Source organism: Rhipicephalus microplus, chromosome 6 (assembly GCF_043290135.1).
Source record: "Rhipicephalus microplus isolate Deutch F79 chromosome 6, USDA_Rmic, whole genome shotgun sequence".
In the NCBI taxonomy this organism is placed as follows: Eukaryota; Metazoa; Arthropoda; class Arachnida; order Ixodida; family Ixodidae; genus Rhipicephalus; species Rhipicephalus microplus.
This window is the reverse complement of record NC_134705.1, coordinates 144,600,302-144,669,147: the sequence shown is the minus strand read 5'-3', so window position 1 is coordinate 144,669,147 and position 68,846 is coordinate 144,600,302. Positions and strand designations below refer to the sequence as shown.

At 44.8% G+C, this 68,846-nt stretch overlaps 7 protein-coding genes across 16 annotated transcripts in view; 4 read left to right on the top strand and 3 right to left on the bottom strand.

Annotated features, from left to right (window-relative positions):
• Positions 1–18,156: 18,156 nt before the first annotated feature.
• On the bottom strand, positions 18,157–23,443 carry LOC142765588 (uncharacterized). Of its 2 annotated transcripts, XM_075866797.1 has the most exons (3): positions 20,937–23,077; positions 20,710–20,827; positions 18,157–20,607 (listed from the first exon to the last, which is right to left on the bottom strand). In XM_075866797.1, exons 1-3 carry the CDS (start codon positions 22,047–22,049, stop codon positions 19,358–19,360), a joined length of 2,481 nt encoding a protein of 826 aa, XP_075722912.1. In that variant the 5' UTR covers positions 22,050–23,077; the 3' UTR covers positions 18,157–19,357. The 2 variants fall into 2 exon arrangements, with proteins under 2 accessions (XP_075722912.1, XP_075722913.1); XM_075866798.1 differs by having other exon boundaries at positions 20,268–20,607; positions 20,710–23,443.
• Positions 23,444–24,595: 1,152 nt separating this feature from the next.
• LOC119170815 (uncharacterized) lies at positions 24,596–28,402 on the bottom strand. The gene is made up of 3 exons (XM_037422079.2): positions 27,350–28,402; positions 26,663–26,780; positions 24,596–26,267 (listed from the first exon to the last, which is right to left on the bottom strand). Exons 1-3 carry the CDS (start codon positions 28,400–28,402, stop codon positions 25,015–25,017), a joined length of 2,424 nt encoding a protein of 807 aa, XP_037277976.1. The 3' UTR covers positions 24,596–25,014.
• Positions 28,403–28,763: 361 nt separating this feature from the next.
• On the top strand, positions 28,764–32,900 carry LOC142765589 (uncharacterized). 8 transcript variants are annotated; one of them, XM_075866802.1, is made up of 12 exons: positions 28,844–29,045; positions 29,107–29,210; positions 29,336–29,449; positions 29,556–29,742; positions 29,858–29,947; positions 30,538–30,573; positions 30,634–30,669; positions 30,739–30,771; positions 30,835–30,873; positions 30,956–30,987; positions 32,366–32,585; positions 32,658–32,900. In XM_075866802.1, exons 1-12 carry the CDS (start codon positions 28,844–28,846, stop codon positions 32,783–32,785), a joined length of 1,221 nt encoding a protein of 406 aa, XP_075722917.1. In that variant the 3' UTR covers positions 32,786–32,900. The 8 variants fall into 8 exon arrangements, with proteins under 8 accessions (XP_075722918.1, XP_075722920.1, XP_075722917.1 ...); XM_075866803.1 differs by lacking the exon at positions 30,538–30,573 and having other exon boundaries at positions 28,764–29,045; XM_075866804.1 differs by lacking the exon at positions 30,835–30,873.
• Positions 32,901–33,215: 315 nt separating this feature from the next.
• On the top strand, positions 33,216–36,128 carry LOC142765591 (uncharacterized). Its single transcript, XM_075866807.1, has 8 exons — positions 33,216–33,388; positions 33,465–33,581; positions 33,653–33,818; positions 35,010–35,153; positions 35,311–35,454; positions 35,543–35,592; positions 35,652–35,874; positions 35,959–36,128. Exons 3-8 carry the CDS (start codon positions 33,776–33,778, stop codon positions 36,078–36,080), a joined length of 726 nt encoding a protein of 241 aa, XP_075722922.1. The 5' UTR covers positions 33,216–33,388; positions 33,465–33,581; positions 33,653–33,775; the 3' UTR covers positions 36,081–36,128.
• A 2,423-nt stretch (positions 36,129–38,551) lies between these two features.
• On the top strand, positions 38,552–40,778 carry LOC142765586 (uncharacterized). Its single transcript, XM_075866795.1, has 4 exons — positions 38,552–38,917; positions 39,332–39,394; positions 39,568–39,630; positions 40,098–40,778. The coding sequence occupies exons 1-4, from the start codon at positions 38,836–38,838 to the stop codon at positions 40,763–40,765; spliced, it is 876 nt and encodes a 291-aa protein (XP_075722910.1). The 5' UTR covers positions 38,552–38,835; the 3' UTR covers positions 40,766–40,778.
• Positions 40,763–48,074, bottom strand: LOC119171842 (putative nuclease HARBI1). 2 transcript variants are annotated; one of them, XM_037422711.2, is made up of 4 exons: positions 46,428–48,070; positions 46,213–46,352; positions 45,592–45,760; positions 40,763–43,138 (listed from the first exon to the last, which is right to left on the bottom strand). In XM_037422711.2, exons 1-4 carry the CDS (start codon positions 46,635–46,637, stop codon positions 42,461–42,463), a joined length of 1,197 nt encoding a protein of 398 aa, XP_037278608.1. In that variant the 5' UTR covers positions 46,638–48,070; the 3' UTR covers positions 40,763–42,460. The 2 variants fall into 2 exon arrangements, with proteins under 2 accessions (XP_037278608.1, XP_037278601.1); XM_037422704.2 differs by having other exon boundaries at positions 46,213–48,074.
• Positions 48,075–68,705: 20,631 nt separating this feature from the next.
• The window catches only part of LOC142765584 (zinc finger MYM-type protein 1-like), a 5,106-nt gene continuing 4,965 nt past the window's right edge, over positions 68,706–68,846 (top strand). Inside the window, exon 1 of the mRNA XM_075866794.1 lies at positions 68,706–68,846. This exon is cut by the window's right edge and continues 4,965 nt beyond it. The gene's annotated coding sequence lies outside the window, so the exon portion shown is untranslated.

Here is a 68,846-nt window from a genome sequence, read left to right as displayed (position 1 = left end):
CAAGTTTCAACTTGTTACATGCAAGATCGCACCGGCTCGCCCACGAACGAATTATGTTTGCGGCTGCTAGACAGCGATTAGGTGGGGCGCCGCTGCTTAAAATAAAGCGAGGAAATAAGGCTTACAATCTCTGGGTTATGTGTCGCATATTGCTTTCGTTTGCCTGCACTTAGATGGGGACGCAAAAGCGCTCGCGCAAAGATTGAGGTCCGGTAACGAGCATCCCGAAGCCATCCACCACGGTGCTTCTCACAACCAGAATGTTGCTTCGAGACGTTAAATCAGTGGATTGCTCGATCCATGCGTTAGAAACTAGAACAATGAGAGGAACGCGCACACACGAGTGCACCACAACGGTCGTGCGTCGTCTGCTATGGGGGTAAGTGGTGGCGGCATCTGGCGGTACCTCCGGTCCCTACACGCCAATTTTTAGCTCCATACGCCTCCGGAGGGATGGCGCCGGTGAGCAGGTCGTAAGTTTATAGAGGAGGTCGTGGTTGCCGGAGAGCATTGCGGATAAGGTGGAAATACGACTAAGAAGTGTGTGCACAAGCGCAGATGCGAAATGCAGGAAGACAAAGGGTCGTTCAAAGGAATGTTTCTTGAAAAAGGAGTGTCACGTGCAGGTTGATTTTATCAACGAATGTTCTGATAGTAGGAATCTGCCTGAAGAAAGTGTCAAGGACATAATTATAAAAGCCTTGAAAGAGGACATCCGACGAAGGCTCGGCTGAAGGGTCTATAGGAGACCTAAGAGAATCACTTCGTGCCTTTAAAAACAAATGTGTGTGGCTTGAAGAAGATAACCAAAGGCTGTCCTCTGTTTTGGAAAAAAATAAAGGGCTGCATAATTGTGGTAAATTTGTTGGAGAGGGGTCCAAAAGTTCCGGGAAACGAAAGCTCCACAGTGCCGGCAATGCAGTTGTTTATGCACTACAAGGCATTTTAGAGAGCTACGGCTTAGATTTGTGCCAACTTATAGTGAATGACATCCAGGGATTGTTACACCAGATAACTGTGCTCAAAAGCAGCAAAATGTCTGTAGTGCGAAACGCAAAAATGGGGTATCACCGTAGAGGTGACGTGAATTATGACACGCTCTCATCGCCAAACAAGAAATGTGTTCGAAAAATTGCTGTACTTCTGGATAATCATTTTGTGAGCAATGTGTTTTGGGAGCATCTTTCCTCTTGTATGCCAAACCTGCCCACACTGCATGTGATCAACTCGTATAGAGACAAATTGGATGCCATGTCTGTTGTGTTTAAGATACCCGGAAAGTCACCCGGTGCCCAAGTTTCATTCGTAGCAGAACTACAGTCAGCCGTTGCAGAGTTGGCCGCCGGTAGGGGACTGGAAGTTAAGGACCTCGGTTCACAACCTATCAGCGTAAAAATTGAAGGTGATGGTTGCGTTATCAGCACACAGACAAGCTGGACAACACTTTCATTCCTTGTCATCGACAGCCAAAAAAAACTTCAAAGTCGCAAATTACATCGGCTTCTAGCAGTCGTCGAAATTTCAGAGAACTATTTTCCGATTAGAGAGTCATTCAGAGACTTAATTTCTTAAATTAACGCCACTACGAAAGCAGGCAGTATCTCTGTGGAGGAGCATGATGTACCTGTTTCCATATGCTTGGGATAAGACTTGAAGTTTCTCCTAGTGGTACAAGGCTTGCAGTCGGCATCGTCCCGTTATCCTTGCCCTTTTTGCCGCGGCAGCCCCGAACGATGTAGAGCTGGGGCGAACGTTGAGGACTTCAATAAACCTCCTCTTTCACGCACTCTAACAAATATGAGAGATGACTGCGTCGTTGAAGAACACTGAATGAAGACCATTCCCCTGTTTGCCATCGAACCCCGTTTCGTAGTGCCCGATGTACTACACATGCGTATCAGAGTGGTAAATCGCCTGATAGACGGCTTGCTTGCCGAGGCCGAGGACAGGGATAACCGCAACAGTGTGACAAATGTAAGCGCAAAAGGCGTTCATGTCGGTGCCATTGTGGATGTAATAAACAGCTGCAGTGTCAAATTTGAGGTGTGGATGGAAGAGAAAAGAGGTAAGAACTTTTCTTCTTTACCTGGAAATGCCTGCGAGAGATTGCTCAAGATGCTGCCAGCGAAACTAAAAGGAAGAATTGATTCTTCATTTCAAGAAAAACCATTTTTTATGGCAGACTCTCTGCGAGATTTTTGACCACTTCGAAGAAAACTCGACCGGCGAAAGCAATAAGAAAAAAGTTTCTCAGTTTTGTGAGACGTTTCCAGAGCTCGGTAATCTTGGAAAAAAGGGTTACGGTGCAGACAGGGTGACACCTTATATTCATATTCTAGTTCATCATGCCTCAAAAAAGCACGAAGAGTTTCAGTGTCTCTCCTGGTATTCTAGCGAAGGCATCGGAAAAAAGAATGACATACTGAAGCATCTCCACCACGTGAAATCGAATAAATGGAATGCCGCTGCCGATGCCTTGAAGCTCGCAAAACGGCTTGTAGTTGCTGTGCATGAGAAAGCCAGCCGTGTTTACAGAAAACTCGATATGGAGTATTGGAACGAAGGTCTCATACAAGAAAGTCGCATGAAGAGGCCTCGCTGCGCCCAGGAAATGTAGCGGAAGGTTACATCACCAACTGACAACGAAGACATGGATGCCGCTGAACTGCGGACAGAACTACTGGCAAACGGTATTTCTACCAAAATCAAATCAGTATCAAAACTGCGTCAGATGCTTCACAAGAATAGGAAAGCAGCGCGAAACTTGCGAACGAACCAACGACTAGGAATGCCGCTGTCTCCTGGGATAATCACTTGACCAGTGACTACACGTGATGATATGATATATGGTGTTTTTGGCGCAAGGGCCATCAAAAAAAAAAAAGAATGGTCTCGTGGTCAACCAAAACGTGCGCCTGTGGGGAAAAAAACGGGCTTCACTGCAATAAAGCAGTGGCAGTGACGCGTGGGCATCATGTCGCACGTTTCTCGCTACGTGAGCGCGTTATGATTTACCCATTCTTTCTAGGATTGTGAAGAAATTTATAGAAGGACACTTTGGCAGAATTCGCGATGTATACAAACCATCAAATGCTGGTTTCTCCAGCAATTTGTGCACTTTCACTGCTGGCAGAGTTCTCGCTTGCAACGCCTACTTCTAAAACAAGCGCGAAAGCCTCAATGGTCATGCTTTTCAGCCAAAACATATCGCCGATTTCGACACACTGACCATTCTTATATTCTTTAGTTTACCAGAAAGAATTGGTGAATAGTTGGATCAATGACGTGCTGACGCAGGGAAGAGCAGGTGGCTTGTTGCCCGCTTGTCATTCCTGTATTGCAGTGAAGGACGTATTGTTTTCTGCGGGTTCGCATTTCTGTTGACAACGGCTGCATTTTTTCCCCCCCTTTTTTTTTTATCCTTGGTGGCAGCAGCTAAGCCCACCATTCCTCTGCGTTTGCAGCCAAATTAAGACCAGGCATTGCAGGGAAACGTAGCCTTTGGAGCGGCAAGCTAGCCGGCGCAGTAAAGGATCAGCCTTGATTGCTTTGAATAATTGCAAGTTTTCTTGCATCCCACTGATTTCATGTTCTCATCATCCAAAACCCTCCTAATTCGAAGATTTCTTGCATTCCCAGTGACTTCGAATTAACGAGGTTTTACTGTATCTTGGGTTGGCTATGCATTTGCAGGAAACCCAACATCAAGCTACTGTTCAACAGAAAAAGAAGGCTGTTGACAAACACTTCAAAACAAGGAATCAGGATCTCTGGTTCGGTGATGTTGGCCAAGAAAAGACGGAGGCAGAACGTATCAAAGAAGATGTCAGTTTGCACAGGGCTGAAAATGCCAAGCTATAGGAGCGCATTAGGATACTTGAAAAGGCTTTTTGCAACAAAATTTTCGAAACAGGTTTGGACATTTCCTTATTAATTATTGTCATGCACTGTTGCTACTGTTGTATACATCACTAGGTTACAGTTTTCTTATATTGATCATGCAATTTTGCAGTAAAGCAGAATGCAACCTAAGCTTATATCTCCAACTTGGCAATGATGCACACATTCTAATCACTTACAAGTATGCTTTTCTATACTATCGCAGCATGGTGTAAGGTGGTGTACATTAAAGAACACATGGTCAAAATTTCTGAAGCCCTCAACTACGGTGTCCTTGATAATCACATCATGACTTAGAAACGTAACACCCAGCATATTATTCTACTTTCACATAATATCTCTTCTGCATTCAATATTTGTCATGTTATTTGGCCTCGCTAGGTTGCCTACCTAGTCTTTTCAGTCAGATCTAGGATGCAACTGTGAGGGTGCAATACGCTTCTTCTTTCTGCATGCTCTGCTTTTTTATTACAGAAAAAAAGCTCGTGCTTTGCGAGTGCTGCAGCCACACGCCGACATCATTAAAAGAAGCTGCAACTTTGGCACTACTGCGCACCGCTACCGTGCAACCACCATGTACCGCTGTCGTCTGGCCACCAGAAACTGCGGCAGTGCGGCCGCCACATACTCCCACCGTGAAGCCGCCACGCACTGCCACTATGACCAGGGGCAGCACTGAATTTTTTGATCAGCAACGAGTGGTATCTGCAAGTGTGAGGGAGGACAATGAACAGCTACCAGGGCGAATTATCAATTATGTGCCAACTAACAGAGAGGTATTATAAAACTCTGTGAGTAAGCTTTGTCATCAGGGTGTCTGCAGTAATGAGGGAATGTATATTGACATATTGTTGTGTACACATTATCTTCAGTTTGTTTTATAGGTGCAACTGGGCAGACGAATTGCCATATCCGAGGGCGTTTATAGCAGTCTCATGAGCACGAAAAGTTAAACTCGGTTTGTGCGTGAGGGGGCTGTGGCCATTTTTTCAACGGCAGGCCTAGTCGGGTGCTCCATCACTGGTGCAGCCTCCAACCGTACTAAAGAAGAGGTGAAACCTCCCTTAAACAAGGAAAAGTGCACTGTGCTTTTTGGTGGGTAAAATTTCCCAGTTTGCCCAAAATTTATAAAAGTGATTGGTTCCTTGCTTGCGCATATCAGTAAATTCAGTCGAGGTTTTACTCCCAACTTGTGTAGTAACTACTAAGGCTTCAAGCCTCGTATTTTTGACTATTGGAGTTGGGCGCTTCTATGCAAGAATAAAAAAAATATTTAAAATTGAAAGAAAGACAGCGATAACACTCGTATTTATTTCTTTGTCATATTTACTGCTCTGTTTCAACATGATTGTCACCAAACAAGTGTCCATATTATGCGTCGTTTTTGATCGTGCAGATTTTTTCAGTCATTATTTGGAGAACTCGGTGCCGATTGGAGAGGTGAACGGAAAGATGAAGATCCTGAAAAACTCTCGCGAACAAAATTAACGACCTCATGAAATGTAAAAATTAGCTCATCAAGCATAAGATAAAACACTTTATCTGATTTTTGTATTCCCTTTTATTATTCGCCTTGCTCGCTCTAACGCAGTGGCGAACCCACCAGCCGGCTGAGCCCTAATGCACTTATGAGCTTCTACTAAATAATAGATTGAGGCACCTATAGACTGGTACAGGTGTCAATGAACTGATAGCCTATTAGTTTTTCAATCAGAATTTTTGCGAGGACAACACACTGTGTGTTGATCAGTTATAGCGAACCACCAAGCCCTTCAGATGAGCATATTCTGTGCCTAAGCATTTTTATTCTGGGGTACACATTTTCTAGGTAAATCTTTTAATGCGTGAATTTAGACCAGGTGGCTTGGCTCACAGTTTTGACACCCAGAACTCTGAACAATAAACGGGCATGGTGTTTATGGTGATTACGAAGGCTTGCAAAACAATGTGGTTTTAGAAATCCAAGCAAGTGCTCCCACATCTTCACACCCAATATTAGTTCATTCTAATAACTCTCCTGTAATGCAATGAAATCTTGTTGTCAATTGATTCGTGCCATGTTAACATGCCTGCATTATTTCACTAGAGCAACCACAACTGCCAGACTACCCAGTCTCCCAGCCCTCCGTGTCAGGTAATTACTATGCCTTGCTCACTTAAGGCTCTCTCATCTTATTCAAAATGCATCGAGTAGTTGCACAAAGCGGCCTGCCTGCTATCTGTTTCGAGGGCTCCCAGAAGTGCTAGACTACCAGTCCCAGCCATCCCCGTCATGGATTTTCACGCATGGCAAGTTGCATGCTTTGCTCGCTGAACTATGGATAAGATTCCCTCATTATTCTGTTGCAGCATCGAGTTGTTACATAATGCAGCCTGCCTTCTCTCTGTTTAAAGGGCTCCCAGATGTGCCAGACTACCAGTCTCAGCAGTCCAGGTCGAGAATTTGTACGCATCGTAAGTTCCACGCCTTGCCTACTTAACTATAGAAATGATTTTATCATTAATCTATAGCTGCTCGAGCAGGTGCGCAATGTGATCTGCTTCCTCTCTTCATGCAGTTCTTCCAGAACTACCAGACACTCCCAAACACATCCACCAGGCCCAAAGGCTCGTGTTATCATGGACTCTGAGTTTCATGTCATAGTTGTTTGTCTTCATGCAGTATTTCATGTGAGAATCTTGCTCTAGCTTGAGTAAATGCAAATTATGATCTATTGGTTCTCTCCTTGTGGTGCTCCCCAGAACCTACAGGACAGCAGTTTTTGGGCACCACGACCATAGAGAGTAAGTTTCCCCTTTCTCTGCTGAGACAGAACAGTGATAATAATAAGTATGCTAATTTTATGCATTTGCATTACATTGCTTTCGCCATCTATTTTTCAGCTACAATAAGAACGGCCAAGATCAGAGTCCGGAAAATGCGGGCCCCACGTACGAAGCAGAAGCTACAGCACTATCGCAGCATAATAGTGAGGCCTGGTCGGGTCATCTTCAGAATAAAAAGGCCTGTGAAGCGTACTGTCTCACATACACAGCTCATTGCTGAATCTGGAAAACATCTCGGGAAGGACTTCGTAGTGCTACTAAATGTACAAGTACACTTGCAACCCCTCAGAAAACATGGAAAGCGTTGGCCCATGCCATTTAGGAAGTTTGCCCTGAATCTCTACTTTTCAAGTCCGAAGGCATATAAATATATTTACAAATTTTTGAGCCTTCCAACGGTGAGAATGCGGGAAACGCAGCTATCTACAATTACCATTAAACCTGATTGTTGCCTGCTATCCTTGATCTAATCAAAGAACTAAAAACTAGCAAATAATCGAACAAGCTTGTTGCTTGGTATTTGATGAAATTTCATTGAAAAGGAACTTGCAATACGACCCTAAGAAAGATGTTATTCATGGGTGCGTTAATAATGAAAGATAGAGGACGGGCAGTGTAGCAAATACTGCTGTGCTCGTGTGAGAAATGGTCAAAAGATATGTCCAACCGCTAGCCTTTTTAACTGGGAATAGCACAGTTCGTTCAGGACCACTTCTCTTGCTCAAGCAGCTAATCAGCAACCTGAAGTCATGCAACCTCTCTGTAAAAGCAGTAATATCTGACCAGAGGGGAGCAATTGTGTGGTAGCAACAACTCTTGGTGTAAGTCACGATAGCCCATTTTTTTTTATTATGGATGACACAAAAGTGAACTTTATTTTTGATGTACCTCACTTGCTAAAATGCACAAGGAATAACCTGCGTAAACATGACCTTAAAACTGGTAAAGATGTATCTTGGAAGCTCACAAAAACATTATAGGTGTCTAGTCACCTCTTGAAGCTGAATTATGTTCCAAAGCTGACTGATAAACATATATACGAGAGCCCATTTGGGAATATGAAAGTGAAGCTCGCTGCGCAGGTTTTGAGCAACCGCGTTTATTTAGCCATGAAAGCTTTCGTAGCCTTCACAGTTCTTCCACCACAGGCCTCGAAAACTTCCGAATTCGTCGAAAGAACGGACAAGATATTCGACTCCTTAAGTAGCTCTCGTGTCGAAATTGAAGAAAGGAAGATGAGGCATGCTATCAGTAAAGAAACTAATCATTCAAATTTCCTCGAATCCTGCCTTTCCTATATAAAGTCATGCAAATATAATGCACCTCGCCAATCACGAACGGCTAGCAAATAACGATTAAAGGCTGTAATATTGCTCTGGTCAGACCTGCACGAATCATTCAATTTTGAATTCGTGTTAACGTGGCGTTTGAACCAGGATGTCTTGAAAAATATGTTTAGCAATGTTCGTCAGCAGCATGGGTGTGATGAAGCCCCTAACACATACCAGCTCGCTGCTGGCTTTAAGCATATTATTGTGGGCAAACTTTTCAAACTTTCAGACAACAGTAATTGTGAGAACGACAAAGCAGCTCTTCTAAGTGAGCCGAGGAATCTGTCGCTATCTCGATCAGATTGAGCGCTACCCAGATTTGTGTAACAAGACCTCATGAAGAGTCCAACAGAGAGCCTTGAAGACATTGCAGCCCCTTTTTCTGGAGATGAATCAGTTAATGTGCTTGAGACAAAGATACAGTAAACCCTCGTTAGCTCGAACTCGCATATCTCGAAATCTCGGTTAAGTCGAAACTTTTTTTCGTCGTGCATTAACCTCCCATAGGTGCTATGTATTTGCCCCCTCTTATCTCGTAACGTTTTCCGGAGAGAACAGTGGATATCTCGAAATCTTGACAGGGAGGGCAGAAGGCAAAGTCTACTCCCAACAGGAAACGAGGGCTCCGTGCGAACGCTTAGCTCTTACTATACGTGCCGAACGCAGCCGTGAAGGGCGAATTTGAAATTCCCGCGGACGCAGCCGTTTCCTATCAGCCTTGTCAGGCAACTGTGGGAGTGATCACGTGTGCGCACCTGCGCGCGACTTATGCGCAGTGGGCGGCGTGTGCAGCATGCACCCGTCAGTACGCAACCTAGCCCTTGCATGTGCGAGCTGGTATTCTTTGTTTTCCTCGCGATCTGTGCGCGACGCATCTTGAGCTCAGTTTTGCTGAGTAGTGAGTGGTCTGTGCAATGGACGCTTCCGTATCGACCAAGATGTCCCGCTGGCGATTGCTAACTGCTTCGCACATGCAGGGTTTTCTTGCACTCCGGAATCGATCGAAGAAGACATTGGCGCAGAATTCAGCGGCTGTGATGAGCTGTGCAATGAAGTGCGGAAGGCAACTGGCTGCGTGAGCGATACTGAAGACGGCGAGATCGCCTTTGAGGAGTATGCGCTCTACGAGGCCGACGTCCCCGTTACCGGAATGCTGTCGGACGCCGATATCGTTGAGATGGCCGTTGATGATGATGATGATGTTTGATGTTTTATGGCGCAAGGGCCGTTTCACGGCCAAAGGGCGCCAGTTCATCTTGCTAAAAAAAAAAGGACAATGATTGTGATAAGCGGCTGTATAAGGGCAATAAAATTCCTCGCGGTAAGGCGGGTAAAAACATACAAGTGATAAAATCATGACCATGCCGTGAAAGGTGTGTGTGGTGTGAATAGATGACAAAAGTTGGTGATAATAAAAGACGATGGTGGATATGATTGGCATCAGCACAAGTGCCTCACTCGTTAATACCCTTGCGTCCAAGGGCCGTGAGGCAAGTGCTTTCTTGTGTAACCACCGCAGCAAAAACCTCTCTGGAGAGGTCATGCTACGGGATGCCTGGGTATATGATATGGAAACTATGAATTTCTTTAAAAAACGCTAACAATGATTTGTGACTAAAAAGCGGTTCCCTACCGACGAACATTGCAGGGTGTAAAGGTATATGTTGTCGGTAGGGTAATGGAAAGTGTTGTTCTCTTACAGTGTCCAATTGTTTGCACTCAATTAAAATGTGAAGGACTGTCAATGGTTCCCCACATCTGTCACACAATGGTGGATCGCCACCAGACAAAAAATGTGTGTGTGTCATGTATGTGTGTCCTATCCTGAGTCTCGTTAGTATTACCTCTGTATGACGCGATTTCGATACGGGCAGCCAATGACCAAGGTGTGGCTTAATAACGTGTAGTTTGTTTTGTGTATGTGTATCCCACTTGCTCTGCCAGTATACTCTGAGGTTTCGTTTGAAAGACGGCTTGAGATCAAGGGCCGGGATCGATATCGGTGTAGGGGCAGTGCTTTTGTGGACGGATGCAGCGAGCTGATCCGCCCTCACGTTGCCTTGAATCTCACGGTGCCCTGGCACCCAGCACACTACAACATGTTGTTTGAGTGAGTAGAGTGTGCATAAAGTGGAGTAAAGTGAGACAAGGACTGGGTTTTTGTGTTTTTTAAGAGTGTGCAGAGCCGTTACTACACTGAGGGAGTCTGTATAAATTACTGCTTTTTGTATTTGTAATTGCTTGATGTGTTTAGCCGCCGCAAGTATCGCATAGGCTTCAGCTGTGAAGATACTTGTGTCTGAATGTAGAGGGCCAGCATCCGAAAAGGATGGACCGACAGCAGCGTAGGACACAGAGGAGTTAGTCTTGGAGGCATCTGTGAAGAACTCAGGACGTGTGTATTTGTGTTGAAGTTCCAGGAAATATGTTCGGATATGGGCAATAGGCGCATGTTTAGTAACTTCTAAGAAAGACACATCGCAATCTATAGTTTGCCACTGCCACGGTGGAAGGTATGCAACAGGGGCCATTAAACTGTGTTCGAGTGACACTCCAGTGTCTTCAGCTAGACCCTTCAGGCGAACCGAGAAGGGCTGCCTCATTGAAGGCCTGTTTTGAAACAAAATGGAGCTCGACAAATCATTAATTGTAGAGTATGAGGGGTGCTTCTTGTCTGCTTTCACCTTAAGGAAGTAAACAAAGGACATGTAGGTTCTTTGCAGATGAAGCGACCACTCATTTGACTCAACGTAAAGGCTTTCTACGGGGCTGGTGCGAAAAGCACCCGTAGAAAGGCGGATGCCCAAATGGTGCACGGGATCCAGCATCTTCAAGGCACTTTGAGTAGCAGACTGATAAACAACGGCCCCATAATCTAAGCGGGTGCGAATGAGGCTTCTATAGAGGTTCATGAGGCATTGCCTATCACTGCCCCAAGTAGTACGTGACAACACTTTTAAAACATTCATGGCTTTTAAACATTTTGTTTTTAGATACTTGATGTACGGCACGAAGGTCAACTTGTTGTCCAAGATTAGGCCTAAGAATTTATGCTCGGCTTTGACGGACAGACGTTGACTGTTCAGTTTAATGTCGAGTTCTGAGTGCATGCCTCTCTTTCGGGAGAACAAGACACACGTGCTTTTTTGTGGGTTCAGTCGGAATCCGTTTTCCTCTGCCCATTTGGAGAGCTTGTTTAAACCTAACTGAACCTGCCGCTCACACAATGCCAGATTGCAAGACCTAAAGCCAAGCTGGACGTCATCGACATATGTGCAATAAAACATATTGCGAGGGATGGTCAAGCGTAAGGAATTCATTTTTATGAGAAAAAGTGTGCAGCTAAGTACACCACCTTGTGGCACGCCTGTTTCCTGAACAAATGTTTGGGATAGAACCGTGCCCACTCGGACACGGAAAGTCCGGTTTGACAGGTAACTTTTGATTATGTGAAACATTCTTCCGCGCACGCCAAGGTGGGAAAGGTCTTTTAGAATTCCGAAACGCCATGTTGTATCATAAGCCTTTTCGATATCGAGGAACACAGAGAGAAAATATTGTTTATGGACGAAGGCGTCTCTGATCTGTGCCTAGATACGAACAAGGTGGTCTGTTGTGGATCTACCTTCTCGAAACCCGCACTGAAATGGGTCGAGCAAATTATTTGTTTCAAGGTAATGTACAAGTCGGCAGTTTATCATTTTTTCGAAGACTTTGCACAAGCAGCTTGTAAGTGCTATAGGCCTATAACTCGAGGGTAAAGAAGGGTCTTTGCCCTCTTTCAAAATGGGAATAATAATAGCCTCTTTCCAGGAGGTAGGGATAGCGCCAGAAAACCAGATAGCATTGTACAAACAAAGTAAGGTTTTTCGTGTTTCGATTGGTAGGTTTTTTAACATTTCATACACCACACGATCAGAACCTGGGGCAGAAGTACTGCAGGAGTTAAGAGACATTTGCAGCTCAGCTAGACTGAAAGCTTGGTTATATGCCTCGGATCTAGTGCATTTGTGTTCAAGTTTCTGCTTTTCTATTCTTGTTCTGTATTTTTGGAAAGTGTCAGTATAGTGGGATGAGCTGGACACCTGTTCGAAGTGTGCACCGAGGAAGTTTGCCTGATCTTCCAAGGTATCACCCTGAGTGTCCACGAGTGGAAGTGTGTGTACTTGTTTTCCTGCTATCCTACCGACCATGTTCCAGACTTTAGCCTCCTGTGTGTATGAATTGATCCCTGACAAAAACTTCTGCCAGCTTTCTCTTCTGGCCTGCCGAGGCGTTCTCCTGCCTTGAGACTTTATTTTCTTGAAGGTGTCAAGATTTTCGGCTGTCGGTGAGTTCCGAAGCAGCCTCCAAGCTCTGTTTTGCTGTTTGCGCGCGTTTCGGCATTCAGAGTTCCACCATGGCAAACACCGTTTTCCTGGGTGCCCATTTGTTTGTGGGATGCATTTTGTTGCAGCATCAATCAAAAAAGCTGTGAAGTAGTCGACAGCAACATCAATGCTTAAAGTACTTATGTCACTCCAATCTATACGAGCGATGGTATGAAACTGTTCCCAGTCGGCTCTGTTTATGAGCCATTTGGGAACACGGGGTGTACACTCAGTTGCTGTAGTTGTGCTCAAAACTACGGGAAAGTGGTCGCTTCCGTACAGATTACTGACGACTTTCCACTGAAGTAGAGGCACAAGAGATGGAGAGACTATGCTTACGTCTATAGAGGAGTAGGTGTTATGTGCGATATTATAATAGGTTGGTTCTTTTCTATTTAGGAGACATGCGTTCGACGAGAGAAGGAATTGTTCAATCAGTCGACCTCGCGCGTCGCAACGAGAGTCTCCCCATAGCCTGCTATGCGCATTGAAGTCTCCAAGGAGAACATAAGGCTCCGGAAGTTCATCAATTAAAGAGTGTAAATCACGTTTTTTTAGCTGATAGCTAGGAGGGATGTAAATAGTGCAGATTGTGATTAGTTTATCAAAAAGAACCGCTCGAACAGCCACTGCCTCAAGGGATGTTTGGAGTTGTAAGTGTGTGCATGCAATTCCTTGATTCACTATGATGGCAACACCTCCGGATGATGTCATGGCATCATCACGGTCCTTTCGAAAAATAACGTATTTGCGAAGAAAATTTGTGTGTTTTGAATTAAGGTGTGTTTCGTGTACACACAGCACTTTTGGTGAGTGTTCGTGTAGGAGTTCTTGGATGTCGTCAAGGTTTCCGAGAAGGCCCCTGACGTTCCATTGTATAATTTGAGTGTTCATGGTGAATGTAAAATAATGCTGTGTGTACGAAAAGCGAGTGGCTGTTTAGACGGGGAGTTTGAGTTCACTTAACAGGGCCGTCACCAGGCCCTGTTATTTGCTTTTTTGTTTTCTTGGCGCGCTCCAAGGAGCCACGCCGCTCTTTCGGCACCACAGGTGCCGACGTATCCATTGCCTCCTCGGAGGCACTGGATGCCCGCACGTGCGGGCTGTTAGTTTGGATTTTGGGCCTCGCCTGGTGAGGGGAGGCCTTGAGACCCGAAGACTCTGGAGTCTCCGGTCTCTGTTTGAGAGTAGGCGGTGTAGCCTGGGCTACAGCTGCCTTGGGGCCAGGTGCCACAGCCGACGGCTCGCTCTGCGCAGGCCGAAGGGGTGGCGAGGGCTGGTGCGGCGTTGCCCCCTGACGCGCCGCATCAGCATATGTTGCGCCATAAAATGGCGACACTCTTCGTCTTGCTTCTTTGAATGTGATGTTTTCTTTGACTTTAAGAGTGATGATTTCTTTTTCTTTCTTCCAGTTAGGACACGAACGCGAATACGCGGCGTGTTCCCCGTCACAATTCACGCAGTGGGGCGTGGTAACACAGTTATCAGATGGGTGGCCGCGGCCACCACATCTTGCACAAGTTTCCTGACCCCGGCAGTTCTGCGAACCATGACCAAATCGTTGACATTTGAAACACCGTCTTGGATTGGGAATGTAGGGACGGACAGATAGTTTGATGTAGCCTGTGTCTACAGATGAAGGCAGTGTGCTAGATGCGAAGGTGAGTATTAAATGTTTGGTAGGTATTTCTTTCTTTTCTCGTCTGATGACGATTTGTTTCACATCTGTGACATTTTGCTCTTTCCACCCTTCAAGCAGTTCCTGTTCAGACATTTCAAGAAGGTCTGCTTCTGAAACAACTCCGCGTGAGGTGTTCATTGATCTATGAGGTGAAACAGATACTGGGATGTTACCAAATGCTACGAGACTGCCAATTTTTTCATAGTGGTGTTTTTCCGGCAGCTCAAGGAGAAGCTCTCCGCTAGCCATTTTTGTAACCTTGTATCCTGGGCCAAAGACCTCAGTCAGAGATTTAGCAACAAGAAATGGAGATATGACTCTGGCTTGTTTTGTTGGGTTTTCGCTGTGCACAACATGGAATTTGGGGAAACATTGTCTGGGTTGGCTGAAAATTGAGATGTCATCGGTACGTCCCCTCTTAGGCGGAGGACGATCTAGTAGACGGGGAAATGCAGGTGTTCCCATAGTGGTGTAGTTTTTTTTTTTTTCGGCAGCAATGGCGACCACCCACCATGGAGTCCAACCAGGGGACGCTGAAGCACTTAATAGCATAAGGCTGCAGACGCCAGCCGTACATTGCCACTATAACCATATATAACTACACAAGGTTGAGTAATTACACAAGGTTAACCCTTGCCGCCAGGAAAAATCGGAAGTAAATGGAAGAGAGAAGAAGACAGGATAGATTTAAAGACGAGAAAAGACTAAGATGTAGGAAGAGAGACATAGGAAAAGGCGACTGCCGATTTCCCCTGGGTGGGTCAGCCCAGGGGTGCCATCTACGTGAAGCCGGGGCCAAAGGGGTGTGTTGCCTCTGCCGGGGGGCCTTAAAGGTCCAATCACCCAGCGTCGGCTCAACCCCCAGGATCCCCTTTTCCCCGGACACGGCAAAGCCACGCACGGCTAGGCGTGGGAGGGAGTAGAAACTCCCCCGTTAGCTCGGGTCCGTGGTGTCGCTACACACCAAACGCCTACCTGCGCAGGCGCCCCTGCGGGGGTTGAGATGGCCGTGAACGACGCAGATGACCATGCAGATGAGGAAGAGCCTCGAGAAGTGCCTACGACGACAGAAACACGTAACATGCTGTGCTTGCTCCGCAACAAGGTCGAATGCAGCGGTGGCGACCAACGGCTCATGCGATGTGTTGAGCAACTGGAGAACACCTTTCTCGGACCAAACGCTAAAGCGAAACAGGCGAGCATCACGCAATTTTTTGGTCCTCGGTAATAAATTTTTTTCCCCTCCGAATTCTTGTGCCTTTACTACGGTAGCTGTTTTGTGCAGTAGAGCTTTTCCTAGCAGCACTGGCTTTTCTTTTACAGTGACCTGGGCGAACATTTTCGGCGTTTTGCTTAACTCGAAATACCGCCTATCTCGAAATTTTCTCCGGATTTGATGGCTTCGAGTTAACGAGGGATTACTGTAGTTTGTTATGTGTCGGGCTATTTGGTACACACTTTCCTAAAGAAAAAGGCGTGTGAGAAGTGTACAGTACTGCTGAAGGATAGGAGCCAAGAACTGTCCTTACAGAGTCAGGTATACACGATATTTCGTACTGTGGAGATAGAGGGCAAGCCACTACGACATCTCACTGTGCCAACTCAGGCAGCATGTCTTTTTTTTTTTTTCATAAACTGGAAGTCTCATTAATTGCAAATTTTTGCTGTTGCACACCTTGTAGGAGTATCTCGCACACCTTGTAGGAGTATCTCGCACACTTCTTGACCTGACCCTGGAGATCCCTGAAGGGCCATTCTGCCGTGGAGACTGCCATAAATTGTTCCTGCAAACATATGTACGAATCAGGATACTGTGGTTCCTGAAATTCAAGAACAGAGAGTTAAGCAAAGCTAAGACATTGAAATCAGCTGCAAAAAGAAAACTTCAAAAACTAGTGTGACAGCCATAGGTGCAAAATTGAAATGTCCTGTTCAATTTTAGTGTATTTGAAGTATGCGGCTTCATCATGTTTCAGATTGTGCATGTTTTCTTAGCATTTTTAAATCTTCTGTCATGCTTGCATTTTGTTCAGGTCCTTATGTGCTTCAGTAGTCCCAATATATATTCCATTTACACTATCCCACAATCGATGTTGTTTCACTTATTGTCGGTGTCGAAAGGTGCACTACTTTCACAGCGAGCTGTCCCTTGCTTTTGTGAGCTTCTAATGCATTCTTTATTCACTACAGTATAGGCTAGATGCACAGTCGACCTTTTTATAGTGCTGAATCCCTCTAATTTCGTTAGATTATGGTAGGAGGCTGGAATGTTGCGTGGTGATCTAAGACAACCAAGGTTGACACAAAAAAAAGCCTACAAAATGCTGAAAAGAATCTTCCTCGGTGTTATACTTTCCAAAGGAGCACTCGTCCCTAGTCATTTGAACAGTGCTTTATGACTAATACTTGCTGTGTGCTGACTGTGATGGGGCTACTATCACGTTTCGGTGAAATGGTCTCTTGAATTGCAACGATGGATAAAAAGGAAGGGTATGCCACCTGGTCAGGTCACAATAAGCAATGTATCACTTGGCAGAATCAGAAAATCTATAAATGCACTCACAGTTACTTAAATGTCGATTCCATGGAAGATAGAAATTTTCGTATTGTTATTTCAGATTTTCCTCAAGTATTTTTTTATATTATGCCTGTACGACGGAACAGTTAAAAATCACATTTTATTTTCAAAACAAACAATTTTGCAAACAAAGGTAAAATCGAGAAGCATCATTGGCTGACGATTGCCATTTTACGAAAAGTGGGTATACCAACAGCGATGCAAATTATATATCGCAAATACTTTCTTTCTTACACAATTACAAAGGCAAATCGTGCACATTAGGACAGCAGACTGATTAGTATCCCAGGCGAAAATTTGAAGTGGGATTTCAAGTGGTTCCACTTGCTGCCAAGTGGTCTTTAAAGTGGTTCCACTTGCTGTCAAGTGGTCTCTCAAGTGGTCCCACTTGCTGTCAAGTGGTCTCTCAAGTGGTCCCACTTGCTGTCAAGTGGTCTCTCAAGTGGTCCCACTTGCTGCCAAGTGGTCCTTTAAGTGGCCCCACTTGCTGCCAAGTGGTCTCTCAAGTGGTCCCACTTGCTGTCAAGTGGTCTCTCAAGTGGTACCACTTGCTGCCAAGTGGTCCCTTAAATGGCCCCACTTGCTGTCAAGTGGTCTCTCAAGAGGTCCCACTTGCTGCCAAGTGGTGCCACTTCAGAGCAAGTGGATTCCATTGACAGACCACAAGAGAGACCACTTGCTGTCAAATGGTCCCTCTTGCTTTGAGCGGAGACACAACAGGTTCCATTGCCATAAAGTTCCCTAAAGCCTTGAAACAATATTTTCTTTCTTTGTTACAGACACAGTAAATTATGGAAATGTTGTTAGTATGGTTCAAGGTAGTGAATTTTATACTTATTTGGTTACTGCTCTTTCTATGCAATTACTGACACGCGATAGTGTGTATTATTAGGTAACATATGGCCATATCTCTATGTTCTCATAGGGTACGTATTTTACAGGTCACCTATAGTCATCTTATTGCTTACTGATTCAAATGTATAGATTTTTGTACGACATAGTTTCTTGATCAATGGCACTGTATCTTCTCATTGCATCTGTATGTAGCCCGTATACTTTGTTCTTTGGTACTGTAATGTATATTCCTTGTTGGTTGAATTGATTTACTATGGATTTTCAAATAATCTTGAATATTTTGTATACTGGAAAATTACCACAGTTTTTTCTTTTCTCTTCTCGCTGCTTTGCTAGGAAATCTTTATATGTATTCTTTATTTGGACCTTCCACTAGCCTTTGGCTATAGGTCCAACAAGTGTTTGTTATCTGTACATAGAATATGTACATAGAATATGAAAATAAACATTCAAACATTCAAAGTTGTCTCACAAGTAGTCCTGCTTCCTTGCTACTTATAGTGTAATGTGCTGAATTGATTCTTCATGCATTCAAGTTTCACTTGCTATGAAACAGCTTCTAATAAGTGATATGTCTCACAAGTTTTCAAGTGAATATTAAGACAGTACTACTAGTTTGTACCATAACAGGTTCCACTTTGTGCCAAGCAGTTTAATATTTGGTTCAGTTATGCTTCTATAATTAAGGAAAAGGAACAAACGTAAAAAGGGACAGACGTAAATAAATACATACACAATTTACCCAAGTAATAGCATAAATATATGTGAAATTGGTACTTATGAGGCTTTAAGCCTAGTACTCCATTAAGCAAAATAATAAACAGTTGAACTTATGTCTACACATAAGTGACAACCTTCATAGGGACCAACAACTGCCCAGAACATGAAATGAGGTTACTGCACGAATGGAAAGAATGATCCTCATAGTGACTCAAACCAACCCTGTTTTTCTCATGAGAAGTGAATTTATGCCTTTATTTCGTTAATAAAGATTGCAAAAAATGACCTGTAGCACATCCGGTAGCAAAAACTTAAAATTATTCGATGTGCCCTGTCACATGAAAGTTGATTAGTGTATGCGGTCAGAAATTTAGGGGATGTTATTAGGAAAAGGAAAGTTAGGGGATGTTATTAAAAGTAGCTGTAGTGTAAATGTGAAGAAAGAAAAGTGGATTTAACAGAGCATTGTGCTACACATTCTGAAAAAATTGCCAAAATGAGGTTTCTCAGAAATTCAGACTGTCACTTTAAGCAAATGTACCACTTTCAGCTAAGCAAGTTGCCAGAACGGCCAACCCTAATAAAGTCAGAGTAAAAATAGAGATTAGGTAAAATACAATGCTTCGATAGAAATACAGTGCTTTAAGACAAGAAAATATCAACATTGAGGGAATGAATAAAATTGTAACAATAATGGTTTCTGAAGCAGCACTTGAAGTTGGAGGTAAAGCACTAAGGCAAGAACTGAAAGCTCAAAAACCACAAATGATTGAAAAAGCAAAGAGAAGCACGTGACATGACCAACTCAAGATCTGAAAAAAAAAAAAAACACTGGTTGAGCTGACGAGGTTGATCGATAAAAAGGAAGTCAGACAGATGTGTGAGGAACTACAACTTGAATGTCGTAGAGACAGCTGTAAAAGAAGTTCACAGCATCGAAACAGCTAAAAAAAGAGGTTTAGGAAAGACTAACAGTGAGCTAACAGTGAACAGTGAGAAAATGTGGACTCTACAGAATAAGCAGCAAAAGTAACATGGATAAAATTTAGATGATTGGGAGTGAACATAAGATAGAATGAGAATCATCACTGTTTCACTAAAATGATCCATAGCGATTGCACAACTCCGCAAAAAACATTGTCCCATTCAAATTAAGGTATATGCATGGACGAAGAGACCTTGAAATTGAATGAATAGCTTTTGAAGCACATTTGCGTGCTACTTTTAGGTGGCTTACTCCTTCAAAACTCTTCACTTGGTAATTGTGAGAGACAATGAAAATCTCAGAGCTTCCATCGACTTTACAGACATTGAATATATTCTCTATTTTCACATAGTCATCTCCTAATTTCCCTGCAGTTGAGTCTCTTTTTCTTGACCCTGGATTGTAATTATCAGTATGCATGATGCATCCATTAACACAGATGCGACTATGCTCTTCAATCCTTTGCACACCAGTGATTTTGCCATTTACGAATTCCATTAGGTCATGTGAAGGCACCTGTGGTTTTCCAAGCAGTTTTACTCCCATGCACTTTTTTTTTGTGTGCAAACAAAGTTCCTTAACTTCTTCTGATGCCATAGATAGAAGCTGATTAAAATTGCTCATTAGAAGAATTCGTGACAAGATTTGAAAAGGGATACCGTTTGATGAAGACACAAGTCTTACTAGGTTACCCATGTTGCTTTCGAATTCGAAGCATGAGATAGCCCAAAGTGGTCCATGCAGTAGCACACTCTTTGGCAAATGCAGCAGTGTGTGCATATTAGAAGTCATCTGTGCTTTCTCATAATTACATTCGGTCATGACAACAAACTTTGTTATTTCTAATGTACAGTCGTCAATTTCTTGTGATGTCACATGACTCTTTAACAGGGTATACACTGAAGACACCAGGAGAGCAAAGTGCTCCAGAAACTGAGCTGGCAGGATGCCTTTCAGACATGGAAGGCTGTAGAAGAGGAGCCAAGACTCCCACTCAGATGCCTTCCAATACTTTCGAAGCTTAAGAGATCTCGGTGTTCTATTAAAGCACACTGGAGGTCTCTGGCTTAGGAGACGCTCATCTGCTTCCCTTAATGTCCGAGGAGACCCAATATAACATGCCCTTCCTGTGTCTGAAAACCACAGTTCTGTGACTTGGCGTACAACTCCAAGCAACACAGCATGCATGTAATCAGGGCGAAAGCTCCAGACAATGTCAAATCCAGGAACGTTGAGGAGAGGTGATGGCCCCTTCACCCCTTTGATAGAGCGCTTCATTTTCGCTGCCATTTGCATGTCAGTCAACATGCTAGCTGCAGTCCTGTCTTCAAAAGTTGAACCAACAGGGTACTTCACACATCCTGCAGAAGTTAAGACGAGACTTATGTAGCTTTGGCAGAACACAAATAACAGGTGACACTCATAAACACATATAACCAGCAAAAAGGTAGATATTATTATACCTTCAATGAATTCTCCAGGATGTAGGCACCAGGAACAGCCATAATAGCCATTGAACTGTAGGACGTTCTGCATGGAAGCCCGGGCTGGTGCATCAGCAACAGCAGTTATGCAGTACACCTAGAAAGTTCGAGAAGGCTGTCATTTGCATTCCTAGCACTACATCTATGTAACTGCGTGAGTAAAACAAAACTGAATAGGTGCAATATTTTAAGGAGACACAGGATACCTTTGAATGCACTTGTCGACCATTCACATTCCAGCAGATTCCTTCAGTAGAGAGTTCGTTCATTTGTTCGGCGAATGCCTCGAGAACTAATGTCATGTCTGGATGTTTGGTACCATACCACAAGAGCGCACAAATGATGTTGCTCCACCGTCTGTGTGGTGGAAGCTCATTCACAGTCAGATGTACAGGCCAAATGGAGTAGTTAGTTGATTTAAATACAGGGCTTCCATCTGCACTGACAGTTAATGTGATGTCATCTTTCTGGCAACCAAGCTTTTTTCGCTGGGTCAGATAGAAGGCACCATCAGTCACATCTGACACACTAGCATTTTCTGTGTCTTTTTTTTCATTTAATGATTTGTAAAGGTCTTCTCTCAAACCATCATCAGCGAGCACGGATGAAATTTGCTTTTTTAATGGCAAGCCAACAAAAAAGGAGCCATCTGCTGTCAACTTCCGGCCGGTGTAGCCCTTTCCACAGCACATACCAGTCAGACTATTGCGTTCACTTAAGCTACCACCTGTCTTGGCCAGCAGCCGATTGCAAAACGGGCAGTAAAAGTAGAACTTCATATCTTGTGGTGAAGTTGCAGTGAACTTTCTGAACAGGTACTTGCTGTTTGGAAGCAGATTCGTTCCTAAAATATTATTACATAATTTTAACAGGTCTTCAATGGCAGTCCACGACAAACCATGCTTAATTGCGAAGTCCATTACAAGCACGAGGGCATCCCCTACAGACAAGGTGTTTGCGTTGCCAAGCGGGCGCGCAAACTCCAACCGAAAGAAGTTGGAGCTTGGCAGAGCATCAGACGGCTCCGTCGCATTTGAGAGTTGATCTGACAATTCATCGTCGGTGTCGCAGTCGCCAGCCGACTCTTCTCCTACGATGTTGTTTTCTCGTCCAATGTCCTCGACTGACACGGATGCTTCATCATCGTCCGAGGATTCAGACGCACTTGTGACCACATGTTCTGAACCGACGTCCATAGCAGGCGGTGTTGAACGCGCGGTAGCATTCTTTCTTACTTCATAATGCGTAGATTTCGGCAAACGATCATTCCACGCATCGGGTTCTAGATATCGCTTGCGGTTATTTTTACTCGTGCTCATCACGCCTGTCACAGCTTGCTTCTGATGGGCACGCTAAAGTGGTCCAAAGAGGTTCAAATGAAGAACGAATAATAAGACAGTTAATAGGCAATCAAACGTTGTTTACGACGTCGACGCACATGTGACAAAAGACGTCTGACATTCACATGCTTCATGGCATGGCTTGGCGCGGCTTGACTGTACAAACAGTTGAGACTGGCTTACCATCAGAGTTATTCAATCCTGGCTTACTGACTTCTTCAAATATCAAAGTAGTTATTATAAATGCTTACAAGATACTGTTTTATGTGTTTTGTTTATTTGAGTAAAATAATGGCAATTGATATTTTGACCAACGCCTGTTGTTTTGACGTACAAAACGTTTATTTAGCGGCCGAGTTATTGGCTTCGTTTTTAGCCAAGCCATGGCCGAAGCATAGAACCACTGTACACCTGCCTATAGTGTACTAATCTGGTACACTATACACCTGCCCGTGCCCTGTGACCGTGCATGCCTTCGTCCGTTGTTACTGTCGTTGTGTGTAGTCAGTGTAGTGCTAACGACTCAGGCACGTTTTTCTCGTGGTGCACAGCCATAACACGGCGTACGTGTGAGCAATATGTACGCATTAGTGCGGTTTTTAAATAGCTTTGATCAGAAAGAGTACGTAGTACCCGTCCACAATATCAAGGGCTTCCACCCGGTAAACAAGGACGATTTTAACAAAACCAAAGTGTATACCACACTCTGGATCGACGAAGACCCGGATATTACAGGATCGTACACCTGTAGAATCCTGCTGCTGGCAGGTAAGTAAATGAAGCTAGCAATTTATTGCGGTTTGACACCATAAGTAGCGTCATGCCAAACGCATCGCACATATCACATTGTTTGATATATCACATGAGCAATCGAGGAGCATATGCTCCCACTTGCTTATAGTCGTGTGGTCTACAAATAATGCTATTCGTAATTGTTATGCTTCTCTGCTTGAGGGATTACTGTTGGGAGTCATCATATTTGCTAAACAGCTTTTGCTGGCCGCACGGTATTAACCAACACATATATACCATGCAGAAATTTCGATGCTCTAGCTTGTTGCCTTTGTGTTAAATGTAATACCTATGCTGAACAAATTTGCTTTTCTCAGTGGTGCAGAACTGATGTTAAGCACACACTAAAGAAGTAGAAATAATCTTCATCTGGCCTGCTTGCGCTGCCTTTCTTGAAAACGCGGCACTGCCCTCTTTCCTGCCAGTAACGATATACGTCACGCTGACAACGCGCGCCGTTCGTGACCGTAGAGTGCTGGGCGCGCGGCGATAATGCAACAAGAATGACGCAAGACGACAATTATTGTTGTGGGACAAAAAGGAGCCCACTTTACTCTTACCTTTCTTTGAGTGTATGTGTGTGTGCCCATGTTAAACATCGCCTGCAGCTTTTCCAATCTACCCTAGTGAAAATCTGTAACTGGGAATCTAACTGGTTTCAACTGGTATTAACTGGTATCAACTGGTCCCAGTTGGGAACTAACTGGTCCCAGTTGATGCCAGTTGCAACTGGTTCCAGTTAGCAACTGGTCCCAGTTGGGAACTAACTGGTCCCAGTTGATGCCAGTTGCAACTGGTTCCAGTTAGCAACTGGTCCCAGTTGGGAACTAACTGGTACCAGTTGATTCCAGTTGCAAGTGGTCCCAGTTAGCAACTGGTCCCAGTTGGGAACTAATTGGTCCCAGTTGAAACTGGTTCCAGTTAGCAACTGGTCCCAGTTGATTCCAGTTACCAACATGTCCCAACTCAACTGGCCACCCACAGGGACCACAGGAATTTCATGAGCATGCCCTTGAACTGGAAGCAGTGCCCAGCTGAAAACCATAAGCAATTCAATTGGAAGAAAATGGTCCAAGTTGTGCCCTAAATAGAAATGCTGCCAGTTTTTTTTGGTTTTATGAATCGTTACAGTGAAAGAACAGAAAAAAATTGAACTAGATGTATGTGACACACTGCTGCACTTGAAGGAATTGGTTTTATCCATAGGTTTTTTGTCCTACTCATTGTAGGGTACTGTATTACCAGCCTAGTAGTACTTTAAAGGACCAGTATTAGAATAGATTACAATGAGTAACTGTCATCTTGCAAATGGTGAGTTGTGGTTTATAAATGAATTATTTTTTCTTCTTTAGATGTCAGCCTCTTTACATTGTTTACCTCGATATTAGAATAATCTGAACAGTTTTACTTAATCTCGTATTTTTGAAAATCCTATTATTGTGAAATATTTCATATCGAAATTGAGCAACACAGTGCACTCAGTCGTACGCTTTAGCATAATTACATTGAACTAATATCAAACAGCTGTTGTCAATCTTTTTACATCCATCACGGCCTGATTGACGCCCGAGTATTAATATTATCATCTTGTTGGAGCATAATAGTCTTGTGTGCAGTACAGCGGTTACTTCCGTGCAACAACTAAATGTGGGGTAGTGCCGACAGTTATCCCAACTGAGACTACTGCCGACATGCTGCAGACACAACTATATTAGAAGCAAATGGCTTGTGACTTATTCCATGTGGCTGAACAGCACGAAAGGTTTATTCATACAAGTACATTCATCCAAAGGAACATAACCAAAGGTTACACGATTAAACCCATATAATAATACAAGCAAAAGGGATTGCTTGAGTACTATTTTGAGAACAGTAGTAGTGAATTTAATCATTGGGTTCGCCTGGAAAATGTGCAAGTGCCTTTGAAATGGTCCCCATAAGAACCGAGTTGAGCCCACATTCTTATAAGAACAACCTAAAATAATAGGGAATGTTGGACATGCTGGCATGGCATGAGCAAGGCAGTAGTTAAATGTGTAGCATGTCAGTTACATGCAACTCCGAGTGCGTTCACACTTATCATAAAAAGTATAACATGACACCTTTAAAATTTTCCAAAAAGCTAAATGCAAACAAAAATCAGGTAATCTTTTTATGGGAAACGATTGGCAAGATTACAAAAAAATTGCCTTTCGTTCCAGTCAATCCACAGGCATGGAGCTGCCTGCCTGTCCACTTCGACGACATTCTGTGCCACCCACTTCTGAACACATGAAATGTGTGTTGTGCCGAAACACAGAGAACTAACATAGCTGTTAGACACAAAATAAATCCTTTTTCTGTCACTGCAGCTAACTGACACAATATGCTGGATCTTAGCATGCATATTGTCTCGCAGTCGTACAGCTGTGCAGTTAGTTTTTTGAGGCCTTTGATATTGTTCGCTGTGGAACATGCGTCCAGAGATGCGAACTCTATCATATTCCTCAACAGGCCCTGTGATTTGGTGTGGGACTTGCGCTTCAATAATTCTATGAATGGACTCACTGACAGCTCTTGGTTTTCCCAAAAGGGCCAGCGACTCTTCTTTGTTGCACAAATCAGAGCACAAGAAATTCTTAACTTGCTCACTAGCGGCTGCATTGTGTGCGCCAACTTTGCTGGCCATAAGCACTCTGCTCATCACTTGGTGAGGCACTCCTTTAGCGGAAGTGACGAGCTTTTTAATCTTTCCTAAGCCCGCCTCAAAGACAAAGCAAGAGTGTGCCCAGAGTGGCCCTTGCATTGTAACACTTTTTGCAAGGTGCAACAACAAGTGTACATTCGAAGTCATTTCCTTCTTAGAGTAGAGAACTTGGACTTGAATAACAAATTGCACAAGACACTCAGTACTATCCCTGATGTCTTTGGCTGAGACAGTATCTCCAAGTAGGAGGTATACAGCTTTCACCAGCAAGCTAAAGTGTTTGTGGTACTTGCCAGGCAAGATTCTGTGAACACAAACAAGGCTGTAATACAACAGCCACTGTTGCCACTCGCTTGCCTTCCAAAACTTTCTCAGTTCAACAGATCTTGGCAGGCGCGTGATGCATTGAGGAGGCTTAATGGCACAAAGCCTTTCGTCAACCATCCTAATCAACTGTGGCGACCCTATATAATATGGAGCGCCTACACCAGACATCCACAGCTCCATAAACTGGCGTGTGACACCAAGTAAAACCCCATGCATATAATCAGGCGTGAAGCCCCACACAATGTCAAACCCCACCAAATTAATTAATGGGGAAGGCCCTTTAACTCCTCGCACATTAACACCAGTCCTGTGCACTTCAGCCATGTCTTGCATCATCCCTTCTTTAGTCCTGTCGGGTGGAGCTTCAGCGCTTATAGGGTACTTGACTGTTCCTGCAAAATAAAAATGATAGAAACAAATTAAATACAAAACTCGGGAGGGTGGGCAAAAAAACCTTTGCAGCAATGAATACTAGATTTTTCTAACTGGTAATAATATTCCTGCAAATGTCAGGTACTCCTAACTGCTGTAATAATGCATACAGATGTGAAGGCCACATGAAGCTTTCTAGAAGTTTGTAAAGTAAAGAAGAAGGCTAGCATGTCTTGAATGCACGTTAACTTTTAGTGTGACAAAAATACTTTAAGAAAAGAATGCGTGAAAATAAAATTAAGTAGGATGTAATAATAATGCACAAACCAAATTTCAGTAACAAAATAGTGATTGTGAAGCTGATATCCAGGATGTAGTCTGTCAGATATTTTTGTACACAAGTCAGTTTGCTTACCTTCAATGCATTTGCCAGGGTGCAAACACCAGCCACACCCAAAGTATCCATTATACTGGACTGTGTTCTGCATCAGAGCCCTGGCTGGAGCATCGGCTACAGCAGCGAAACAATAGACCTGTAATGTAACAAAAAGAATATAGTTTTAATGAAGAAATGGGACAGTGCTATATTGGTTTTCAAATTCAATCATACTCAAGTCTGGTCGGGATAAGATTTCTCGGTCCCGATTGCCTACTTTGTGCAAGCAGTAGAATGAGGCTAATCGTGGTGTAGAATGTCAATCTGAATCTGGCACAATTGTGAGTTCAAGTGGCTGTGCGACAGTGGTATTAAACTTGGCTCAAATGCTTGTGTGTTGACAATATGTATTTTTAAAGCAGTACCATTATTTGTTGTAACATAATTTTAAAAGAATTATAGTTAAATCAGGCACTTCACCAAAAGTCAAGAATATTTCGTGCATTGCTCAGTTTTTAAAGCGTTATATAGCAGTTAAATTAGACTAAAATGAAAGCTTTTTCATGAAGCCAAAAAAAACTAGTATCACTACAGTAGTAAGTTTTCATTTGCCTTCTCTTTTGCTGTTTCTTTTTTTAGTTTTTGGTTAAGGAATATTGCGGAAGGACACAATATGCATCTAAGTTTGCTAGGAGGAGACTACGCAATGAAATAGAAGTGGCTCACTTTTGATTGAAAGGTCTCTCCATCACATGTCCACTCGATACCACTCCTGGTAAGCGAGTCCATTTGCTTCGTGAATGCCTCCAACACCAATGTCATGTCTGGGTGGCACTGTCCATACCACAGTGTAGCAACAGTAACATTTTTCAAACGCAATCCGGGCGGCAACTCATTAATTGTCGTCTGCACGGGCCATATCGAAAACTTGGATGAGTTGAACACAGGACTACCATCCGAGTTTATGGTCAATGTGATGTCCATAGCGCCAAGACCCAGTTCTTTTCTTTGGTGCAGATACAAACTTCCGTCTGTAAAGTCTGTCATAGAGGCGGCGTGTGAACGATGTGCAAGTGCATTTAAAGAGTTTTTAAGTGACCTGGAAGTATCTTGAGACGAAAGAATTGAAGAAATCTGTTGCCCCATGGGAAGGGTCACAAAAAAACTTCCTTGCGCAGTAAGGGTATCTCCACTGTACAACTGTTGGCATTGTGTACATGTTGCATTGAATTCTTTTCTTTTCTTAAGGTCCCCGTCACATTCGCCGAGAAGGCAAATGCAGTTGGGACAATAGAAATGAAAGCCCATGCTATCAGTGGAGACTCCCGCAAATTTCTTAAACAGAAACTTCGTGTCAGGGAGATCCTTTCTTTTCATTAAAAAACTGACTAGTTTCATCAGGTGTTCTACCTGTGTCCACGCCAGGCCAAAGTTAACAGCAAAGTCCATGACTAGGGTCACGATGTCTTCAGCAGATAAATCGGAGTCAAAGGAGCCATCAGTTTCACGATCATCCTCCTTTGCGTTCTCTGCCAGGGCTTCCTCATCGTCGCTCGGTCCCGACTCTTCGCACTCGTCGACTTCATCGTTTGCCCAGACGCGAACTGGCGAATTATCAGCAGGTTCATCTGCAGCAGCATTACCATCAGACATCACGTTTTCCACTTGGCTAGTGTCAGTCGCGAGGCGAGACGCCCTGTACCGCGTTGATCTGGGCAGCTCTTTCCCATCGAAGGATGGCTCTAGATATAACTTCCGTCGTTTAGGCGTCCGGGACATGTTAGCGGTACAGAATGTACACTTCGAACTGTGGTAAAATGCCTTCAGTCTAATAAAAAAAATACAAATCGATATGTATTAGCGTGCGCTTGAGTGGAAATCTTTCGATCCACGAAAGCGCAAACGCCATGCAAACGACTTGAGATCTGGATTCAGTCGGCTTTGTAACGGCTTAGCAATGAAGTGAATAATAGGTAATATATTTTTATTTGCATTTCTAGCACCGAACGTTACAGGTTTTTTATTTATATATAGGCCGTTTCTTTAACAACGTTATTTATGAATTTGTACGCGTTTAAATTCAGGCCAGGCCAAGCAGTTTTGGCTTGGTTGGTTGAGCTGAGCGAAGCCGGGCCAAGCTGAGTACAATCCACTTTGTGTCAGGCCCGCGTTACCCACGTGCGCGCTGAGCCCGTTGACTGTCATATTTGGTTCGATATAATGTTCGCGCTAGTTCGCTTTCTAGATAGTGACCATGCACATGACACTCGTAGATATGTTGTGCGAGTGGAGGATATCCATGATTTTCATCCGAAGCACGAGACGGATTTCGATGGCAAGGCAGTGTATGTCGTTCACTGGGAGGATGAAGCAAACGGTGACGACACGGGTGAATATAAAGCCCAGATACTTCGACTTGGCGGTAAGTGCATCCATCTACCCTGATCTACGCGTTAGTCTAATATCCACACTTGCACTTTCAGCCACAGAGAAAGAAGCTCGGGAATCGCCAAAAAGAATTCCGATCCCTAAAATTGCAGTTGAGGAAGGCTCGGACGTTGAAGGAGCTGTGACCAAGAAGGCCACTGTAAGTGCGCACTTGTTCATTCGCAAATCTTTTTTTTTTTAGGTGTTTCTCTTTTTTTTCGAATCTATTAAGGAAGTGCGAATTATTTTAAGATATTGGGAGTATGTCTAATCCAAAATTTGCAGGCTGCAAGAATGAAAAAAACAGCTGTCAACCGAACTGCAGCAAAAAAAGACCGGTACGAGCAGATCTTGAAAAAGCAGATGAGCCACGCTCTCCGACAGAACTCGGAACAAACTGTGAGCGTGTATTAACTATATAATACCCGATTTCCTTAAACTTCTTTTCTTCTTTTCACTGTGAAAAAGCTTCAGTGAAGCAAAAAAAAAAAAAATGTTTACGCAGCGAAAAACGCGACTGAGTTCATCATCAAGCTCGGATGACTCTCTCGTGTCCAGCTCAGAAGTAACAGAAGAGAAGAAAAAAACCAAATTTTGGAAAAAGAGATGCAAGGAGCTGCGGCAAGACAACATCTTCTTGCAAGAACAAGTTAGCTCACAGCAGGTGCTGTTAAACTCAAAATTTCTGAGGTGTAAGTACAATAATTATATATTGATTTTAGTTCTTAAAATGAGAAAGTTTTTTTATATGTTGATGACAACCTGTTAATTTCATAGCTAGTGAGCATTTCTTGAATATTTTGACAGTTGAAGACCTGCAGCACAGCAAAGAGGCTGACGTTGAGAGCTGCACTGTACAAGCTAGAAAGGAGACAGCAAAGGCCACAAGCAACCTAGGTGCATATTCATTTTTGTTATTAAATTTAGTGTTATTAGTTTCATACTACATAGAATTGACAATCATCTGTAGCATATAGCATAAGAGCACTTCTTGAGCTAGAGTACTTAAAGCAGTATTCCCTTCTCATGTAATGGATCAAGATGCATAATCGGTTACTTCATAATCACTAATTATTTTTCAGATTTACTTAAAGCACTTTGCAGTATACTATTTGCAGTCCAGTGAGTCAACAAAGCTTGTTCCTGCTGGGAAAGAATTCAAAGGATCATGCATGTTTGATGACTTTTGCCTTGAGACTTGCTAGGAAATGCAATGTTGCACTTCCTTAGCAAATGACATTTGACACAATGAAACACACAAGTAACCAGGATGTTCATGTATTGCTTCCATCACTGCATGAATTGTATGTGCAATAGTATTAAATATAAAATTAGCAAGTTTTGTAAATTGGTGTACTATGCACACAGATCTGATTTTTTTGCATGCATAAATGAAGTAAAATGATGCATGCCAAAAATTGCAAGAGGCTAGATTATTTTCTCAATACAGCCTTTGTAACTGATTTTAAAATTGCAAAAAAATGCAGTAAAGTCCATTCAAGAGACTGTGCCTGGGTCACCGAGTAAGTTGGAGGATGTTTGTCTATTCCTGTGAGATCTAAATTTTGGCTTTTTCACACCAGATGCTGGCAGTCTACACTCACGAAGTGCCATTGATGGTAAGGCTTTAGGTTTATTTCTATTGTATTGCTTACGTGTAATTATAACAATGCAAAATATTTATGCAGACTTCATAGAGGAACCTCCCACTTCGATGACTGGTGAGTTACAGGCTTATGTGTAGTATTTGTGTAAACATTTAGCTTTGCTCCTTGTGTTTCCAGCATGTGCAGCAAAAGAATCTGATGACCTGCCTAGTCCAAGTAGGCTTTTTTACTTGTGTGCTTCTATTGTAGGAAACTACTGAATTTCCATGTTTCACAAATTTGCAACATCTTTTTTCAGGGAAATGTTTTTCATATTTAGAAGATGGCTCTGTGAGTATATATTTTGCACTTTACCTGTGAAGTTCAAGCACACAATGAAATTAGCATAATGTTGCATTCTTTGAACATGATTGATGCAAATGGTCAAAAAGTAAATAATTTCAAATCTATACTGTAGATGCCAACATAAATTGTAGCATGTTATATGTTCACACCAGCAACTATGGTAGCTTGAATTAAATGTGTTTACATTCAGTAAATTGAGTGATTGCATCCCAACTAATTGTCACTTCATTACATTATACTTACATCTAGCTTCACAGCACTGATTTAGTTACAGCACTCATTTGTAATCTTAGTGACCATGATTTACTATTATCTTTGTGCACACAGCCTCTTTTCTAATATAATACTCCTATTGAGGACAGAACACACTATATTCAAAATTTGCAGATCCCTTCACATTGACATCCCGTATAATCATGTGATTTTGGGACATGAAACCCATGATATTATTATAAGCCGTGTGAAACAAACTGCCTGCCGAACAGCTCAGAGGTGCCTCCACAATAACGATGTGCAGCTACTTGGCATGTTGCCAATGACAGTGGTGCAAAACAGCAGCAGTTGTTGGTAAGTTTGTGAAATCTTCTGCAGTACATGTTACATTTTAGCTTCTAGAAAGTACAGGTGGCTTGTATACTTGCCCTTGTCAATTTCGGTAGCTAGATATATTACCAATACCACAGATAATTTGGACATTTAGAAACACTATATGAGGTGGCAAAAGCATGTGCATATCCGAATACAAATCGAATAGTGGCCCTGCGAATATTTTAATTCGTGAATTGAATATGTGCTCTTCAAATTCTCAAATACTGAAAGTCGGCAACACCTACATTATGGAACATGTAATAATTACATATGCCCTAAATTGTAGTATGCATTAATCATCATATATAGGTTGACATCTGGTGTGTATGTCTGCTAACAAAAAATTAAATACAGGGCTACCAAAAATATTGTTTAAAGTACCTGTATCTAGACCGCTGCTGTCTTTTTGCCAAAGTGGCGCGAAAATGCCTCCTCTCTCACGTGAATATCCGATAGCGTGCGGTGGCAAAGCCAAGGAGCATTTCAAATCTCTTACATAGTCCGGTGCTCACCAGCTGGTAAGCATACAATAAACTGCAGTGATGCAAGGCTGCCCCCCCCCCTTCCCCACACAACCTGTTTCACAAGTCAAGTAAACAAAAAAAGAAACCATGCTCATTACCACATTCAGAAAAAAATTATATTGCACAAAAACTTGTAATAATAAAATTTTTGCTATTCAATATTTGTACGCCTGCTAAGTTGAACTTCTTTGTCAGCCAATAATAATTACAGGAACAAGATGTTGCATCGCTCTCTTCCTTGATATTTACAGTTTCATCTTCAAAAGGGCATCTGCCTGACGCCTATTCAGGCAAAAAGAATTCTGTCTCACAAGAAGGCAAGGCTGGTGGTGAAGGAAACGGCACAAGCCATATGGTCCCAGAAAGGGCTAGCGTCACGCAGTGTTAAAGGTGGCGTAGCTCCAGGAAGAAGGAACCTCGGCGAGGTTGCAAAGCCTGCGCTGACACCTGAAAAGGTCGCGGTTCTGGAAGGTTGGTCTGCTGTGTATATGTGCTAAATCTATCCTGAGAAGTGCACGTAACATGTCACCTGTTCTTTTACAGAAACACTCAACCATTGGTCGCATGTGACAGGCGCCGACTCGTCCATTGCAGCCCGAAACTTGACCAGCATACTAACTGAAAAAATTCAGGATTGCATCAAGGCAGAGCGACGAAAACCTCCACAGTAAATGTACTGCGAAATGCATTCAATCCATAGATAACCCAACGAAGACCAAAGACTAGGGCTGTGCAATGTTTTTTCTGCATTAATAAATAGAATCGTCTCATATACACTCAACATAAGTCCTTTGGAGTCTTTCATGTGCTTAGAATGCTCATTTGCACGTTCAAAGTTAAGAACATCTCAACTGGGAATGCGTTCTAACTGGTCCCAGTTGTCAACTGGGAATGCATTCTCAACTGGTCCCAGTTGCCAACTGGGAATAGGTTCCCAACTGGTCCCAGTTGCCAACTGGGAATAGATTCCCAACTGGGAATAGATTCCCAACTGGGAAAAATTCCCAACTGGAAAAGTGTTCCTTAAACCAGTTCAACTGGGACCAGTTGAAACCAGTTAGATTCCCAGTTACAGATTTTCACCTGGGTAATATTGACGCATTTTGACTTTATATTTGTGCATAACAGACTCGGAAGAAGAGTTGCATAAGCAAAGAAGCAACAAGCGTCTTCCGCGGCCTGTAATAAATGCTTCAGACATTGAGCATGAAGAAGAGCTTATCGACCTCGACTTACAGCAGCCAGCAGCAAACAGCACACTGACTGCAAAAGAGGTACTACACTAAGTGCTCTAAACGTTTGCCATGTTTCAGTCGAACATTGCTTATTTGTTTTCATTTCTTTCTGCAGGCACACAAAAAACTCAAACAAAGTCAGGCAGCATCCAAAAGCGCTGCTTATGAGAGCATACTGAGTCAGCATGCCTCAAGTGCGCTAGAAAAAAATAAAGCTGCCCGAGAGTCTCAAGTAAGCATTAAAATGTACACTTCTCGAATTTATTCAATCTTTTTCAACTCCTTACTATTCGTTGTACTCAGTCATCTTCAAAAAGGCACGAGATCACCGGCCATAACCAGAAAAAATTGAAGAAATATACTTGGCAGGAGCCTTACGAAAAAGCGCTGAGGGAGCGGAATGAACTGAGACAGACAGTTGCTGCCATGAATGAAAGATTGGACAGTATGGATTGCAAGCTTTCAATGAGTAAGTGTACCGCAGTTTGTTAGATTGCTATATCTTTGTTGTCAAATGTGGCTTTGGTAGAATCTAAAAGGTTTCAGTGGTGTGTGTTACCTGAATTTCCACAGAGTATCGTGAAATGTGACGTCAAAAAGGTCATTACCGGACAGGTTTAGCTGATGTCAAAGTGCAAGATAATGTATGTTGCTGTATAAATATATGTCAGGAGCAGATAACGCAATATTAACTGAATAATTTGTCAAACAAATCAGTGTCTTCCTAGCTTTTGTTTACTTTGATTTATATAACTTTTTTTTTGACACCGCACACCCATAAACATGAACGGTTTGTAATTAAATCTACACAGTGATACAACTCGCCTTGAGTATAGCCATTTAAATTCAGTTATGAAACAGCCCTTGCTTGCACGGTAAAGTTTAGGCCGAGTTACATAATATTTATTTTGCCATGTGCAGCGATGTATTGATGATTTGAAAGATAAGTACCAATTTTCTTTGCACGTCCGCAATTATGTGTTTAAGTAGTGTAGGTATCATTTGCGACAAACTGCATTGTCATGGTTTTGTTCAGTGTAGAATGCAACCTGTCACAGTGGTCTAGTGGATAAGGCACTCTGCCGCTCACCCGCAGGTCACGGGATTGAATCTCAGCCTTGGGGGCCGCATTTTTCATGGAGGCGAAAATGATTGAAGCATGTTTGCTTAGATAGGTGCACATTAAAGAACCCCAGGTGGTCTAAATTACCTGAGCCCTCCACTACGGCGGTCCTCATAATCATATAGTGGTTTGGGGATGTTAGACCCCAACAACTAATTATTTCAGGCTTTCTTCTAGCCCTGTACATCTGATGAAATGATTATGTCGAATGGGTCATTAACACTAATTTATCCAAATGCACACTTTTCTCAGATTGTTGTGGCATGTACTATCAGCATCGAATGAAATGCAAACTGTGCAAAGCATGAGCAGTGGCACAGTGCGTGCTGCCCTGTCATCACTATGGAAATGCACAGTGCTACCAAACTGGAGCATTGCGCATCTGTCAACGGTGCTGACTGGATGACTATCATTTCTAATGCTTTCCACTGTTCACTTTTAATTTGAAGCTGATAGTGCAACACCTTACTTTATAGGCTTTTATATTGATTCATAGTATTACTGGCAAATCTTTATAATTTTTTTTTATCTTTTCAGTTGTAGAAATGCTACAAGGGGGAAATGTCTGGCAGCCTCGAGAGACACTTACTAGCAAAAGTGCCTCGCAGCTTCGAGGAACACTGGCAAGCGAAAGTGCCCCGCCTCCTAAGAAAGCACAGCAGACACAGCAGTCCCCTGCAGGTGAAGTATGCTCACCTGCATGAATGTTAATGTTATGAAACTTTCTTGCTGGTCAAAAAGCTAAACCTTCAGCCTTTTCACTAGATAATAAAGAGTTGTATCTTGATAACAGCCTCAGTAAATTGTTTTGCTTCTACTTTTTCTCTACTGTGTACAGATTTTCCGGAGACTGAGCGCAGAGAAGTTCAAGCTGAGAAATCACACCCAGCTCCCACAGCAACGTCGCTGGCATCATGTGTCGACACATCTACAGGAAGCCTGCAGAGCCAATGCAAGCCTTCTGGAGAGCCACTGCCCACAGGTAGAAGCTCAAAAGCTTTGAATATCATTGTGTCAAGGCTATCATTTTGATGTAATTCTCAACTTCACTTATTATTTTTCATCGGCAGCTGACTCAAAGGCCACCGATGTTCCATTCACAGAAATTGGTGGTGGCAAGGTAAGTGGATCGCTGTGCTCTCTTCATTTCTTTTCTAATCAGCTTGCTTTGACTTGCAGTATCATGTGAAAAATGGTCTAGTCATCGGGAGCCAGCAAGCCGAGAAAATATTGGGCCACAAGAAACCTTCCCTTGTGGTAAAGGACATGGCCCAAGCCATATGGGGCCGTGAAGGATTGGCAGAACGCAGCTATGGGGGGAAGCTAGCCCCCAAGGATTACAAAAATCCTACTGCGGTAGTGCGGAAACAGCTGAGCCCAGACAAGGTTGCTTTGATTATTGGTAAGGGTGTGGTAGATTTGTGCTGTAAATAATTATGCGACTCCCATGCCTGTTTTAATTTCTGTCTTTTTTTTTTTTTTGCAGACACTGTGACACATTGGGGCTCGTGCAAGGGTGTTCCTGTTAAAGAAACAGTGGATAACTTGTCGACAATTTTGTCGCAGAAAATACAGGACATCCGGCGCAACAAGAAGAAAGAAAACTAAATGCTTGAAGTATACCACTCATGTAAAGTAATAAATTATTAAAACTAATATCTGTTTACAGTTTTCACTGAAGTGCTCAAGCGGTTCCTGTGACCACTTGACAAGTAGATATAGACAGGTGGTCCCACTTGCCAAGTGGGACCGCTTGAAGTGGATTATTTAACCGGGATTTGAAGTGGAACCACTTGCCAAGTGGAACCACTTGAAGTGGAACCTGGATTTGAAGTGGAACCACTTGACAAGTGGAACCATTTGAAGTGGTTCCACTTGTCAAGTGGTTCCACTTCAAATCCAGGTTCAATAATCCACTTCAAGTGGTTCCACTTGGAAAAGATTTTTGCCTGGGATCTAAGATACAAACGTTGTTCTAGCTGAACAACAAGAACAAAAGGAGGGCATGCCTGGAGGGGCTCCCTTTAGACGCTTTGGTAGCAAACACAAGATACGCAGCGAACTACTCAAATTGGGTTTCATTCGAGAAAAAAATATTTTTTAAGGAACACTCTTTACTCGTCGCAAATACCTCTCTACTGTTATTTTGTAAAATCGGAGCAAAAAAGTGCGTTATTGTATTTTCATTCCTCAAGAAATGTGACTTCTGCTAGACGCTATGAAAACACAATGTTTGAAAATTTGTAAGTGTGTTCCCATTAAATTGATGCAACATGTTTTTCGAGAATATGATAGCGCAGTTTCAAAATGTTCGAACAAAATTGAGAGCGGGTTTTTCTAACTCTTCTGAAAAACACTAGACAAATGAAAATGCAGATTATAATTAACCCGATTAGGTACTATCAGTGCGGTAAACATGATCTAGCTATGAAGTTCACAGAAACAGAAATCGTACCCCAAAAGTGAGCAAGTTTCATAAATATAGAATTTTCCTCGATTATTTAAAAATACTAACTTAGATTGCCCGAAATTTGAAATGATCAAGTGGGCTATCTCTTCATTACTTCAGATTGTGCTAATTAAAGAGATATTTCTGATATATAGCTTGCATCACTGTTAGCATGATCATGAATTCACGAAAACGAACTTTTCGTGAAGTGGCCGTCGTCACCTGGCAATCATCTCTATGTTTCCTTGGTTCAAAAAAATGTTTATGTGACAGGGCGCGCACAGGTACTTGAAATCCTTGAAAACCCTTGAAATTGAAAAATTCCTTTTCCAAGCCTTGAAAGTCCTGGTTTTTGGTCCTTGAAAACCCTTGAATATTGGGAATTTTCACAGGGTACAATTGTACAACTCGGAATTCACAGCAGTTGAGTTTGGTGCCGGGCAAACATCATTGCTTATCGCGTTCCGCGACACCGTAATTGCGCGAAGTCAGACACGGTCAAACCGCCAGTGCAACATGAAGGCATGCGCGCACCCTCAGCGTCGTTTCTTTTTAATCTGGCTTGCTTTGGCTTCGGTTGGCGAGAAGCCATAAGTTGATGGCAACAATGAGGCTACAGAATTTTTAGCTCCGAAAAAGAAGTTGCAAGAATGCGGTTACGCTGTAGACTTTACTAGTGCTTAAAAGGTTTTCTTTGGCATCGCTTAGTGGTATTCCTGGGCAACTTGCAAAAAAAAAAAGTACAGCACACACTCCCTAGCCTCAGCCACCTCAGTATCCCAGCCTTAGCCACCTGTTGGCCACATTGTAGGCTGTGTAGCTTGTCCGTGCTTGCTCGTGCTCCGGTCGTGTTTTCTTTTGCAGTTGTTGGTTGCTGTGCACTTTGTGATTGCATGATCGTGCATGGAGGTGTCACAATTTGCAATAATGCCTGGGAAATGCAAGTTCCAGAGTGCCTGGTTCAGTAACTATAATTATAAGCGTTGGATTGCGCCGGATGTATCGGACCCCCACCGTACAAAACGCACATTGTGCAAAAAGAGCTTCGACGCCAATTCTTTGGATGAATTTGCTCTCAAAAGACATGCAAAAAGCACCAAGCAGAGCGGAATTGTGAAAATGGCACCTGAAAACTCTATGCAGACCTACCTGATGGCAAGCTCAATTGAGCGGTGCACTACCTCATCTCCATCCCAAGTGACCAATCTTAGCAGCGCCTGAAACTCCCACAACGTCGTCACCGATGCCGAAATTCTGTGAACACTGAAAGTAATCACATCCCACTACTCGTACAGGTCGTCGGCACAAACTGGTGACTTGTTAAAGCGGATATTGATTGATTGATATGTGGGGTTTAACGTCCCAAATCCACCATTTAATTATGAGCGATGCCGTAGAGACGCCCCCAGGCCCAAAGGCTCCTGTTACCAAGGACTGTGAGTCATGTCATACTTGCTCGTCTTCATACAGTATTTCATAAGAATCTTGCTCTTGCTTGAGCGAATGCAAATTATGATCTATTGGCTCTCTCCTAGTAATGCTATCCGAGGCATCTACGTGTTTTGGAACAGACTCTCCAGAACCTTCAGGACAGCAGTTTGTGGGCACCATGCCCATAGAGAGTAATGGTGTTTTTCACTGGGAGATTCAGAGCGACCGCCGAAATCCCGGAGCGAGCACTCGGATCGCACGAAGCCACCTCTGCCAGTGAAACACGAGAATGCTCCGTGAGAGGTGCCCCGGAAGTTGATTATGCATACGTCACGCAAACCGGTTCCGGAAACAGTTTATTTTTCCGCTCTCTTCGTTTCCTTGGCAACTTTGGCCGCCACTGCAGGGCGCGCATTTCGACCACGCAGTTAAAGCTTTGTAGAACACTTTAACGCAGTCGCGAACAGCAGTTGTGTAGCAAGTATGGACGAGCACGCGGAATTGACACCGGCTGTGCGTCGGCTGTTGCTGGGCGTTTTCAGAAACAGCGGCAACGATCTGAACGGTAAGTGCGACGTACTTGACGCTGATAATAAACTCTGCACGGAATGCTAACTTTGATAGCTCCGCATGAAGACTGGTCAGATAATTGTAAAGCATGCGGGTACACGTGGTAACGGCCGCAATCGGCGCTCGCAAAAATACGGCATGTTGTGAGCAGGCTTTTTTTTTTAATCAGAGCAGTTGCTTACCCAACACCTTACAGTCCTACTATTTAGAATATCACAAGCGCCGGAATTTTCGCAGCGCTCACCAAGCTGCTGTATTACCTTTAATAAAAATGCATGGCGATCTCTGTATTCGCGCATGAATACATGCATGAAAAATTTACTAGAGAAGTAACGTTTTCTTGGTGATTCTTGACCTCTACTCTTTTGGTGTTAACCCGCAAATGTCTTTTCTTTTTCTCTATTTGAAGGTGCTACACAGTGTGACGCCACCGACGCTTTGTCACATACACAGGGCGCATTTTTAGGAAATGGTAAATTGGTCTACATGTGTCTCTGTAGAACTAGTTTTGTATACAGTCGTCTATATATGTAGAGGACAATGCCTTGACGAGCAACGTGTAAGGACTACTTGAAGAAAATTGTGTACCTGCTTAAAATTAACACATATTAACATACTACAATGCTTTTCAATTATCAAACACAGATTCTGCAGCGTCTACTGGTGCGTCACCAAGTCGGGCTTGTCAGCCAGGGACTCCTGCACGTGGTAAGCATGCATACACAAACATGCTAGTGGCATTAGGATGAAGATAGGTCCAGCAGATTGCAAACCCTCTCAAAAAAACCACGAATTACGCAAAACCATTTAATGGCTTCTTGCTCACGCTTCTCAATATTGGGTGCTTAAATAATAAAATTGAATTCAACGAATAGTCAGCTGCACGAAGAGGCCCCATATTTATTATGCAGTGTTTTCAAATTTACTCTCTAAGAAAATTATGCTGTGAATAAGTTATGTATAGTAATATTATGAATTTGCATGATTGTCTGTTCTGATATGCAAAGCGATCCCCACAGCACCCAATATTTGCTGTGCCAAAACAGTGTGACAGTACTAATGCTTTACAGTAAGTGTTCTATGGCTCAGAGAGCATATAGCTTCGTGCCCTGTATCAAAAAAGTCTATTAATGCCAGTTTATATGTATTTTATGTGTGTATAATGCATATTTCAGCTGCAGGGTGTGAGTGGACGAGTGGCGAGACGAAGCTGCTGCTGGACCTCTACGCCTCATATTTCCCTCAAGTTGGCCCTCTGAAAAAATTTCGCAACAAAAAGGCCATGTTTGAAAAAATTGCAACAGACATTAATAATAAACTGGGTGTAATGAGAACTGGTGAGCAGTGCTGCTCTCGGTACAAAACCGTACTGAAAAGAAAAAATGTGGCAGCTGGGAAAAATAATACGTCTGGCTGTTCCCCACAAGAAGTCCCCTACGAGGCCGAGCTTGAAAAAATCAAGTGGCTGGACGACAGCTTGGAACCAGAAGTGGTACGCGACGCAAGTGGAGTGGTATCAAAAAAGACATGTCCACAGTCATCCACCGAGTCTGTTCCACTTGCTGGTTCAAGCTCGTCAACGTCACACTCTCCATCCAGCTCCGTTGGGCAGGACGACACTCCTGATTCAAAAAGAAAACGCCCGAATTCAGCACGCGAGCTCCACCTGCAAACCTTCTTTGAAAAAATGAAGGAGTTAGATGAACGGCGAGCAGAGCGAAAGGCTGAAAGAGACAGCAAGAGGGAAGAGCGACGACTTGCTAAAACACAGCGACGAGAAGAAATGCACAAAGAAAAGATGAATCTTCTCCGTGAAATTTTCAACTTGAAGAAAAATGAATAAAATGTGAAAAGCATGTTTATTGTAAGCATTGTACACATGTGCACGTTGGCAGGCGCATTGATAACAGATTGACAATGTTTGTTGTTGAGGTGAAATAAGGGTTCCAGGGCCCTTTTACAAGACAAAGTTGCAATGATCATTATAATTTCACGCCGTTTTGATGGTAAGAAAAGCTGAACAAAGACTAAGAAATGCAGAACGTTTGTCCATGCAAATTTTCATCAGGCAAATGAAATGTTAATGCACAAGCAATAACCAAATTGCATGACAAAGAAGCCATTTCTCACAGCAGCAGTCACCATGCCTAAAGGACCCCTGACAAATTTTTGTTTTGACTTGAATGCTTTAATTAAGAGCATTGTGTCCGGTAGTCCCCAAACTTTGATCATAAATATTGCAATGTACTGTGTAATTAATGCAAGAATGGCTCCTTGTGACTAATTTTGGCATCACTGTAAAACTACTACTGGAATCACAAAAAATTACACAGCGAACAATCTCAGGAGTCATAAGACTATGTAGACTCGGGCTTTTGTGACGTTCAGAGCGCACTTTTTGAATTTGGGCACCATGCGTGGGAAACAATGAGTCGGGATGGGTGTTCATTACGAATATTCCTCGAAGCGACAGGTTTAACTGACAAGCATAGTGCCCCAACTGCAAGACAAACAACACAAACATTTCAAGCTCGTAATTTTGGTGACATTGTTCCATTAACACAAATGCTCCTCAGTGTAGCCTGCACTAGCTTGGACTTATGCCAATGTCACTACATGTTTCTCAGAATGTTTGTGGTGGCTGACGAGAGCTGGAGCCCAGCTATGTTTGGCCGGTTGACTTTGTCACTTTCTCGTGTCTCACCAGCACGAAGAGTGCAGTTACTATCAATATCACCAGCTATCTTCAGCTGCAGTAGCCATACCGACCAACACGCTGCGGCGTTAGCACTAGTCAGCAATAAGCATGCTGATGGCTTCGCATAGGAAACAATTACACTGATCCAGTCAGATTCCTGCAAACATCTTGGGTTGACTCACGCTATGTGGAAGCTGCTACGTGTCACAAAGCTAAGAAACAAAAAAATCAGGCTGCGCCCTAGCAAGATGAGTCACTACAACACAGTGCGGCATGCATTTTAGCTGGTTAGTACAGTGTTTCCTGTAGAAAACAGTGCTAAAGGATGGGACAAAGCAGGGACACAACCATGGCAGAGACACAACCATGGCACTGACTAACAGCCAAATGTGTCTTATTCTTCCAGTCTAGGTATATACACTCCACCACTAATCTGAAGGGTGAGAAAAAGCAAAAAAAAGACACACACAAATGTTGGCTGACTCAGGAGGAAAGAAATGCTCAATAAGACAGGAGAGGTAACTCCTTCAGAGAGAGGGAAATATAAGGGAAACTGATGCATGTTTCGCCGCCGTTGTAAATGATACGCTTCAGAAATGAGGGGCATGCATTTATCATGATTCTATTTTTTTTTGTTTCCTTGAGATTGTGGTAAAGTATATATACGCGGATTAGAAGAATAAAACGAATTTGCTTGTTAGTCAGCGCCGTAGTTTGTGTCCTTGCTTCGTCCCGTCTTTTAGTGTTATTTTCTGCTAGAAATCTCTACAACACGAAACAAAATTTACAACACCTTAACGTTTCTTGTTTTGTGTACACGTAGGCAGTCCTAACTTTAAATCAAATGCGCATCGCTTGCATTAAGCGCTCACGCTTCTCCTCGCCTTGGCGACGCAGTGCATCTTCAGTTGATGCAAGCGGGCCATTGTTGGGGGGAACATCATCCGGTTGTGCCTCCCATTCCCACGGTGCATGTTCATCATCGATGTACGGCGGCACATCCACATCACCACAATTAATGCACATATTGTGCAAAACACAACAAGCTATAATGAACTTGTTCATTTTGTCTACAAACAGAAAGTCCAGGTGCAGCAGCTGGCGGAACCTGGCCTTGAGGTCTCCAAAGGCATTCTCAATCTTCACTCTCGTTGCCGAAAAGTGATAATTGAAGGCGCGCTGCCTCGCGTCAAGGTGACCATAATTCCTGAATGGGGTTATGAGGTAATCTCGAAGCGGGTAGGCAGCGTCCCCGAGAACGTGGTACTTCCCGGAACAGCACACATGCGGCAACTTTGAAGAAAGCCTCGATGTCCTGAAGATTCTCGAATCGTGAATCTTGCTGGGGTGTCCAGTAGTCACATCGAGAAACTTCTTTTTGTGATCACACAGAGCTTGCAGTGTCAGTGACGGATAACTGTGCCTGTTCACATAGGTTGAACGCACTTTTTTTGCAGGGCAGCGGATGCTTATGTAGGATCCGTCAATGCAACCGATCGTGTTGGGCACTCCTGACACCTGTGACAGTGAGAGAAAAAGAACACACCTGTAGTGAACTTCTTGAAGTAAATAATCTTAACACTTGATGCAGTAGTTTTGTTGGTCTTAGCGGAGTTAACTTTAGGTGACACAAGTCTTTTACATGCCAGAACTATGGAATCATTGTACGGAACACCACAGCAAAAGGCATTAGAAATTTTAAGTGCCAGGGGTCCCTTTCAGGGTGTCTACCAATTTCATATTTCTAAATTCCTTGAATTTCCCAGGTTTTCCATCATGATTCAAAGCAAATTCCATGACTGCCACGTTTGCATGGAAAACACTGTACACTGCAAACAAACCCGAGTAGAAAAAAAAAACCGGGCGCTCTATAAAGGTAAACATAATTACCAGACGCACTCAAAATGTTCTCAGGGCATGCGACAATTGTGAAAAAACATGTAAATCTGGCCAAAATAAAACCCCTGAGCTAGGCAGTGAGCAAGTCAGCTGTTTGATGTTCCGAAGAACCAGGAAGAAAACACACAAGTTAAGAGTAACCGCAGATGAAGTTTGAAGGTGTCTGCGATCGTTTGACATCGCAGTCAAAGCTGCTGAGAAACTTAGAAGTGGTGCCATTTGGTGGCATTCGTGTAAAATGAAAACACAGGAGCCTGGCCGGTTCTGCCACTGGAGTAAAATCTATTTTACTATAATGGCTGTAGCCCACGCCGGTTAGGATGTGGATTGGATTTAATTAGATCGACCTGAACTACTGTATTTACTGACTCACCTATTTATATGTAGATTAGATTAGAACTGATTCGACCTAGATTGATGTATTTACTATTGATTTGCGCCGCCGCCTAATTTGCACACCTCTAAAGTATACTTTTCAACAAAAAAAGTAAATAACTACTACTCGCATATTCTATGTATCTTGCCTTGACAACGAGTAACGACAACGTTGCAAGAACATAGCCATACTGCAAAATGTTTTTTTTTTTTACGACAAGCACATGCATTTATCTGGGCTGTCATACTTGAAGTGAAATGAAAGCTGGGGTCAACGTTTAAAGTGCTGACATTTGAATATGTGGTGGTGAGAATGAATTTGTCAAGGTGGAACAGTTTCCTTGATTCTATAGATGAATCATGAATGTCCGCATGTTACCTTGATTTACGTACTCTGCTGTAGACGTGACACTGAAAAATAATTGCAGATTTATTTACACAATCTCACAAAACTGAAATGAAAAATTTAGCTGAAGTTACCCAAGTTCTACCCTTGAAACACGAGCTACCAGCATAAGTGTGTAGCTGAAGACGTTTGGTGTTGCACCACCAATAATAATAATAATAATAATAATAATAATAATAATATTATTATTATTATTATTATTATTATTATTATTATTATTATTATTATTATTATTAAAAGACATGAGTAGCCCAGCAAGCTTCAGCTGATAGCAGTTCTAGCCTAGAAAAACCAGACGGCCTTCAAGCCGGGCCGAAATCGTGGCATAGACAAAACATGCATAAATCTACAGACGTGAGTCAGATATGCCGTGTGATATGTAGAAGCAACAGGCACCAAAAGAGTGGATATACCAACATGGATGTTAAAGAATGCTTTAGCCAATGTGAAGGACAAGTTGCCGAGCAGAAATTTCCTTAGTCTAGTTTATGCCATAGGCTGACATAATTGTGACCAGTACATCGGTGAAACTGGTAAAAGTTAAACAACACAAATATGATACCACAAAACGAGGCGTGGCCTCGACTGCCCTCCCTGAACACACGGAATCACAGACCACCAAATAGACTTGTAAAACTCTCGAATCCAGATACAGACAACTGTACATACGCTGCACAGGAGTGATGGGAGGCTTCTGACAATGTACTCTCTCTGCTTACGTCACGTATTTAGGCGTACTGAAGTACACTGTGCCTTTTTCATGACTTTTAAACAAGGCTCTCTCCCATATGAGGTACTGAAATGTCAGTAAACTTTGTGTTCTATGGGTCCCTTTCGCGTTTACACTCAGAAGCAAGAGTTATGCACTGTCCTTTTTTTTTTTTCACACACCTTCCAGCAGCCCACTGTAGTTGCAGCTGAGAGACTTTTTAAGCTTTGATGAATGGCGATGCTTATTTTTGTGACGGTCCCACAGAACTGCTGTCAGTTTTCATGACCTGGCCTGGTTTTTTTGAAATTCCCTGACTTTTCCACGTTGGCAGACACCCTGCTTTTATGTGCACTGTAAATGAACAATACATGTTTCACTAGCATTTCTCATTTGATAGTGAGACTGCTTGACAATAACCCCATCTTTCAAGCGCAACTTAGTACCACATCCCCTGTGCCCCAACGGCAGCTTAACCTGCTACAATCAATGTATTATGTGACTATTCTCTAAAGTAAGCTTCAATTAGACAACTCATTTGTTGTGTTTGCCATGGAACAGTGAAATACCTAAAATTCTTACTTGTTCGAAGTCCGCTGACAGCTGATCAAGATCTCCTGGAAATGATATTACCTCTTCGGCTATATCAAGGAAATATTCGAGCGTGCGCTCCACGACTCTAAATGCTGTCGCAGTTGCCATGCCAAAGCGTCCAGCAACGTCCCTCAGGCACGCCTTGTTTGCAGCAAACCTGACACAGCAAACACACATTATGGAAGAAAGTGATCAAGTAAAGCCTGCTTTGTGAAATAAAGGCATGAAATATTTGCATCAAAATTAGCAGCCGTAAGAAAAGTAGAAGCTCTTAACACTGTTCTCTCTGGCTGTGCAGTTGCAAGCGGTCATATTTCATTGGTTTCCATTGCATCACACTTAGCAACTTTCAAGGACAAAAAGCACAAGCGGCGTAGCCACGGGAAGGCTACTAGGGAGATTTAACGCCGCCGAAATTGTTAAATTTCACATGTGTATATTCTCTACACACGCGCACATAAACACACGAACAAAAATTTATAATGGTTGGACTCCCCGTCAAAATTCTGCGCACGCAACGAAAAAACGTACTTCTACGCCGAAGCACTTGAAAGCATTAAGATTATACACACTGGTAGGCATGACTTTTAAAACAGCGTGCAGACTTACCACAGAAAGACCAGAATGTGCTCTTCCGCGGTTTTCGAGGGGGACCCACCACGATCACTGCATGGGTAGTGACGCGAGCCTTCAAAACCACGGATCAACGTTTCCGCGACACGCCTCGACACCCTGAAGTCTTGACGGAACTGCAGAGAAGGAAATGATAAAAAGATGAAATTAGGTTCATGTAGTATTATGAAAAGAGGGAGCTCCGCGCTTACCTGCTCGTCTGTGTACAGCCGCGCAACGTTCTCGATGAACCCCAAAATTTTGGGACGTTCGCGGTGGGACTCCGAAAAAGTTTCCCGAAAGAAGGCTTCGCATAGCGCTTGTCTTTCCTCGAAGTCTTCGTCGTCTGAGCTGGACGAGCTGCTGCTTGAAGTGCTTTCGTCGCTAGACAGAAGTTCCGCCAAGGCAGCGAACGCAGCCATTTTGCAAAACTCAGCAACGTACAACGACGGAAGTGACGTATGCTGCTCGTCGTGTTTCCGCCCGAATCTGCGACTTGTCGGCGGAGCAGTGCGAGCAATCCGCCTCGGAGCGAGCTGCTCTGAAACTACCAGTGAAAAGCGCGGATCCACTCTGAATCTACCAGTGAAATGCGGTTTCGTCGCCACGGAGCAAAAAAACCTGCTCCGAATCTACCAGTGAAAAACAGCATAAGTTTCCACTTTTTCTGGTGAGACAGAACAGTGATAATTTTATGAATTTTATGCATTTGCATTACATTGCTTTCGCCATCTATTTTCCAGCTACACCAAAAACGGCCAGGATCAGAGTCTGGAAAATGCGGACTCCATCTACGAAGCGGAAGCTACAGCACTACCGCAGCATAATCATGAGGCTTGGCCGAGTCATCGTCAGCATGAAAAGGCCTGTGAAGCGTACTGTCTCACATACACGGCTTATTGCTGAAGCTGGAAAACACCTTAGCAAGGACTTATTAGAGCTACTAAATGTACAAGTGCACTTGCAACCTCTCAGAAAACATTGAAGGTGTTGGCCCATGCCAATTAGAAAGTTTGCCCTAAATCTCTACTTTTCAAGTCCGAAGGCATATAAATCTCTTTACAAATTTTTGAGCCTTCCAACTGTGATAATGCTGAAAACACAGCTATCTGCTGTTACCATTAAACCTGATTTGTTGCCTGCTATTCTCGATCTAATCAAAACTAAAACTGGCAATTCATTGAACGAGCTTGTTGCTTGGTATTCGATGAAATTTCATTGAAAAGGAACTTGCAGTATGACCCTCAGACAGATCTTATTCATGCGTGCGTTGATAATAGAAGAAAGAGGACGGGCAGTGTAGCAAATACTGCTGTGCTCGTGTGAGAAATAGTCTAATCCTGCAGGTGTGTCACAGCTATCACTATTACTAGTTTCCCCCATCACCAGATGGAAAAACGACTTAGCCGTGCTATCACTACTGTCAGATAGCAGTGGAAGAGATTTTCCCGAAAGATCGACAGCAATGTGGAACTTCGAACGAAGTTATAGCTTCCATGAGGAGTCCTAGGTTGTTGTGTTTGCATTAAAGACCAACGTTCCTCAAAGCAGGTAAATGTTTTCTCCTGCCGCATCTCATGTAAACATGTGCTAGTCGCAATCTTTCATATGTGATACAAGACCCTTTGCCATTATTTGATCATAAAGGAATTTGTTCAACTTGCTTTTAAGAAAAATTAAATTGTCGGTAAGTTGGTGCAACAGTTGATTAAGCCCAGCGCGTTTGTGGACGAAGATGAAAGTGTGCACGGGGTCAGACGAACGCGAGCGCGTGAGTTTCGGAACAGCGACGGGCAGAGGAAGAACGCGGCCAGCTAGCAAGAGCGCTAGGCGTTAGGCCTCAGGGGACCGAACCAACGAGCGGGTGTCACCAACCCAACAGGGACGAGCGTGGCATGTTCCTGAGGCGAGTGGCGGTTCCGGGCCGGGCCTCACATGCTGTTCCTGTGGCGGACGAGCGTGCGGGCCAGGGCAAGCAGCTGATCCTGTCCAGGCTCGGGTCCGGCACAACCAGTCACAGAGATCGTGGCCACGGTGCCACGTCGGAGCCGGTCCGGCACAACCGCCAATTGAAGATGCGACCTCGGTGTTGCGTCGGTCGCAGCGTGGGGCTGCCTGGTCCAGCACGAGCAGCTGATGGTCTGCTCGTGAGCTCCCGTGCACTTGGCAACCTTCCCGTGGCGAGGTTGCGTCGTCGACGCCATCGGTCTTCAGCGGGAGCGTGAGTGGCACCCGACGGAATTAGACTTCCGAGTAGTGAGGACGCGTGGGTTACTCGCGGGCGCGTTGACATAAGGACTGTATGACTGAATTACGGAGCCAGTGTGTTGTACAGATAGCCACAGTGTTGTGATTGTTTTGTGTGTGAAGTCAATAGATGTTTCTCTTGTCCTTGTCTTTGGTTTCTGCGTCTGAGGGCCCAAGAACCACCACAATTGGCGAGCCTGCCAGGATCAGAAGATTCCAGGATGGCTTATTAAAATCTAAAGCCATTACTCAGACGCAGCCTTTGTCATAGACAGGGAGAAATTTATTGCACTTGGCCGACAGCTAGGGTTGGAGAGAACGAGGAGCTCAGAGAGTGGGTTGAGCGAGAGTGCGTTGAAGCTCGAGATGAGCGTGCTAGGGAGCGTGAGATCGCGAAAGAAAACGCTGAGAGGCAGCAGAAGCTGTTAGAGCAGCAGCAGAAGGTGCAGGAACAAGAGCTGAAGATCCTTGAACTGAAGCTTCGACTTCAGGAGAGCGCAAGCAGGATACAGCCAATGGTGGCTGACGAACAAGGAGGATCCAGCATGAGCGCCAGAGGAATAACAGAGGTCTGCAGTCCTCATAAACTGATTCCGCCCTTCAATGAGGCTCGGGACGACCTCGACGCGTACCTGCAGCGATTTGAACGGGTCGCCACGTGTCAAGGGTGGCCGCGTGAAAAGTAGGCTCTTTCGCTTAGCCTATGCATGACAGGAGAAGCGCTAACAGTCATAGGCCGGTTAGATCCAACAGCTGTGCTGAATTATGATCAGCTGAAAGCGGCGCTTCTTCAGAGGTTCCGCTATACTGCGGAAGGCTACCGCGAAAAATTTCGTAAAGCGAAGCCCAAAGAAAACGAGACTGGTCTGCAGTATGCTGCAAGACTTTCCGGCTACTTTGACCGTTGGCTTGAAGTCGGAAAAACGGAGACAAGCTCTGCTAGCCTGCGAGATCTGATGATAAGTGAGCAATTCATGAAGGGTTGTTCTCCGGCACTCAGGATCTTTCTCAAGGAGAGAAGTTGCAAAACCCTGAGTTCGCTTTGCGAGACTGCCGATAACTTCATGGAAGCACAGGCGCTCACAAACTTAGGAAGAGAACGGATTCCCAAGAATCCGGGACCTTCGGTGTCCAAGCCGGAGTCCGCGAAGAAGACGCAGAAGCCTGCAAGTCGCTGTTTCCTTTGTGACAAGGCAGGCCATCGCGCAGCCGACTGCTGGTCCCGCACGAAGGGGAATACTTTCAGCCGATGCGGAGTATGCAAACAAAGTGGACACAGCAGTGGCAGATGCCCCGGTAGAAAATTTGGCAAAGACCAGGCATCATGTATGCTATCGGAAAAACGCGAAGACTTGACACCTGAACACCATAAGAGTGGCTACATTGTTCTCCAAGACGGCGGAACAATACCCATCGTCAATGCCACATCAAGTCGACGATACGCGAACGTTGGAGTCGCTGACATGCCTGTTGTGGAGGGGTTCCTAGAGGACAGACCAGTGCATGTGCTTCGAGACACCGGCTGCAACACGGTCGTCGTGCAGCAATCCTTGGTTCCGAAGGAGAAGTTCACGGGAACGACGAGCCCAGTGTACTTACTGAACCGTACTGTGCGATACCTCCCAGAGGCAAAAGTCCTTTTGCAATGTACATTGTTTACTGGGGAAGTACTCGTTAAGTGTATGACCGACCCATTATACGACGTAATTTTGGGCAACATCAAGGGCGCGGCATTGCCGGATACGTTACCTATGAATGAGTCAGCAGCACAGCATGACCATGGCCATGTGGAAAGAAGGCGTGCACCATGCACAGACTCTAGCAAAGGGAATGCTGTCAATGGTGAGCAGGATGTATCTGGCAATTTGCACGCAACCCAACCAAGATCGAATGCGGAGGAAGCGTATGAGCCACCGCATGAAGCCATGGAAAAGTGACCCCTACCTGAAGAAGTCCTCGTGGGAAAAGCAGGAGAAACGAAGAAGCACCCTTCTTTACCTGTGATGACTCTGCCTGCTTTACAAGTGGGAAGTGAGGCGCTTAAAAAACATCAAGTGGATGACGAAACTTTGGAAAAGTGTTTCGAGACGGTTGGCAAGAAAATCATGTCGAACGATCGAGAAACGGTGTTTTTCATTCGGGACAGAACCTTATTCCGCAAGCACAACTTGCCAGATGGAACTAATTTGGAGCAACTTGTTGTACCACGACAGTTGCGTGAGGTGGTGCTGAAACTGGCCCACGAAGGCATCTTAGCCGGCCATCAAGGTATCACGAAGACAGTAAGCAGGGTCACTGGAGAGTTCTACTGGCCGGGTGTCCAATCCGACACAAAACGCTTCGTGAAATCTTGCGACATCTGTCAACGGATGGTGCCACGCCACTTGGTGGGACGCGCTCCCTTGGGCACCACGCCTATCATCGAGACACCGTTTACGAGAGTTGGCATTGATATTATCGGCCCATTGTCACCGACATCTGAAAAGGGGCAATCGCTACGTACTGACAATGATAGATTTTGCGACGCGATACCCCGACGCGGTAGCACTTCCCTTCATTGAATCGAGACAGGTTGCGGAAGGTCTCCTGGAAATGTTCTCTCGCGTTGGCATACCTAAAGAGATCATCAGTGATCGCGGCACGTCTTTCATGTCAGCAGTTATGAAGGAATTCAGCCGACTGCTTTCATTCAAACAACTGCCTACTACGCCATACCATCCGATGGCCAATGGTTTGATTGAACGTTTTAATGGGACATTAAAACGCATGATAGGGCGAATGTGTCAAGAGCGTCCGAAAACCTGGGACCGTTACATTGGTCTGTTACTGTTCGCCTACCGAGAGCTTCCCCAATGTAGCACTGGATTCTCTCCTTTTGAATTATTATATGGTAGATACATGCGAGGGCCAATGGCTGTTCTCAGGGAGCTCTGGACGAACCCTCGCCTCGATGACGAGACCAAGACGACATACACGCATATGATGGAGCTGCGGCAACGTTTAGAACGCACCTGTGCGCTCGCACACGAAGAATTGATGAAGGCGAAGAAGCTGCAGAAAGGGTACTACGATAAGAAAGCGAGACAGCGCGAACTTGTCCCTGGTGACCAGGTGCTGGTGTTGTTACCAGGCGATGCTAACAAGCTGGTGCTTTCCTGGAAGGGCCCCTTCCCTGTTATTGAGAAACGCAGCGAACTGGATTACCTAGTAAACCTGGGCCACAAGGTTACGCTCTTTCACATCAACATGTTAAAGAAGTATGAGGAGCGCAAGCCACTAAGCCAACGAACGGTTGCAGGCGTTACAGCGACGTTGCCAAGTGACACAGACGAGGTTCAGTCCGACGAAGTGCCCCATATCACACTAGACAGACACAGGATTGGACGAATGTTATTATAGCATCGGAGCTCAACGCTGATGCACGACAGCAAGCCACAGCGGTTCTTAAAGAATTCAGAGACGTTTTCTCAGATGTACCTGGGAAGACTGACATTGTTCACTGTGAGTTGAAGCTTACGTCAGAGGCTCCCATACAGGTACGACAGTACCCGCTACCTTTTACTGTCAAAGGTGTCGTCGAGGAGGAAGTGAAGGACATGCTGCAGTTAGGTGTAATTGAAAGGTCAACGTCAGCTTATCACTCGCCCATAGTGGTCGTCAAGAAGAAAGATGGCACTATGCGTTTGTGTATTGACTTCCGACAACTGAACAAGGTCATACTTCCGGATTGTGAGCCGATCCCTCGCACAGATACGATGTTCGCTAAGCTTACGGGATGCAACTACTTCTCGCGCTTTGATTTTACTAAAGGATACTGGCAGGTACCTATGGCCAGTCAGTCGAAAGAGCTCACGGCTTTCTCATGTGAATCTGGCTTGTACCACTTCAACTTTATGCCCTTCGGCATCAAGACTGCGCCGGCAGTATTTAATCCGTTAATGCGAGTCGTCACCGAGGGGATTCCCAATGTGCTATATTACTTTGACGATGTGCTCGTCGCTACTGAAACTTGGGAAGAACACTTGGTAACCCTAAAGAGATTGTTTGAGCGCGTCAGAGCGGCTCGTCTAACTATAAAACCAGCGAAATGTGCGGTCGGCTGTCCGACTACCACTTTTTTGGGCCACACTGTTGGGCAAGGTATGCTGCAGACGAGTAAGAGCATTACTGATAAGATACAAGCAGCTGTGCCGCCAAGCACCAAGAAGGAATTGAAAGCCTTTCTCGGCCTATCAGGTTATCACCGCGACTTTTTGCACAATTACGCTGAGTTGACATTTCCGCTCACAGAACTTACAAAGAAAGGCCACCCCAATAAGTTATTATGGGGTGAAGAACATGAGAGAGCGTTTCGACAAGAGCAGAATCTATTGTCCACGCAGCCTGTGCTGAAGTCACCCGACTTGCATAAGCCATTTGTTCTGCGCACGGATGCGTCTTCGTGGAGCTTAGGAGCAGTATTGCTCCAGGAACACCAAGGCCGTCTGCACCCAGTTTCCTACGCGAGCCGTAAATTACTACCCCGCGAAGCAGCCTACTCCACAATTGAAAGAGAAGGCCTTGCCGTAGTCTGGGCTGTTCGCAAATACCACATTTTTCTCTATGGCAAGCCGTTCACGTTGCAATGTGACCACCAGCCATTGACTTATATTCAGTCGGCTAGGCACCTAAATAATCGAGTCCTGCGGTGGAGTCTCCTTCTTATGGAATATGACTTTCACGTGGAACACATTCGTGGTGTGAACAACGTTGGTGCCGACTATATGAGTCGGGCGGCTTTTACCGAGCAGTGACTTATTGCCGTTGTACACAATTTTTTTATCATGTTGTCATCATAGTGCAATTGGTTTTTTTTTTACATCTAAACTGTGACATTTAAAGTGTGCGGAACCTTTGTTATATTCGGGAACTGTGTGTTACGTGTATACAACGTACTGGAAGTTGGAGGGAGTGTGGTAAGAGTGCTTCTCACAACCAAAATCGAAACTGGAAGTGATACCGACAGCGGAAAATAACCGACGAAGACGAAAGTCTGCACGGAGTCAGACGAACGCGAGCGCGTGAGTTTCGGAACAGCGAGGGGCAGAGGAAGAACGCGGCCAGCTAGCAAGAGCGCTACGCGTTGGGCCTCAGGGGACCGAACCAACGAGCGGGTGTCACCAACCCAACCGGGACGAGCGTGGCATGTTCCTGAGGCGAGTGGCGGTTCCGGGCCGGGCCTCACATGTTGTTCCTGTGGCGGACGAGCGTGCGGGCCAGGGCAAGCGGCTGATCCTGTCCAGACTCGGGTCCGGCACAACCAGTCACCGAGATCGTGGCCACGGTGCCACGTCGGAGCCGGTCCGGCACAACCGCCAATTGAAGGTGCGACCTCGGTGTTGCGTCGGCCGCAGCGTGGGGCTGCCTGGTCCAGCACGAGCAGCTGATGGTCTGCTCGTGAGCTCCCGTGCACTTGGCAACCTTCCCGTGGCGAGGTTGCGTCGTCGACGCCATCGTCTTCAGCGGGAGCGTGAGTGGCACCCGACGGAATTAGACTTCCGAGTAGTGAGGACGCGTGGGTTACTCGCAGGCGCGTAGACATAAGGACTGTATGACTGAATTACGGAGCCAGTGTGTTGTACAGATAGCCACAGTGTTGTGATTGTTTTGTGTGTGAAGTCAATAGATGTTTCTCTTGTCCTTGTCTTGGGTTTCTGCGTCTGAGGGCCCAAAAACCACCACAGCGTTTTATTTATTTCTAGCGTTGCCCATGTCTTCTTCAAGGCATCGTGTTAACGCAGCAAAAAAATGTGCCACCATATAACGTGATGATCCCATTAGACGAGATGCACATCTTTGATAGAATTTGCGGAAAAGTTGCGTGCAACTACATGATGGCTGTGTCGAGGCCAGTGATGCTGCTGTAGGCGAAGGGTTTCTCAGAGGCCCTAGATCAGCTGTCCTGCACAAATTTGCCCCAGCAGTGCAGGATTCCTCGCGGAAAAACTTGCAAGGATGCCCGCTTCAGTCTGTGGACTAGCGCAAGATGAAAAAAGGCACTACTAGCACGCCAAAGTTTGCCGTGCCTAAGGAGCGCCGCATACGCCCAAGAAATCGGCAGGATCAGGAAGAGGCTAAGCGAAAGTTTGCCTGGGAGTTACCTTGGTTTGGACTTTGGCAGATGCCCGAGGTTGCAATAAAGCGTCTCTTCACCGGACTACTGCTCTTGCTTCGCGCTGCCACCGTGCACTCGAGTCATCGAGGGGACCAATCCCGAAAACATCTTTCCTCCTTAGCTAGTGTAGAAGCTAGTCGAGGAGGAGGAAATTAGCTTTCCATATCACCAATTTCTGGCCTATCCCCTTGAGTGGGCAAGAGCCATAATGGAGGCATCATCATCATGGCAAACATCGAGCCGGGCGAGTTTCGAATTCCTTCAACTGTAGCTATGTAATTTCTTTATATTATGTGCCCAGTTTTTTGTATGTTGTGCCTTGCGGTTTAATAGTTGGAAGACATTTGAGTTTTTTCGTTTGCACGTGCAGCTTTTACGCAGTAGAGCTTTTTTCATATACGATTCTAACACCATCAGGGCTCAAAGGTGGCAAATGGCGGCGTCTGAGCTCCTTGTAGCGCGTGTTTCAGAGGCGCGATACCTAAACGAATGCTGACGCTGTATGTTATTGGCCCTGTTTCTTTTTGTCCACAGGAGCCGGTATACCTGCGATTTTGTTTCATTCGTGCCACCGAACCTTACCAACGCATCTACAAGCAACAACGGACGCGCTGTTTGAGGAACTCGACAATGGCAACTTGTTAGACGTGGACGGTGAATTTGGCGATTTAGACGACGAGGGTGAGTTAGTACGAGGTAACCATTAACGGCGTGTTGTGTGTAGCGCAATTGATGCGGCTGATGCAGAGCACGGAATTTGACAATTTAGACGATGAGGGTGCACGGCCTTAAACTTCTCGGGAAACTCCAATAGAGAGTGACAGTAAAAGCTCCAATGAGGAGGGTGGACTGGACACATCTGGCTGCTGGGAACGAAAATCCTTCAAGGCACCAGATTCAACTTACAAAGGTGGTGTGGACGAAGCGTCAGAAGTCGGAGTTGCTTTCTTCTATGAACACTTCAAAGAGAATGTGCCTAATAGTGTGTTTCTGGAGCTGGCTGAAAAAACGAACTGGTACTCTCTGCTTCATGAAGGGAACTGCGTTAATACCAACGACGCTCGAAATAAAGCGTCTAGTCGCACTGTATGTCACAATGGGTGATCTCCATTACCCGAGGCTCAGACTCTATTTGAAGCCGGACATGAGGGGCTATCTCAAGGCGTTTGCAGGCATGTCGCACATTGCTTCGAAAAGTTGCACAAAAAACTTGTGGACGTGAACTACCCTGATGCTACTGACCACCTCTGGAAAGTAAGACCACTGCTTGATATTTTCCAAAGCAAGTGTAAGTCACTTGCAGCAGAGGAGCGCCACTGCATAGACAAACAAATGGTGCCCTTCAAAGGACATCTAGACATAAGACAATACGTCAAAGGGAAGCCACACCCATGGGACATCAAATTATTTATGCTCTACTGCAAATCTGGCCTCATATGCGACATTTTACCCTATCAGGCATCCATAACAAATGTAGAAGATAACGTAAAACAGCAGTACGGTGTCACAGGTGCATTTAGCTGGCGAAACTCCATCTGGTGTCGGACACAAGCTCTTTTTTCGATAACTATTTTACACCCCTTCCACTGCTCTGTGAAATGTTGGGTAAAAAATATCTGCTATCGGCACTGTAAGATCAAACAGATGCGAAAAGTGGCCTCTGAAGAATGAAAAGGAATTGAAAAAAGTGGCCGTTGTTCTTCAGACTGGGTTGTGAGCACTGACGGAATTAAAGCCTTAACAAGGTCGATGGACAACAGGGCTGTTACCCTTGTATACAATTTTATTGCAGTCGAAGAGGAAGACAGCTTTCGTCGTTAGAGCAAAGTAGAGATGTGTTTCGTGGAAGCAAAGCGGCCAACAGTCAATAATGCATACAACTGTAGCCTGGATGGGGTTGATTAGGTAGACTTCCCGATTCCTCTGTATCGGACCACCATTTGCTTACGAAAGTAGACGTGGAGAATGATGTTTCATGTTGTGAACCTGGCAGTGGGGAATGCTTGGCTGGAGTACAGGCGTGACACGAACAAACGGAGTTTCTCTAAGAAGCTTGATATGCTCAGCTTGAGCCTAAGCGTCATCGAGGCGCTTACAGCAGCTGGGTCGAAACCTGTGGCTCCCAAGAGGGGAAGGCTTTCGCTCTCACCACTGCAGGTTTCAAAACATCCAAGAATGGCAGAAAACCATCTTGTCCAAGATGTAAGGTTTGATCAGTTGGGACATTTTCCTCTTCACAATGAAACGAACATGCAAGATGGAAGGCTGCACTGGAAGAACGCGCACTATGTGCGAGAAATGCAAAGTTCACCTATGTATAACAAAGTCACGAAATTGCTTCAGGTCTTCCTCTATGCATGCATAACTTCTCTTTTTCATTCATGCTATCACTTTCATCATACTGAATTGTCCCATGTCCTACTTAAAAATTGCCACATCTTCCACCTTGTAACTACTGAACTCTGATGCATGGTTTTGACATTACATTTGAAACTCCGTAAGTACTGACGTTATGAAGTTAAAATTTTATGATGTTATTTGGGTCCTAAACATGAAAAAAAAATCTATGAAGAAAAGAAAAAAATCGGGGCTGAAAGGGTTAATTGAAAAAATAAGGTTCGATGAGCATGAATGGAAAAATGCTAGAGAGATGCTCTATACCATTTAGTTTAGCACACTGCTGCCATACCTGTCGAGCACTGTAATGTTATGCAATAGCATGGCTAACTAACCTACAGTCGCCGACCGTTTATTCGGACGCCGGAAATTCGGACATGCCCGTTTATTCGGACATCTTCGTGGCACCGCCACTCGCCCCATTGAACCTAATGTAATCTCACGACCGAAAATTCGGACGCCCCGCTGTGCGCCGTTCGATTATTCGAACTCCGTTTGACTGACCGGATGCGTCGCCGTACGCCATGACATGCTGACAGGGACGTTAACAATACGTTTGCTAGGTTGCCAGCACTGATATGCTGCACTAGCTATGGATGGACATAGGGCCAGTGTCAAAATGCACGCAGAAATCGCCATTGCCGATCTCGAAGGCTATGTTTGGCGACACGTTTTTTTCGGTTTTAGCCAGTCGAGCGGCCAAGCCAAGCCACTTACGGAGTCTGTTCGCTGTGGCGTTTGGCGTGGTTTGGCGTTTGTGTCAGCGTGTCAGTGGCAGTGGCGCTAGATTGGGCTATTTATAGCCAAATTGGGCGACTTATTTTTTTTTTCTCGCGTTGTTTTAAACGGCATGGCTATGTGGCTGTTTTTGGGCTGCATCTGTACAAATGATAGCCCGTTCTAAAAAGCGTGTTTTATTGATGCGCGCTACGTTTGGTAAGCGTGGAACTAGGTGCTGAATGTGCCGACATTTGTTGGTTGGGTATGCAGCATACTAAAAGCTACGGAGAACTGAAAGAGAGGTGTGCTGTTCGGCGCTGGTCGGAGGGTAAGCAGCGCCCCTGGCGGCCGCTGCTTACCAACTGGCCTCACAAGTTTTGCTTGTTAAATTTATGCTGTTTTGTTGCCTTAAATAGTGCTGTTTCTCTATTTAATAGTATAAAATTGTATGGACTTTAAGATCTCTTAAATTTGGTTGAAATACATTTAGGCGGCGCTGGCTGCAACAAAAATTCGCTGGGGCACGCCGGACTCGCATTCTCCATTGGTGATAGTTTCCTGCATGACACACGTCTATCTGCTAGTGAAGCAAGGTCCGCTGGCGCGCGCCATATCGCGTTAGGCGGAACAACGTGCCAACGGGCGTGATACTGAAATCAGCTAACAAGAAGAAATAGACGACGTTTCGCTATTGTCTCGCGTTGTTGCCTGAGTACTGGCTGAGGTAGCGGGACTGCGCACATCATGGGAAAGTGGGCGAAATACGCTCGAAAATACCAAAAAGAATGGGAAAACAACGAGGACTTCAAAGGTGAGTGCCAGCGATTAGTATAATATGTACCCTGCGATATATTTGTGGGTTAACCACTTTCGTTGTACTGCATTTTCCGATAGACTGGCTCACGTCGTCAAGCGAGAACAAAGGAGACGGCACGGACATGGCGTACTGCAAGGTATGCGACTGCAAGCTGCGACCACACCTGCAAGACCTGAAGCTGGACACCACAAGAAACAAGCACGTAGAAAATATCAAAAGGATGAAGCTGGCTGCTGTCACCAAACCTATCGACTCGCATTTCAAGCCCGGACCCTCGAAGCCTACAGGAATGGAGTTAAAAGTTGCGGAGCTGCGCCTTGCAGCACACGTCGCCGTGCACAGTTCACTCTCCACAGCCGACCACTTGGCTCCACTCTTGGCAAGCACGTTTCCGGAATCAAAAATTGCTTCCGGAGTGACGTTGGGACGCACGAAATGCACAGCTTTAGTGTCGAAGGTCCTAGGGCCTACTTTTCGGGAGATGTTGCTCAAAGACATAGGAGAGCAGCCGTATTCACTGATAGTGGACGAAAGCACTGACATATCTTGCGAGAAAGAATTAGGAGTCGTTGTCCGCTACTTTTCCAAGCGTGCCAATGATTTCCTAACCCGGTTTCTTGGGCTCATTTCGATAACAGATGCTTCTGCTACGGGAATGTTCAACGAACTGAAATCATTTCTTGAGTCGTGTAACTTGGACCTAAAAAGGTGTGTTGGCATCGGCACGGACGGTGCGAGCTCATCAGCGTAGCTAACACAAGGTGGCTCAGTGTCGCTGCCGCAGTAAATCGCATTATTGACCAGTGGAGCGAACTGCGTTTGCATTTCGGACTAGTGCAAAATACTGAGCGGTGCTATACTGCACGACTACTGCACGAGATGTTTGAGGACGAAAAAAACCATTTGTACCTCCTTTTCGCTCAGCCCATCATAATGGAATTTGACAAAGTGAACAGGTTATTCCAATCCGAAAATCCTGACCCGGTCAAGCTTTTTGAAGACTTGGAGTTGCTAGTCAAGTCAATGCTGTTGCGAGTAGCTTTGAAAGAGCACGCTTTTCCCACTGCGGAGTGGGAGAAGCATTTGCTTCATGTGCGGGCTTGTAATTTTGGAACTGTTTTTTTAGACGCGCTTCACAACAGCACGCTTTCAGAGGAAGAGAAGGACCAGATGTTGGTTCGCTGCCGTGGGTACCTAATGTCGTGCGTGAAGTCTCTGCTCAAAAGGCTGCCAAGCAACCTGGAGTTGTTCGAGAACTTTAAGTTCTTAAGGCCCTGCTATGTTCGCGACGCATCTTTTAGTACATTTCACAAGGTCATTTCTATGGTCACAGCACCATGCAGCACATCAATCCTTGAGAGTGAGTATGTGTCGTTGCAGGCAATGCACTCTTCTCTTGCATTGAGCGACAATGTTAGCGAATTCTGGAGGGCTGTCGCGAAAGCTACTAACAGTGTGGGTGAAGCTCTTTTTCCTAACTTGTCAGCGATGGTGTTTGCTTTTTTTTGCTTACCTGCGTCGAACGCCGCTGTAGAGAGAGTGTTCAGTCTCGTGACTGTAACAAAGACGGACCACAGAAACAAACTCACTGTGCGGAATCTGGAAATGATTCTGCACGTTCGGTGTGGCTTGAAAGAGTATTTCGGCTGCTGTAACAAATTTAAGCCAAGCGAGCGCTTTTTGGAGAAATTTAACAGTGCTGTCATGTATGAGGTGTAATACGTTCCTAGAGCATGAATAGTGCGCGACGATGTGCAATATTTTCCTAGTCTTGCTTTACATCAGTTTACTTGTAATCACAAGGAAGTCGGCCAGTGTTTTTCGGTCTCATCAGTCTGGCAGCAAGTTGTATGTACGGCGAGGTATGCTGTGTTTTCTTGCATGTCTCATGTCAGTTGCATTTACACAGAAGTTAGTATTTTCTTATCTCTTTCTTATCAATTTGGCAGCAAGTCTTGTGCTGCGAGGTGTGTGTTTTCATTCTTGCTGTATCTCCATGGATGTGTATTTAGAAGAAATTCACTGTCTTTTTTTTTCATTGATTGATTTTGAGTATCTTGCTGTTTCTCAATTTATTTGTATAGGCGTAAAACCTTGTTTTTCTCTGTCACAGTAATTCTTGCTAATAAAAAAACTCTTTGTACCACTTTGCAGTGCATGGTTTTTGAACATCAATCTTGGCTACATTGGGCTACTTCTTAACTGGGCCCAATTGCATGGGTGGCTATTTCTGGGCTACATGTTTTTTAAATTTTGGCTGCGCCCCATTCTGCCCTCTGGCAACACTGGTCAGTGGTGTCAGTCAGTTGCTTCTGCGGGTAGGCCTGGTTCGTCTTGTTCTCTGTGTTCTCGCTCTCTTGTGTGTTCCATGGCGTGCTGAAATGGCTCCGACGCCACCCGTTGCTGCGCCGTCGGGAGTGAAGAAACGCGGCCAACGTGGGAGCTACAAGACGCTCACGATGGCGAAGAAAGCGGAGATAATTCGCCAGGTAGAAGGCGGCTGACCTCAGTCTGAAGTTGCTCGGGAATTTTCCATTTCCAAGCAAACCGTCTCGGACTACCTCAAGCAGAAAACTAAGATCCTGGAGGCAGCTGAGAAAGCGTCTGCGGGTACGCAGAAAAATTTCCGGGACGGCAGCCACCCGCAGCTTGAAGCGCTAAACATGTGGTTGAGTGCCACGGTGGCTAGGAAAATACCCGTGTCTGGCGATCTGCTGAGACAGAAAGCAGAGACGCTCGCCCTGCGCATGGGTACTACCGGCTGCAAGTTCAGTGACGGGTGGTTGCGCAACTTTAAGAAAAGGTACGACCTGGCCTTCAAGCGAATGTGCGGCGAGAGTGGTTCCGTCGACCAAACGTTCGTGACCAACTACCGCGCCGACAAGCTGTGCGCACTGCTGCGCCAGTATCCACCAGAAAACGTCTTTAATTGTGACGAGACTGGACTTTTCTATAAGATGCTGCCCGACAAGACGCTAGCTTTGTCTGGCGAACCCTGTCATGGGGGGAAGCATAGCAAGGAGCGACTGACAGTTGTTGTAGGAGGCAACATGACGGGGACGGAGAAACTTCCACTCCTCGTGATAGGGAAATCAAAAAATCCAAGATGTTTTAAAGGCGTCAAATCACTCCCTGTGTGGTATGAAGCAAATTCGAAGGCGTGGATTACGCAAAACCTCTTCGAACAGTACCTTCGCAAGCTCGACCGCCGGTACGAACAGCATAATCGCAAGGTGCTGATGTTCGTCGACAACTGCGGTGCCCATGGGCATATCGACAACTTGAAGGCTATGACAGTGGAGTTTTTGCCGCCTAACACGACAAGCGTGTTGCAGCCCATGGACCAGGGCGTGATCAAAAACTTGAAAGTTCATTACCGGTCGCGCCTCCTGAATCGTGTGCTGTTATGCGTCGACAGTAACAAAAACTACGTCGTGGATGTTCTGACGGCCATCAGCATGTTGTCCGATGCCTGGAAGTCAGTGACTCAGGAAACGATCCACAACTGCTTCCGCCACGCAGGATTTATTACTGGGATTGAGGAGGACAGTGCCACAGGCCAGAACCCCGCGGTTGAGAGTCCGCCTACCGCAGCAGCGGACATTTTGGACGACCTTCGTGCTAGCGGGGTCGATGTGGGGGCGGGTACGTTTGAAGAGTTCGCCAACTTCGACAGTGCCGTTCTGCCTTGCGCAGAGTTGGACGATGACGAGATCGTCCGTCAGGTCTGCGAGCCGGCTCTGGCGGACAGTGACTCCGACGATGACGCGCCGCCCGCACCACAGCCATCAAATGCGGACTTAGCGCAGGCCATATCGATGCTGTTGTCTGTCTACAGCGACGGCCAGACACTCGCAGAGGTACAGGCCGACGTGGTCGCGCGTAAGCGTGCGTGTGTGCAGACGCACATAGTTTTTTCGGGCGATCGGGCCAATAAAAGTGCTTTTTTTCGAGTGAATCTGTTTTTTCGGACTCCCGATTATTCGGACTTTTCAGCGGTTCCCGTCGAGTCCGAATAAACGGTCGAGGACTGTACTTGTGTTCTTCGCGTGTTTTCCTTACATTCGTGTATGTGTGCTCGTCTTTTCAGTTTAAACATGAGCTGTAAAGTAACCTGGATTGACTACTCACTGGCAACAATACTATGCGTTTCATGTGCTTCTGAGCTTCTATTGCGCAATGTTCTGTAAATCGTGGAGTTTAATTTTAATGCTTGGAGCAATAAGAAACACCGTACTGGAGAACTGCGAAAATTTTGATCACCTTTAGTTCCATTATGTGCACCGAAAGCTAACACGTGGGCCTCTAGCATTTTGCTTCCTTAGAAACGAGTGGTGTGAGCTGGGCCCTATTATTTGCAATAAAACCTTGCTAATTAAAAAAATTGAATAATTCTGACGTTTTCCGGCGTGTCGGCCTTGGGTGATTACTGCTGGCTGCTCGTCTATGGCTGGAAAACAAGAATTCGCAGCCCACGTTGGCGCATTACTGTGGAAGGTCGACATGGCTGTTTCATCAGGAATGACTGGCACATTGTGCACTGGTCAAGCAGCGCAGCGGAACCGGGAAAAAATGAGGAATGTGGAACCTGTTTTGCTTGAAGAGATGAACTTTTAAGCTTCAAAAACAGACTACGGACCCCGAAAAGGAGGCGCTGAAATCCGCAAGAAAGTTTCGCCACTTCGGAAACGATACAGAGCTGATGAACCACATTGGAAGCCAGGCATTCTGAGACATTTCCTGCATTCCTGGAGAGGATTCCTTTTTTTTTTTTTTGACAACTTGTTAAGCGAGTGAATTCATGCTAAACGAAACGTGGGAAAGTTACAGTGGGGACTGTTCCTAAAAGATAATCTGTACAGTTTGATGGAACTCATGTATGTTAAAACAACCACTTCATTATTTGATGCCATTTGTTTCGATTAATGCTAATGTAGACGGTAATGAAAGATAGTTCCACCATTTAAATATAGCAGATATGCTTGGTTATAATGCTTAATTATACAAGTAAATGATGTTACATGTCACAGTGCTCTTAACTACTTATCAAATTGTTTCTTTAATGCAGGTACTTTGCTCTGTAGTGCATTGAGCGCAGCTGCTCACAACGCTCCAGTAACTGACCTTCCAGGTAGTTGTGACGTATTCAAGATATCTTATCACAAGTTTGTCAAGCTCACAGGTGAATGACGGGCATTGCTTGATTCGGTTTAGGGCGGTGTATTTAGTGGGCCGTTTCTGGCGGTTATCCGATGTGACAATTTTTTAAGTCGTGGACATCGGTGAACTGATAAGCCATGGTAAACAAAGACAAACTTAAGCGCCCCCCCACTTTTAGTATAAGAATAAGAAGGGAATCAGCAAGCTCATTAACTTATGGGTCACAGCCACGTTGACTCAGTGACCTGCGGTTCGTGGTTCATAGCGCGATTGTAAAGTGTTCAGGGTGCGGGAAAGGTTGGAAGATGGAAGTTTGTGCGAATGAGAAAGCAGAAGCTGACGCCAACTGTACATAGCGCGGGACACACTATCCTCATCAGCATTAGCCTCACCAACTTCGGTATTTGTGTGTTGATTTCTTACTGTGCAGTTCAGCTGGCCATTTGCTGAAGTTTTACACGCTGCTTAATAACTTGTAGAGTCTAATGCTAGTTTGTTTTCTACAGGCAGTTTACATTCTGGCACGGTGGGCGAGCACCAAGATAGCTACATAGCTGGCCATAAGATAAAGGTGATCGAGTTTTCTCTTGAGCACAAGAAACGTGCTGCCGGCAAAAAATTCGATGTGTGCCAGTGGCCACAAACTTTCAAGCTTCAATCACTCTGAAGGATCCAAGTGGAAGGATACCAGCCAAGGCGTGCATGAGCCTATGTACGCCAGGCGAGCGACCCAGTTTTTTGTTTGCTTTCACGACAAAGAGTAACAATCAGGAATGTGCTCGATTACATTGACTTCAGTTGAGTGAACTTATCGTTCATTGTAGCAAATGTTCACGTCACTGCATTAAAAAATAGATAGATGACGTCTGATAAGCTGCAGGAATAGCTGGCAGGAGTGTGGGGGGCAAACCACTATGGGTGCAAACAACTTCAAGACCAGCTCAAGAACTATGATAGACACTGAAGTGGTCTGCGTCTTAAAGGGCTGTGCTGCTAGAAAGAGCACAAACATTTATTTGTACCGCTAGAGGTCCGCAGAGTAGCCATGAGAACTTGCTGTGTGTTTGCGCACTTTGTCTGAACAGTGCTAGCCAGCACTTGTATTGCGTAGGTGTGGGGCGGACTGAAATTCCCTTTGTGTGTCTCCTAAATTTTCTATGCGGACTGAATTTTCCTTTGTATGTATTCAGGTATCATAATCCAACACGTTGTCCCTAGGTATCAATTGCTTATGCACCCTTTTTCCTTTACGTGTTTTGCTACGTATTATTTTCCTATGCATCATGTCCTGTGAATCATTTTCTCACACATGCTAGGAGGCAGTAAAGACGTGTCACCCAGCACTGAATGAAAACAAAGCATAAAGTGCAGTCAGAGACAGTGGCGTAACTAGGGGGGGGCAAGGGGGTACAAGTGCCCCGGGCGCCACTAGGGAGGGGGCGCCAAGCCGAGTCCTCGGGTTGGCGCCCCCTGGAAAGGTTGTCAATGTTTTTTTCCGTAAAACCGCCTGGAAGGGGGGAGGGGCGAGGTTGTAATGTACGACTGGAAGTGGGGATGGTGGTGAAGGAAAGGGTTGCCGCAATGGCTTTTGCATCGGGAAAAGGATCCTCTATTTTCATTTTGCTGCGCTACCTCCGTGCCTTCCCATGACCCTCGGCTAAGCTTTGTTTTGTGCTCCGCAGCACTGGGTTAGATGAGTTTCAGCGAACCCCACCAGCCTCCCAAACCACTTACTGAAAGCTTCCCTGAAACCAACCACGTACGTAAACAAAATAAAATAAAAAAGTTCGAATGCACCTTTTTTGAGTAAGAACAGAAAACTCCAACGAAATAGCCGATCGTCCAACGACTAATCGTCCACGCAGCGGCGGAAGGAAGGGCGAATATAATCCGTGACCTCGGCACCAAAGGCTAAACAAAGGCGTTTATTCGCAGAGTTCTCTGGAGGAAAGACGGAGAAAGCGTGACACGACGGCGACGTTTGTTGATTCCCTGCATCGCGGGCGCCAGCAAAGCAATAGAAGGGCGGGGGTCAACGTTTCCCACATGCCATCCACCGCCATGGGCAGGTTCATCCTTTGGCCCAAAGAACACGCACCTGCGAAAAAAGCGCAGAGCGTAGTGTACCCGACAGCATGTGCCGACTGCCCCGCTTCGTACGTTGGAGAAACCAAGAACTTCCCTGAAAGAATGCGGCCGCACAAGGATGACCTCCATCAATGGAACAGCGAACGGAGCGAAACGGCAGAACACTCCGACCAGTTTAACCCCCATACCAGACCCGAGGGCGCGGTGTCTAGCTGGTTGCTTTGTTTTGTACTCACCCTGCATTCCTTGGGATGCACAAATAGCGCGAAAGCTTAGGTACGAGAAACTTGGGCCTGGGAAGCGCCCGTGCCGTCAAGATTTTTGCAGTGTGGACTGGAAGAGAACAATGACGGGTAAGGGACTTCCGGAAGTTTGAATAAAAAAAGAAAAATACTATACAAAAACGCGGGCGTAGCTCATCGAAATCAGAACTGGTGGCCCTTGGCCTCCGAAATGGCCCGCCGCGCGCCAGTAGGCAATCGCGGAAGCCTACATTAGCGCTTTTAATGGGGGGGGGGGGGATTTTGCACGTTTGTAACACCAGATGTTCCTTGGTCCACACCTGTCGTCCCGTGTTGGCCACCAAAAATCATGGCGCGTGCCTCACCGACGCCAGCGTGCATGGGCAGACTATCTACGCGGAAAAGGCCCATTCTAACAGCGTGCTTCTTCTAGCAAAGTAGATGCGCAAATTGTGTAGTAGTAGTAAATTAATCAGCCTTGCTCGCTCAGGAGCGTGAAGGCCGCCCACAACGCTACATATAAAATTTTTGAAAATATTTTTTTTTTACTTTTTGACCTTCGCACAAATAGTTTTCACCACCATGAGGAACTCAATAACCAGAAACGCAGCTGCCGTTGCATAGAGAAAGAAGCAAAATTTGTTTTCAAGACAGAGTTGATGGGTCTTATCAACTTTGTAGCAACTGTTATGTAGCAACTATCATAAAATGTCGCATAGTGAGACATTTTGCGAAAGTACTTTGCTTCATTTTACAAGTTTCATAGAATGTTACTTTATTGTTATTCAGTAAATTTCTACATACACGAAATTCATGCTCGAAATTTCTTCTTTGTAACGGTAATATTTGTCTGTTACATCTTCATGAACTTTCGAGAACGACGAGTTGTGAAACTAGTCCCTCCGTGTTGAATATGTTCTATATTTTTTGCCTCCTAAAGTTATATAGGCGCTTAAAAAGAAAACAAGGTTCCTTTTCGGGCTGCTTGGTGAGATGGGCATAAAATATAAAATATTCAATCAAATCGAAAATACTAATTTTCAGATCCGTGTCGATCTCTCATGGAATCACCCGTCTACGATAACAATGGTTAGGAGACAAACTGCGGACATGTCTGCCGTGTAGCTAGCATACCTGTAACCGTGGTTAGCCGTAGTGCTCGTGTGACAGAGGTATTAGTGGGCTTTAGTTGAAACTGGGGTATGCCAATCAAAGTACCAAGTAAAAAAACTTTTTTGCGCTACAAGAAAAATTCGAAGTTTTGCATCTCGCATTCTCTTTAAGGCCCTTCTTCCTGCCATGTACTCGCACCTAATGTTGGATCGCGAGTCTGCGAAATTCCGCTGAGGCAGACTGTCGATCGGCAGCGCACCTGTAGGCCGGTTGAAGTTACCGGCTGTCTCCTCGATGGGCCAGGATTCCACAAAAAGCTGCTTATAGTAATCGACCTCTAAGTAGACCACGCGGGAATTGTCAAATTCGATGCGGTTGTCGTTCACCACGCTGTGCTCAGGCAGCTCAGCGAGTGTATTCCTTTTTCACTGAAACTTGCACATGTCGTTTTTATGTTGCCTCAGACTCTCGGGGAAGTTCCCCAGCTGCATCGCCCGCGAAGGGAGCGTAACTATGAGCACGTGCATACCTGCGAAGTTCAAGTATTCTGAAAAAGGTGGGGGGGAGGGATTGCGCCGATTTATCTCCCCCCCCTCTTTTTGCGCCCAAAAGAAAACTGCGGGATCAATTAAATGCAATCTTGCTTTCGTGGCGAGATGTCGCTTTAAGGTATAAAGTCTGCAACCCCCTCCATCGCGGCAATAGCTAAAGCCGCGGCGAAGCAGCGGCCATTTGCACGTGTGGTGAAGTATATGATGCCGCTTTCTAACTCGCCGAGAGCAATCACATGAATGTGTGATTAGAAAGAAAAGGAAAAGGCACGTAATTTCTGCAGCCCTATAGGGAGCACGGCGCAGTGCCCTTCGTGACGACACCGCTTCAACACCGACAGAGTAAGGGCGCGAGAAATTGACCATTTGCAGAAATCTGCAAGGCGGCTTTCCTGCAAGGTTGTTTTCTAACCAAAAAGGAAAAAAAAAGAAAACTATCGTGCCCAGTCTGCTTTTCTCGCCCACTGTGCTTTTACCACTCCTATTCTAGTGAAGGCACGCGAGTGCGACAAAACGACTTTTTCCCCCAACAATTACTGTGTGGTTGTCCCACCTCTAACGAACCCTCACATCGCATGGAGGGCGAGGCACCTGTCGTTCGTAAAGAAGGGAGTGGGGGAAGGCAAAAGCACAATGAGTGAGAAAAGCAGTTTGCGAACGAGACCTTTTGGTTGGAAAACAACTTTGCAGGAAAGCCAGCTTGCTGATTTCCGCAAATGGTCAATTGTGTCTGCTTTTGTTTTGATGAATACCGGAGAGTTCATAAGTCAGAGTGGATCACGTGATTGTGAACAAACATTTGGTTATCGTTGATGCAGCCAATCAGTTGCCCTGTGTGTGTTACTTAGTAGGCCCTCTCACAGGGTGCCGCCATAGTCCTCTTTTCGCTTCCGTGCAACAGCCCAGGAAGGAGGGATTCCTATTGGTACATGCCCTTGGAGGCGTGGTCTTGGTGTTATAAAACTACAAATGTTAGGGGTTATGGGTCGATCCAGAGAAGCGAGAAACGAGGGTCAGTCAACCGAACGAGAGTGGTCAATGAGACGTACATTCGCGAGTTAAATTGTTTAGCTACCCCAGAAGCTCCACAGGCATTGAATATTGAGTCTCCGGACCGAACAAGATATCCTAGAGGCAGGCCA

Excerpts from the sequence above, each read along its gene's own strand:
- LOC142765588 (XM_075866797.1), bottom strand. The coding sequence starts at position 22,049 with ATGAGCACGAGTAAAAATAACCGCAAGCGATATCTAGAACCCGATGCG. Across the intron at positions 20,828-20,936 it reads GTCGACAAGTGCATTCAAAG|GTGTACTGCATAACTGCTGT; the intron begins GTATCCTGTGTC and ends CGAACTTTCTAG. Across the intron at positions 20,608-20,709 it reads TCCTGGAGAATTCATTGAAG|GATGTGTGAAGTACCCTGTT; the intron begins GTATAATAATAT and ends TAACTTCTGCAG.
- LOC119170815 (XM_037422079.2), bottom strand. The coding sequence starts at position 28,402 with ATGTCCCGGACGCCTAAACGACGGAAGTTATATCTAGAGCCATCCTTC. Across the intron at positions 26,781-27,349 it reads GAGAGACCTTTCAATCAAAA|GTCTATTGTTTCGCTGCTGT; the intron begins GTGAGCCACTTC and ends GTTACATTACAG. Across the intron at positions 26,268-26,662 it reads CCCTGGCAAATGCATTGAAG|GAACAGTCAAGTACCCTATA; the intron begins GTAAGCAAACTG and ends TTTATTTTGCAG.
- LOC142765589 (XM_075866799.1), top strand. The coding sequence starts at position 28,844 with ATGTTCGCGCTAGTTCGCTTTCTAGATAGTGACCATGCACATGACACT. Across the intron at positions 29,211-29,335 it reads CTGTGACCAAGAAGGCCACT|GCTGCAAGAATGAAAAAAAC; the intron begins GTAAGTGCGCAC and ends CAAAATTTGCAG. Across the intron at positions 32,586-32,657 it reads AAAGGTCGCGGTTCTGGAAG|AAACACTCAACCATTGGTCG; the intron begins GTTGGTCTGCTG and ends GTTCTTTTACAG.
- LOC142765591 (XM_075866807.1), top strand. The coding sequence starts at position 33,776 with ATGAATGAAAGATTGGACAGTATGGATTGCAAGCTTTCAATGA. Across the intron at positions 33,819-35,009 it reads GGATTGCAAGCTTTCAATGA|TTGTAGAAATGCTACAAGGG; the intron begins GTAAGTGTACCG and ends TTATCTTTTCAG. Across the intron at positions 35,455-35,542 it reads TGGAGAGCCACTGCCCACAG|CTGACTCAAAGGCCACCGAT; the intron begins GTAGAAGCTCAA and ends TTTCATCGGCAG.
- LOC142765586 (XM_075866795.1), top strand. The coding sequence starts at position 38,836 with ATGGACGAGCACGCGGAATTGACACCGGCTGTGCGTCGGCTGTTGCTG. Across the intron at positions 38,918-39,331 it reads CAGCGGCAACGATCTGAACG|GTGCTACACAGTGTGACGCC; the intron begins GTAAGTGCGACG and ends CTCTATTTGAAG. Across the intron at positions 39,395-39,567 it reads GGGCGCATTTTTAGGAAATG|ATTCTGCAGCGTCTACTGGT; the intron begins GTAAATTGGTCT and ends TATCAAACACAG.
- LOC119171842 (XM_037422704.2), bottom strand. The coding sequence starts at position 46,637 with ATGGCTGCGTTCGCTGCCTTGGCGGAACTTCTGTCTAGCGACGAAAGC. Across the intron at positions 45,761-46,212 it reads CACATTCTGGTCTTTCTGTG|GTTTGCTGCAAACAAGGCGT; the intron begins GTAAGTCTGCAC and ends TTGCTGTGTCAG. Across the intron at positions 43,139-45,591 it reads TGTCAGCGGACTTCGAACAA|GTGTCAGGAGTGCCCAACAC; the intron begins GTAAGAATTTTA and ends TCACTGTCACAG.